Here is a 72,089-nt window from a genome sequence, read left to right as displayed (position 1 = left end):
GTTCAACCGAAAATAAATGCTGCATTACAATTGTCAAACCAGTGACGTTTAGTACTAGTATTACAATTTTAATCAGTTTACAATAAACTTTATATCCATCTTCAAGTTTAACCTCTCCTACATTAAACGTTTTAGAAAACGAAAACGACAATGAAAGATAATGAAAAAAATATGAAATGAAATTAAGTGATTTGATTTAATTTTTTATTTATCTTATTCAAATTTCATTAAATTTCATTATATTTATTTTATTTCACTTAAACAGTTTGTTACCGAATACGAAAAAGGATAAATGTTCAGAAATTGGTCTAATATTGTTTAAGCTATAAAATGATAATAGCCAATCTTTAAGGAAGCTTGCTTTATAGCTTTAACAATATTAGACCAATTTCTGAAAATTTATCCTTTTTCGTATTCGGTAACAAAATGTTGAAGTACTGAAAGAACCACGCTCTTCCTCCGTTTCTTAGCCCCAAAACAAAAAAGTTGAAGTCGTTCACAGAATATTTTTATTTTCACTTTTGACTTTGGATTACGTTGTCACATTTATTATTTAAGACAATGGAAAGAAGAGGAGACATATTGATTTTCTCAAATTTTAGTCTTAACCATTTGTTATAACATTTACGGTACTAATTCTAGCATGTCGACAATTGACATATCTTCATCAATCGACGTTTAGAAATGCTGCTGATTTTGGAGTACTATTTGCAGTTTCCAGCCTCCTACCGTGAACCCGTCCCCCTTGATTGTGCCACATAGCCTTACACATGCCGGTTTACAAAACATCGAAAGTACCAACACAATATAACTACCGAAATATAATAACAAATTATTAACTAGTTAAACCGTATTGATAGATCTACTTACAACAACAAATAAAAAGTTGAGTACAATTAAAAAAACATTTCATATTTTATTTTTAGGGGTCAAGATCAAGATATCTCAGGCGGCTAACACCAAAAGGACGAAGACCTGGACTGACATTAAACAATATTCAAAATGTAAGATTAGTTGTACCTTCACCAAGAAGACAAATCGCAGCTTTTAGAGGTTCTGGAACTGCAAATCGAAATGGTGGTAGTCGACCCAGTGGAACAGGTAGTCGACCCAGTGGAACAGGTAGACGACTCATTAGATTAATACCAATTAGAAAATCTGCAAACACAGCTCAAAGTTTGAGGAAGAGCAACAGGCAGAGTATCAGGAAGAATGTAAACAATATATCTAACAGACATCTCAACCAGACCATTATTATTGCTAAAACAGCAAATATTTTCTCGCCCATGGGAACACAAAATAATGGACCAAGTGCAATTAACAATAAAGGTAGTGGAAATGTACAAACTGCCAGTGTTCCAGTAGGAGCTGGCGGTAAACCAGGTGGTCGAAGAGGTGGAGCTGGACCTGGTGCTGGTCCAGCTGGACATGGAGCTGGACCCGGTGCTGGTCAAGGTAGACATGGAATGAGAGGTGGCCATGGAGGTCCACTTGGTGGACATGCTGGAGGTCCCGGAATTGGCGGTGGGCATGCTGGAGGTCCCGGAATGGGCGGTGGACATGCTGGAGGTCTAGGAATGGGCGGTGGGCATGCTGGAGGTCCCGGAATGGGCGTTGGGCATGCTGGAAATGGAGGTAGCCATGGAATGGGCGTTGGGCATGCTGGAAATGGAGGTGGCCATGGAATGGGTGGTGCCATCGGAGGCGGTCATGGAATGGGCGGTGGCATGGGAGGCGGTCATGGAATGGGCGGTGGCAATGGAGGCGGTCATGGAATGGGCAGTCATGGAATGATCGGTGGCAATGGGGCCGGTCATGGAATGGGCGGTGGCAATGGAGCCGGTCATGGAATGGGCGGTGGCAATGGAGGTGGTCATGGGATGGGCGGTGGAAATGGAGCCGGTCATGGAATGGTTGGTGGCAACGGAGGTGGTCACGGAATGGGTGGTGGCAATGGAGGCGGTCATGGAATGGGAGGTGGCAACGGAGGCGGTCATGGAATGGGTGGTGGCAATGGAGGTGGTCATGGAATGGGCGGTGGCAATGGAGGTGGTCATGGAATGGGCGGTGGTAATGGAGGCGGTCATGGAATGGGCGGTGGCAATGGAGGCGGTCATGGAATGGGTGGTGGCAATGGAGGCGGTCATGGAATGGGCGGTGGCAATGGAGGCGGTCATGGAGGTGGTCATGGAATGGGAGGTGGCAATGGAGGTGGTCATGGAATGGGCGGTGGCAATGGAGGTGGTCACGGAATGGGCGGTGGTGGTAATGGAGGCGGTCACGGAATGGGCGGTGGTGGTAATGGAGGCGGTCATGGAATGGGCGGTGGCAATGGAGGCGGTCATGGAATGGGCGGTGGCAATGGCGGTGGTCATGGAATGGGCGGTGGCAATGGCGGTGGTCATGGAATGGGCGGTGGAAACGGAGGTGGTCATGGAATGGGCGGTGGCAATGGAGGTGGTCATGGAAGCGGTCATGGAATGAGCGGTGCCAATGGAGGTGGTCATGGAATGGGCGGTGGCAATGGAGGCGGTCATGGAATGGGAGGTAGACATGGTGGTAATGGAGGTGGTCACGGTGTTGGTAATGGTGGCAGACATGGTGGAGGTCACGGAGGAGGACATGGTGGTGGTCATGGCGGTAATGGTGGCGGACATATGGGAGGGAATAGAGGAACAGGGCATGCAGGTTTAGGAGCAGTTGTTGGTGTTGCTGGATCTAAAGGCAATGCATTTGGTGGTCAAAACTTCGAATCACTACTTAGTACGTTTTCCAATCAACAATTGGCCAAACTTGCCGGTGTGAATACTGGAAATGGACCATTTGGAGGGGCACCGGGAGGTGGAAACGGACCATTTGGAGGTGCGTCGGGAGTAGGAAATGGAGGATTGCTTCAAATGTTAATGGGACAATCAGCAGGAATGGGTGGTGGTCCTGACATGGTATCTGCAGGTGGTCCTGGAGGACCAAGTATTTTTTCTGCAGGTGGACAAAACGGTGCAAGCGTTGTATCAAGTGGCGCTAGTAAAAAACCTATCGTGGTTTCATCTGGCGGGACAGTTGAGATTGGAATTCATAAGGGACAATCAGGACAACCAAAGCTTGTTATAAATCCATCAAATTCAAATACCAATAACAATAATAATAACAATCTAAATAACAACATAAATGGATACAAAGCTAGTGCCACGGGTGGTAGTAAATTAAATGCTCAACAAAATCCCACACAAAATCCGGTGGCTCAAGTATTTGCATTACAACAAGCCGGATTAGATGCCGAAGAAATTATGCGTATTTTACCAGTGTTAGGAGGGGTATGATTCAAGTGCATTTTGTTGATTAAAATCATACTACAACTAATTATGCGAGCATTAATTTCATCCAGAAGCTAAGTTTGCATAATATTTGACAGTCCCTTTTCATTGTGGAAAACTCGATGCGTCTTTTAACACCTTTACATTTCTTGCGTGTTGTTATAGCACTGAATCACACATGGCTCCCTAAAAGCCAAACCCTCTCATGTTCAGTTACCATGGGAATTGTTGCTTGAGCTGGCCAGGTGCAACATGGATGAGAAGTTACGACCATATTTGTTATAGCCAAGAAGACCACGAGTCAAGAGTAGTGATCAGTTAATTTTCGTAACGCATGCGTAATGTGTAAACTAAACATTGATCAGATAACTTGTATCGGTCTGGCTTATTCACACCAGCGGCGTAAGAAATAGAAAGCTTTTACATCTTTTTCAAAATACACAAGCTATAGGCCCTTATTGATTGTACATTTGATTGTCTTGGCACTTTGTGTTTCGTGTCTCAGTATTAGTGGAGAACAAGAAAACATATTGCTATTCAGCATGTTTTTACTGTAATTATTCTATCTATTTAGAAAGACATTATAAAATTAATTTATTTTTATATCTGCTCGGCATGTAAAAATACTTTTTGGCATTTCATCTTAATCTTCTCAAATATTTTCGGAAGGAAAGTTTCTCTCATTTTTCGTCTATCAGCTATATATCCTTATTTTGTTATTTCTTGATAGAATTTTTCATGTTTTAACAGCCTTCCTCACTTTCAACTGGTAAAGTTTTCGTATATGCGATCATTATTTGTAATCACTGTGATTAAGTTTTTGTATTCCAAATTATGACAACTCGGTTGCATATGGACAAAATGGCGCTCACGTTTTTTCGGAGAAGGGTATATTTTTTTATATTTAATTTTCTAACAAAAAGTTTCATTACCTAACTTTAATTCTAAATCCATTTAAATTATTTAAGTTTCTTTTCAAATTTGTGAACTAGAGCATATTACTTTTCTTTTAAAAACATTAGTTTTAATTTTTGTTGTCAAAGACAATTCTTTATACTTTGATGATTAACAAAGAAGCAAATTTTCACGTCACATTAGGGCGACAATTCAAAATATCAACCAATATACGAACGCGCATGTTCCAATTATTTTGAGAAGATTAGTAACGTTGGTACTGCTTTAGCTTTGTGACTTCAAGTGCTTTTAATGTATTTTGTGTATTGCTCTCACTTGTATATAATTACATATTTTATTGTTCTGTTAACATTATTTCATAATGCTTTTTTTTTTGTTGTTATGTCAAATATTTTTATGACGAGAAAAAGAAAAATAAAATAAAATGGAATGAAAATAAAATTATTGTTACTGCTGTATGAGTATATCACAAAATGCCTTGGTTTGCACATAACTAAACTGTGAACTAGAATGAAATATACAAGTATGACAATCGAAGAAAACAATGTATACAAATTCAAGAAAACATATCGATTGAATTTGTGCTTACAAGTAAAACGTTTGTTAAACCATTTGTTTGGTCTCCTGGATTCTTCACCTCTATGTATTTGAAGAAGAGCCCACATTCACCCGAGGTTTGCCAAAATACATCATATTAACATCCAATTATGTGTACAGTATTTTCAAATAAGCATTGTTTGTCGAGATTTGTATCTTTATCTTATGCAGCATACTCACATTCCAAAACATCAACATAAGCCGAACAAAATAAAAAAATATTAATTTGCAACCATCGCAAACATATTCAACTTTACTGCTATGACATGGATATTAGGCTCAGCCTAATGCGTTGGTCGATAACCTATATTCATAACTAAACGATAAACTTTCCTGTGACTTAGTTTGCGGCTGGTGTTTATATGTATACAAAAATTAAAGAGGGGCGTCAAACTCATAGATAGAAAACAAACTGACAACTCTATTGCTAAAAACAAGAAAGACAAACAGACAAATAACAGTACACAACAAACAACACAGAAAACTAAAGACTAGGCAACACGAACCCTACAAAAAACTGCAGGTGATCTCAGGCGCTCCGGAAGCGTAGGCGGATCCTGCTCCTCAAGTGGCAACCGTCATGTTGCTTATGATATCACAAACCTGGTAATATGTCCTCTGTTCAAAAAGGTTGTGTTGAAGAATGGAGGCTGCCAAGATCACTAAACATACATCGATTCACAAAATCTAAATGTTTCCTGTTGTATAAAAAAAAGAAGATGTGGTATGCTAGCTAATGAGACTACTATCCACTAGTATTCATATAACGAAGATGCACTAGTCAATTGGTCATTTGTGGAGATGTATAATTGTTGCTGTCCCATTGAGGCATGACAAACAAATTATCATATTTACAGACGTATATGATCTTACGATGTTTCTGTATGCTTTTGTTCAGAGGCGGATTTAGGGGTGGACAGGGTGCCCGTCCCCTCTTTTGGGGAAAAATTTGGTTGATTATATAGGGTATCACTGAAACATGACTGGAGCGAACCCTCTTAGACAGTCAGTGGATCCCCTCTTATAAAATAAATCTGGATCCACCACTGTTGCTTATTGGAGTATTACTGTCGGATTATTTGTCGTCTGTTCAAATGCAACAATCAAAGTATTCCCAACGCATCTCAGTTGGTCATCTTCCTTGCAACATAAAGGTTTCTAAGTTAAAGCCAAACAGACAATGAACATGGGACTAGTTAAATTACTTGTATTAGGCTGGTTCTGTCCATTGCAACATAAAAAAAAAATCAAAAATCATCAAAAATAAATATTGATTTATTGAAAGGAATAAAATGAGAATCAGAGATGTGACATATACATGCTCGTCAATAATACAGAAACACAGCGAATCAAACAATAATACATCTAGAGGGTCAACACATTGTACTAAATAATAGACAACATAGCACCTTTACAATATATTATGCTATAAGGAGTCGAAGAAAGTTGTCTTCAGGCCTCACTGTCATAAAACTTTCGAGCATGATTTTTGTACTCAGGCTCGAAAATCAACCAATCAAATTGCTGGATTTCATGTTTCAAGCATGATTTTTGTGCTCCGAGCACTGAGCAAAGATTTATGCCTTCAAGGCCAGATTTTTGTTTTGTGTCGTTGGGTTAATTTCTTATTGATGTATATTCCATTTCTCCTTTCATTCATATGTATCGAAAATTTTGGAAAAAGACGAAAGATACCAAGGAGATATTACATACTCATAAGTCGAAGAAAAGCTTGATATCAAACTAATGAAGAAAAAACGGAAAACGACGTAAGGTCTACAAAACATTATAGAAAACTAAAGATTAAGCAACAGGAACACCACAATAAATCAGGTAAACTAATGTGCTACCGAGGAGTAGGCAGTTCATGTTCAACATGTGGTACCCATCGGGTTGCTTCTGCAAGAACATATACAATAAACGTGCATTGGAGGAACATTTAGAAATTATTTGTAAGAGCTTGAGAAACAGAACGAAAGCGAGACTCGCCTATATTTTCCGGCATGTTTCGGTGCAAGTGCAACTACGTTTTATATATCAAGACTAAAGACTATGTGAAATGAACCCTTCAAAACAGCGGAACACAAATTCACAAAACACCAAATTCTTAGACTCTTTTGATTGAAGTACGTCATTTGATATACATTTTGAAGGCTTCAGCATATTGACATCAACGTTAATATTAATATTAATAAATATAAACAAGTACACACCCGTGATATCGCGGGGCCGTGACTGAATTAAAGTATATAACTATGTCTAAGCCTTATTTTAGTAATTAGTATTGTCATCTGATAAAGTCATGTCGATTATAAGATACAAAGTCTTCTCTGCTTTCAAATCTTTCTGTTTGAACCCGTCGACCTGGAACTTATCAATTATTGGTAATATTAATTATTTGGAAAACAAAAGGTCCTGGCTATCCAGGAATGAATGGAGTATTTTTTAATCAACAGCATTGTCCTATATTAGTTATCTTAGAAAGTCTTGCTGATTGCTGAATAAAACTACAATAGGGAACAATTTGACAATGATTGAATTTAGTAGTGTCAGCCCTTTGATTTTGACCCGTGTATATAGCAAAATCCTAAATACACCGTTTTGGTGGTGCGCCTGTCAAATGCGGAACGTACAGATAAGGTAATAGCTAACAGGTGAATATACTATTGGTATCGGTATCGGATTCGACCCGGAACTTGTTAATTATTGGCAATATTAATTATGTGGAAAACAAAAGGGTCTGGAGTGGTGTAATTTTTTTAATCTACACCATTGCCCTATATTAGTTATATATAGAGTTGAATTCTTTGATTTGTCGTTTTTACCCGATGACGGCTGACAAATTGGACCTCGTAATTTTAGTATTATAGATGTATGTTGGTTCGCTTGAGAACAAAATGTGGTCTTCTATAGCTATAAATTAACAATCAAGAACATCTTTGTGTTACTACGTCAGAGAGCAAAGTTTGAGTGTACATTAAACTTCCATTGTTTAACCGATATAATATATTATTTTTTCTGAAACACAGTAAATGTCAGAATTTTGGAATTGTGTAGTCATTTTTGTTGTTTATGGCGCTACTGAATTATTTGTTTGTAATTACAAACAATAAATAACGATTTCAATGGGGACAGGTATTCTAGTATTGACTTACAGGCCTTTTTATATTCTTAAAACAGCTATAAATAATAAGACCATTTATGACTTATTGCAATGTCATTTACGTAACGGCGGGTCAATCAGGTTGATATCAAAGTTTATAACCAACCTATTGTGAATCAGTTCAAACTATGCGAATGACCTTTCTGAAGATATATGAAAACAGACAAAGTTTGTTGTTGTTTTGAAGTTACTGTTGCATCATTTTTTAGATACCCACACATTATAATGTTAAGCTGGTTGTTTTCTATACAGTTATTTGAGTACCGCTGGTGATTAACCATAAGTCCATGGCAGTAAAATTCGCTCAAAAGTCAGTGCATAGACGATTGATGGTCTTTGTGAGGTTGGTTTACAGGAATTGAGAATTAAATATAAAACAAAATACATAATAATGTGTAAAACATAAAAAATAGAGAATGTTTGACTACATTTATAAACAACAATAGAGAACAATAAGAATATGGAATAATGGGAAAAAATCAAGAATAGTGAAAATATCCTGAAAAATCAAGAATATAGACTTGAAGCCCCTCCCCCTTTACCCTATTCCCATCAAGACTCAGAGGTAAAGTTTAAACCTTAATCATCAACTTGTGATGTGACAATAATTTCAACAGTTGTCTGAATAACTGGACTTTAATTGTATCAAAATGGTAGATACTAGAATCTACTTTTTCAATTTATATATCACAGCACAAAAAGAGACGGGATTCAACTGTCCAGCGATTTTATATACCCCGAGAGGTAACAGTTCGCAAGAGGAAAAATTCATCCATCGAATATATTGTTTTGACTCCTAACACGTCCGTCTTTGTACCATTGCATGAATGTCGTGGGTTTATCAAAGAAGCATTGAAGTCTATGGTTTAACCCCCAATGGTTGAATCTGCGAACTGCATTATTCGAGGCGATTTTGCTGTCATGAGACACTTTTTTTTTTTTTTAAATATAACAACATTATTATGACTAGTTGAAAGACCTTGTTACATATTATTTTTGCTGTGTGTTTATAGAATCGACGCCAATAGTTGTACGGTGATCTTCAATTGCATTAATCCGTTTTTTTGGACTTTGTCGGAAAGTTGTCTTATTGGCAATCATACCACATCTCCTTATTTTGTATTGGTTCTTAAAGCGTAAACCGAGATCAACGTTTGACGGAGTGTACATTGCACTTTGTCTTCATAACCAAAATCTTTTTTTTTCTTCTTCTTTTAAAACACAGTAAATGTCAGGTTAATTTTATTGTTAGTTTGAATTTGGTGCTTATGGCGGTAATGTATTGGTTTTTTTTCAGACATTTGCTGTACTTAATGACAGAAATGTCATCTCTTTTGTTAATAAATTAGGCATCATAATTGAAACCATTTGTTATGGAAAGCCAACGGGGTCAAAATTCTTAATTCGTAACTTGTCAATTCGTAACTTGTAACTGTGTAATTTCTAAAGTGTTAATTCGTAAATTGTTAATTTGTAACTTGTTACTGTGTAATTCATAATGATTAATTCGTAAATTGTCAATTTGTAACTTGTAACTGTGCAATTTCATAATGCTTCATTCGTAAATTGTCGATTTGTAACTTGTTCCTTTGTATCAAAATTCAACATTCTTCATTTGTTAATTGTCAATTTGTAACTTGTAGATTTCAAAATTCTTTATTGGTAAATTGTCTTTTTGTATATTGATGTTTTGTAACTTGTAACATGTGACTTGTCGATTCGTGAATTGTCGATGTGTGAAATGTCGAAGTGTTAAATGTCATCGTTGTATTATGCTAAAAATCATTATGACGACAGATGGCGCTCGTGTTCTTCGTCGGTGTATAATCCTCCTGTAAGTCGGAGTACCTCCATGTGGAATATACACCTAAGTAATTTTAATCCATTAATTACAGCAAATGCGTCTAAAAAAAGCAAAACAAAAATTGCATGTTTACAGGATCCCAGTTTTATTTTTATTACTGACGTGGACTTTCGTTCGGAAACCATATAAAAAACATCCCGACTAGTTCAGTCCCTCAACATAATTGATCTCCCCTGATTACGAGGTTAATGAAATAGTCGTTGGTCAGTGGAATCATACGACTGGATTATTCAGGTATACACAATAAGGAGATGTGGTAATAAACCGTATGATTGACGATGAGACAACTATCCACCAACGCGAAGTACAATTAAAGTCCATGTAAGCAACTATAGGCAACATACTGCCGGCTTCATCAACGACAAAACCGTATACCATATAGTCGGCTTTAAAAGGCTACATCATTACTGAAAAGGAGTATAAATCAATTATGTACAGCGTATACATATAAAAGATAACAAATAGATAAATACATGATTGTTTGTTTTATATGGCATGAATAAAAGGGACTCAGTTTTATATTGAGCTAACCTCGTATAAACATGTTTGTTTACTGTACTGGTCACCAAACCTGCAATGAGGTGTGTCACTTCCTTTATTAAGGTATATAGATGTGTCGGTGGAACGGGCTTCCTTATCAACTTCGCAAATATATTACTGTCACTTAACATTAACGTCTTAATATTTAACCGGGTCAAAACCAAACACATGAAATATAAGACGGTGCTGGAAAAATAATAATATTGTCCTGGGCCCGGAAATTAGGACTCAATGTATAATGGCAGAAATGGTTTGACAACCATCATTCATTAATATTATAATCTCAATATTAAAATTTCAGAAAAGAATATAATTATCTAATGATATGTTTTAATACAAGAAACAAATGGACGAACAGTCTTTTTTTATTTGGCTCCTGAGCAATGAACATAAATGAGGAATCTGATGTACAGTAGTTGTCGTTTGTTTATGTAATTTAAACGTGTTTCTCGTTTCTTGTTTTTTTTATCTATAGATTAGACTTGGTTTTCCCGTTTGAATGGTTTTACACTAGTAATTTTGGGGCCCTTTATAGCTTATTGCTCGGTGTTAGCCAAGGCTCCGTGTTGAAGGCCGTATCTTGACCTATAATGAGTACTTTTTATAAATTGTTATTTGGATGGAGAGTTGTCTCATTGGCGCTCATACCACATCTTCCTATATCTATAAAAAATGTTTAATGATATCATATAAGGTTTTTGTAAAACAAACTGAATGAAAAATATTTTAAATGGGCCATTAGTTAATGTATACTATATATCAAAACTGTGTTGAATATGCGCTATTTTGTAATAAAATCTAAAGGAACCAGAAAAACTAATCGGGGCCCTAAAATTTGAGATATTGTCAACCGGAATGCGAGAAAACCGCATATATTCTAATGGTCAGGTCAATAATGGGATATCATATCGTCAATAGTATGGGACCAGTTCACATCTACAATCATCAATAAGCTTGAAAGAATACAGCGACAACCTGTGAGATTTATAACAGGAGAGTACAAATCCAGAGAAGTTGGTTGCGTCTCAAACACGCTCACCAAACTGAAACTACAGGACAGACAGACAAGACGCTCAAGTCAGAAGCTAATATTTCTGTACGAGGTGGTCGCAGTGCTATAGAACCAGACAATTTAAAAAAAAGCTCGTCCAAAAAGAACACTAAATTGCTGTCAAGGGCCCGATTTGACAATTATCAGTCAAGAAATGTTGTGAACAAACATGTAGATAAAAAACTACACGAAGTGTTTTGAGATCTCAACGAGTAAAATACAACAATATTCTAACTCATTTTTCGTATAAACAGTATTTGAATAGAACCACATTGAAGAAGCGTAGTGCGTACACCGAGCGTTGACAGCCGTTATGAAACTGCTCTCGTGCATTGTCAATACATCGACGGTGCTCTCTCTACCGTTGTATTGAAGCCGGTATTTGTACCCAAAACGTTCTCCTACAGATACAGATCTAAAAGAATCATGGTACAAGATCGAAATATACTAGGAGGTGTCCCCTCTATATATTTTTTAATGACCATGATCGTTAAACTATGAAACTGTTTATTTTTTACTACACGCGTCACCTACATAAATTTGAGAATGGAGATGGGGAATGTGTTAAAGAGACAACAACCCGACCAAAGAGCAGACCACAACCGAAGGCCACCAATGGGTCTTTAATGCAACGAGAAACTCCCGCACCCGGAGGAGTCCTTCAGCTGGCTCCTAAACAAATATATACTAGTTCAGTGATACCGGACGTCATACTGAACTCCGAATTATACACAAGAAACAAAAATTAAAAATCATACAAGACTAACAAAGGCCAGTGTTGGTTTTTAAAAAAAATCTCAAATCCCCCTTCTTAATACTCCCACTTTTAAACAAATTGACGCCCTCTCCCTCTGACTTGTCAGCAGAGAAAAGATCTTGCCATATCGCCATTTGCATGAAAGAGGCAATTATCTCTTATATGCTTACACTAATTATACCCCACGCAACGAAGTTGAGGAGGGTGTAATGTTTTGACCCGACCGTCTGTCTGTCTGCCTTTCCGTCCGTACGTCAGTCCATCGGTCCTGTTTCTTGTCATCGCAACTCCTTTCAAACCACACAACAAAATTTCATGATAATAAGGACATACTAAGTAGATTTGCATATCGACAAGAAATTACAATTCATTTTTTTTTCTAGAAGTTACGCCCCTTTGAACTTCTCGATATACCTCTGCAACAGTTTGTCGTCGCAACTCCTCTGAAATCACACCACAGAATATCATGAAATCTTGTAGATAATAAGGACAAGTCATACTATGCAGTGGCGGATCCAGAGGGGGGGGGTCATTTGAATAGGGACATATAGTTGGAATCCCCCCTTTATCCTGGGTTGGGAACCCCCCATTTTTAAAATGGCTGGATCCGCCCCTACTATGTAGATGTACATATCGACAGGAAATTATGATTCATTTTTTTTTCTTATACAACTTTTTTTTCTTACAGTTATTTTATTTCTCCAGTGACAATCAAACGGTGGGGACGTGGGGATGTGAGCTCGCACAATTTAGGTTCTTTAATTTTATTTCTCCACGAAAATATTTGCACGTTATTTGGGGTTTGGTCAAAGGAGTATGTATTTGGTCATTTTTAGAGTAAAATGATAGACAGAAGACCCAGGCGGAATACAACCTGGTTTGTCAATAGGATATTAGGATGTTACGAATTCATTGCAAATGATTTTTTATTTTATATTTTACATACAAATTAATTTTTTGTTTAGGTATATTGATTAACATCGTGAATCATTTCAGTTAATTAACGATTAACAACATGTTAGATTTAGTAAGGTTGCCGGGCTATAAGGAGGTGTGGCACCAGGTGGGGTTCATATCGGGAGTACGGGGCATTAAGCAGCTTTTGAGATCGAGGGAACATTTTTATTGTAGGAAATCTGGTAGAGGCAATTTTCAAGCTTCTTGTCCAGAAAAATTCAGTAGGCATATATATTAATACATAAAATTGAGAATGGAAATGGGGAATGTGTCAAAGAGACAACAACCCGACCATATAACCGACAACAGCAGAATAGAAAATATATGTCAGCCCTCTCCTGTCAGAATAAAATGGTCCGATAATAGCATTTTATGATTAATAGAAATCGTTTATTACTAGTACCTGGGGTTTTCAGTAATGATGTAGCCTTTTAAAGCCGACTATAAGAATAAGAATATTTTATTTCCAATTAAAGGGCCCTATAAAGAGCCTGCACGACATTACATACAAGTACGTAAGATTAGACATACATTAGAGACATATAATATAAGAAAACAACATTGTTTAATACTATTTAAAATGCTATAAAAGGCCAGGACAGAACCAGATAATACAATTTACATCTTTAAAATATATCATTTAAAATCATATACCACTTAAAATATGTATATTTGTGGCTAATTTGCATTTATTATTTTTGAACTTCTCCTTATCTCTAGATTTTTAGATAAATACTTTCCTAAACATTTATACACATATAAATTTTCTAGTGTAAATAGCCATAAAAACTTTGAAAAATTGTCTAAAGATTGAAAATTATTACAATTTAGAGAAATTTCAGTAAAAAACTCATTTCTGTTATCAATATATAGTGGACATTCAGTTACAAAGTGTATCTCATCTTCAACTTTATTTAAAGTACAGTATAAACATTTTCTCAGTGTCCTATTCACATAAAGTTTGGCATATCTATCAGTCTCAATCCTTAATGGATGAGCGCTTATTCTAATTTTACAGATTGATTGTCTTAATCTAAAATCTTTTAGATCCAAATATTTTTCAAAACAAAATAGAGTTTTAAAGGAAAAATAGGTAGTAAGTTTACCTTGATCTGATTGTAAAACTTTATTTCTATTTTCCTTCCAGAAATGGAGATAGTTTTTATATAGCTTATCTTTGAAAAATTTTGTGAAAGAGTAGATACTGGTTTTTGAATTACATGTTTGAATGCCCAGCTTTTTTAAAATACAGCTGTCTATACTTGAAAACCATGTATTCACTTTATTATTGTGAAGTTCTTTACTACATAAATATGCATCATATAATAACATGTTCTTAGAATTAACGAGTCGATGATAATACTTCAACATTGCTAACATAATATAAAAATACATTGGGTATCTCCCTAGTTTAGAAGTCACAGCAAGATTACTTGATTTCTTATTTACACCTAGAACATATTTCATAAATTTAATATGTGATTTTTCAGATGTATCATTTGAAAACACCTTTTCTAAAATATATTGATCATTTTTCTTACATGCAGCTGATTTTACAGAAAACATACCCCAGACTTCACATCCATAGGTTAAAATTGGTTATATAAATGAAGTAAAGTTGAAACACTAGGTCGTTTTGACGATGACATACATTGTTGTAATTTAAAACATGCTTTCATAGACTTTTTGTACAGTTCATCTCTACATTGAAAAAATTTTCCACTGGGTATAAAAGTGATGCCCAAATATTTATGATTATATGTACAACCAATAGCTTTTTCACCTAAGTAAAAAGGGAGATTAAAATGTCTCCCTGTTTTATTAAAAATCATAACTTTTGTCTTGTTCTCATTTACATTTAAACACCATTTAGAACAGTAATTGTTAAGCATGGTTAACCTCTCTTGCAATCCCTCTGGTGAATCTGAGAGAATAACAATGTCATCAACATAATTAAACAATCAACCCTTTGGTTATTAACATTGACATGGTTAGCACAAGAAGAAAAGACATCAGGGAGATCATTAATAAAAAGTTTGAATAAATTGGGGTTTAAAACATCCCCTTGTCTCACTCCAATAAATGATCTAAATAAAGGAGTTGATTGGTTGTCAATTTTGACACATAGCTTACTTTTATTATACATAATATCTTTAACTATAGCATATGTTGTGTTGGAGTAGTTAAAGTTGTATACCTGTATGAATAACAGAGTCGAAAGCTATATGGTATACGGATTTAAAAATTGTCATTGATGAAGGCATTAGGTTGCATATAGTTGCTTATATGGACTTTAATTGTACTTCGCGTTGGTGGATAGGTGTCTCATTGGTAATCATACGGTTTATTAATTTACCACATCTCCTTATTGCATATACCTGAATAATCCAGTCGTAATATTCCACTGACCAACGACTAGTTCATTAACCTCGTAATTAGGAGAGATCAATCATGTTGAGGGACTGAACTAGTCGGGATGTTTTTTTTATATAGTTTCCGAACGAAAGTCCACGTCAGTAATAAAAATAAAACTGGGATCCTGTAAACATGCAATTGTTGTTTTGCTTTTTTTAGACGCATTTGCTGTAATTAATGGATTAAAATTACTTAGGTATATATTCCACATGGAGGTACTCCGACTTCGACATCTCACACATCGACAATTCACGAATCGACAAGTCACATGTTACAAGTTACAAAACATCAATATACAAAAAGACAATTTACCAATATAGAATTTTGAAATCTACAAGTTACAAATTGACAATTAACAAATGAAGAATGTTGAATTTTGATACAAAGATACAAGTTACAAATCGACAATTTACGAATGAAGCATTATGAAATTGCACAGTTACTAGTAACAAACTGACAATTTACCGATTAAGAATGCTGAAACTACAAAGGTGCAAGTTACAAATTGACAATTTACGAATTAAGCATTAGGAATTTCACAGTACTTAACAAGTTACAAATTAACAATTTAAGAATTAACAATTTAGAAATGACACAGTTACAAGTTACGAATTGACAAGTTACGAATTAAGAATTTTGACCCTGTTGGCTTTCCATAATTTGTGACTTATGTCATGCAATGTAATTTTTGCGTAACGTCAATAAGAAAGAAGACTGTAGTAAGGGTTTTAAATACATCAACTTTACGTTATAACAATGTTAATGACCTTTCCGAAATCTTAAATACACCATTTAAACAGATGTCGTTTACTGGTACAAGTAATTAGTTTTTAATCAATGTCTTAATTATATCTGCATCATTTTTCAGACTTGGCTCGTAAACATTGCTACACTGGTTGTCGCTCAGAATAAACCAGAGGAATTTAGGAAAATTCAAAAAAGTAATAACGGCAACCGTTTAAAATTAAACTCAAATACCACAATTGTGAAGATATCGTTAATTTAGCTTGACTTACTGATGCTAGTACCCAATATATGTGTAATGTATTGTCAAAAACAGACTATATTTGTAACAGAAGTATTCTACTTTCCAATAAATAGTCAAACGTTTAGATTTTAACAGTTTATATGTAGGTACTATTTAAACCTAATTGAAAAAGCATGTTTTTGAAAATTTTGATATTAATTCGTAAGACATTATAATAGGTTCTTATTTTGTTATTTCTTTTTTTGCAATTTTCACCATAATATATTATAATGTGTAATGTAAAGGAATGAAAACGCACACAGTTCACCATGCTCGTTCATTGAACTTTGAATAGACAGGGATACAGTTTGTCCTGCCAAAAAATAAGGTATAATTGAAAATATTGAGGTAATTGGAAACTTGGAATGTTAAGACACATTTTCACTTCATAATCCCACAAATCAAAGTCGTAAGTCATTACAATCTATGTATTTTCTTGCATATACAAAATTTGTAATCAATAATTTTTTCTTTTTTTTTTCTTTTTCGTGTACTAATAACTTTAATACAGCATATAATAATTTGAATTGCACTCCAAACGTTGCAATAGTTTTTAAAATGCATGTTAGGGTGGTAACCAACACTTTGACTAAAATTAATTTGGCTCGTTTAATTTTCTTAAAATTTTGACAAAGTATTTGCTTTGACCCTTTGAGAAAAATATAAAAATTTCAAAAAATTTGAACCAACCGTTTTATCAGAAAAATTACACTGGTTATGTTCCAGACCGTATGAGTATTTGGACCGTACTTCAAAATACTCATACGGTCGGACCGTACGCGTACGGTCTGATTAATATCACTAAGAAGTTGCTTAAGTTTATAAGTTACAAATGTATGTAACAGATCAACATAACTTAACTCTCAAATTAATATGGAAAAGTTGTAATTGTAATTGAAATAAAAACTTTTTTTTTTAACTATTTAAAAAATTCACGCTAATTAAATCTGTTAATATCTTGTTTTAGCATGTCGATCAGTAATACATTAATTGAATTATGATCATTGAAATTGATGATATCGGAAGTAAACATAATGTGGGAGGACAATTGTTTTAGAATATTAGAAACTTTACAAAAAAATGCAAATGTAAAGGGACATGAATGAACTGCAAACATTTAAATGTAAAACATATTACATTACTTGTGGTAGCAAGTGTCACCTGGGCGAGAAAACCAAAATAGGATTCAGATATATACAATTAAACAAATATTTAATTTCAATTGTTCATTTGTTCATTTTATCCATCTAATTGTAATGACAATTTATAAAACTAAAAATAAAGATTGTGATTAATGTTTGTTTAAATTTAACCCAGATGATCCAATAACATGTATGGTCAGCTCGTACTGGACCATACGCGTATACTCATACGGTCCGACCGTACGCGTATGGTCGGACCGTACGAGTATACGTATACGGTCCGGACCGTACGCGTACGGTCAAATACTCATATGGTCTGGAACAGTTATATAGCAGTTTGATGAACACTTATTTTGATCATTGAGAAGCTTGATATTCCCTTAACAACAAAACGTAATCAAAACGTTTAGCTGATTTTACAGAGTTATCTCCCTGTAGTGTTAGGTACCACCTAAAATGTGATAGTACACTCGGGAAATGTGATAGTACACAGAGGAAATGTGATTATGCAAACGGGAACTGTAATATTAAACGCAGGAAATGTTGTCCTATTGACATGATCTTATTTTTATTTTAATGTTTATTCTGTAGAATGGTTAGGAAACAACAACTTGAATTTCATGAAGGCTGAGCGGATTGGCATGTTTTTTTGTTGAATATTCATTAAACATGTTGTCCTGTTCATTCCGTCTTGCGCAAGATTTTTTAAAAATTCTCACCTTCTCACCAAATTACATCATTGTTCATGATACATACATAACTATTATGTTCTTCTGTCAATGATTGTCTGCAAGTGTTGGTACATATGTTAATGTCATGTTAACATTAATAGTCGTGTAAATGCCTTGGGCAATATTCAGTCCGTGTTAAACACGTCATCATCTAAGATTTATAAGATAAAAATAAAAATACACTTAAGATTTGGGTTCAAGAGCAATTTGAGCAATTTCCTCGTTATAAGTGGATGCAATTTTGTCTTCAAGGAACAAAATAAAACTTTCACATCACTATAGTGCCCCTTTAACGTCCAACGGAAAATATTTCAACATGTTTTAAACCACCGTTATGTAGCATGCGATCTTTCAAAGAAAAAAAAACCGGTCGGTTGAATGGAAAATAAGGATGCAAAAGACAATTTACAGGACGGGATAACTTTGTTAAAAAGTCAGATACTCCTATGTCCTAATCATTTCCGTATACTAGTAACTTACGATCCATTTTTGATGGACGATTTTTTTAGAAATAGCCCAGGCGACTCTATCACAAAAAATATCAGGAATACAATTGATACTAATATGTGTGACTTTTTTTTTAATTTTGTATTGAATAAATCTTTATTACACATTAGATTGATGTCTCTCCGTTATATAAATGTTAAAAATGAAAACCATATTTAAGATACATGTATTAATACATAACTTTGGCAGATTTTATTGTCCTGCAGTGGGCAGTCTATCACGTGTCACAATGACTTATGTCATACATGTATTACAATGTGCTAATATGTTAGACTGTTATATTGTACTATATAACGTTACCGCGAGAAACGTTCTCGCTATTTTGTTTCTTTTAGTCGCATTAAATGTAACGTGAAAAAAATGCGAGTAAATTTGTTAACATTTCTTTTTGTTGGAATATTTTTATCAATTGCAGAATGTCAAAGAGGAAATATGGTAAGATTAATTAAGATTATTTATGAAAATTGTCTAATGTATAGCACTACTTATTATTTTAGAGGTATTAAATGATCTGCTGCTTAAAGTGGTTCCAAACACCTTGAATAAAATGCATTTGGCTCGTTTAATTTTCGTAGAATTTTGACAAGATATTTGACCCTTTGACCAAAATATATAAATTTCAAATAAAAACTTAAACCACACATTTCATCAGAAAATTTCATAGGATATATAAATGTTTGGTCAGAACATGGAAAAATTTTACAGAGTTATCTCCGTATTTTTATGTACCATCTCAACAGCTTGCCAAGGGGTCGAATGAAGAAAAACAGTCCAATGCTAAAGGGCTTTTTGAGGGAAAGAAGGGGCCACCTCTGCTTAACGGCTGAAAGAGGGACGGAAAGGATCAACCTGCCTGTTTACGGCTTGTCGAGGAGAGAAAGGGACCACTCTTTGGTTACGGCCTACCATGGGAAGGAAAGGTTAACGCCTTTTTTGGGGAATTAGGAAAGGCTGCAATATCCCAAAGACCCCATACCACTTATTTGTCATTTACTGTAAATAGTTTATATAACAAGCTTAACATTGATACTATACAGTTTAAATTTACTGTTGTATAAATATCACTTAGGGACATAGTTTTAATTTATGATTGCCAATTTTAATACACCTATCCACTGAGAGATTATGGCTTACTACTGTACCAGGTCTCTAACAGTGTTCGAAAACATTGTTCTCATGGTTGAAGACCGTGCGTGCACCTGTAGTTGTTCATTTTGTTGTCTTATGGTTTATGTACGATTGCGTGCCCTTATTTTATACCTTTATAGAAATTCCCAGAAGTTGTTTCTTCTACAGTCTGAGGTCATAGATTCCTCTAGTATTACATATAAATAGATATAATAATATGAGTGCCAATGAGACAACTCTCTATCCAAGTTACAATTTATAAAAAAAATAACCATTATAGGCCAAAGTACGTTTTCCCATACGAAGCCTTCAAAAGTTGGCACACACCGAACAGCAAGCTATAAAGGGCCCCTAAAAGTTACTATTGTAAAACCATTCAAACGGGAGAACCAACGTCCTAATTTATACAAAAAAAAAAAAAACCAACGAGAAACACATATGAACCTCATCAACTATTAAACGACAGCAACTGAATATCAGATGCCTTACTTATGACATGTGCAAACAATTGCAACCGGTTTAAACGTTTTGATGGTACCAGTCCCTCATCCTTATCTGAAACACTGAAACTTTTAATGCATAAATATGTACAGGTATTTTTAAATTGTTCTTTCTATGACATGTCATTACTGAGAATTTTGTGTGTGTGAAGAAACACATATTTGCCTGTGAATAGTGATATCGCAAAAATATAAATAATAAATGTATTTCATAATAATTGCTGTAAACTGTCAACATTTTTGTACTAAAGGGGAGGAGCCTGTAATTCAGTGGATGTCATTTGATGCTGTGTTATATAATTGTTTTCTTGTTTGAATTGTTTCACAGTTGTCATTTCGGGGCCTTTTATAGCTGACTATGCGGTATGAGCTTAACACATTGTCGAAAGCCGTACTGTGACCTATAGTTGTTAATTTCTGTGTCATTTGGTCTCTGGTGGATAGTTGTCTCATTGGCAATCATACCACATCATCTTTTTTTTTTATATAAATAGTAGTTTCTGATCTGATATTATAAGTGCCTTCACTGCCAATGAAATTTCTTAAATTAAATTCAAATTCAGGTCTCAAGTAAAATTATAGTTTACGTACTAACGTACTAATGAAGGACATGCATACTAACGTAAGCTTCATAATAACTAAAACAATGTCCTTCAATTGAAGGATATATCTATAGAATTCCTGCTTTATGAAGATACATTTACCCAACTAACTAGTATATTGAATTGTGAACAATAGCCGGATCTGAATGTATTAAGTGTGTAGTTTTTGCTTTTGCTTTAATGTTTTTGTGTTTTCTGGCTGATGTATTTTTACACAAATTTTATCTAAATCTATGCATCTGTCGTTTTAGTTTGGTAGAGGCAGGGGACCTCAATTTCCATCCAAATCAAATTCAAATAGAAGAAGTTCTTTCGGAAATGGTCCACGATTGGGAACAAGCAGTCGACAGCCAGCTCGTGCTAATAGCAGACGACGAACTTCTCCCCAGCTTCCAAGAGCTTCTACAAGACAAACGCCTGAAATTATAATTGAGTTCCGAAATAACGGAGGAGGACAATGGAAAAATACTGATGTGAATTCCCGATTTGATAAGGGGAATCTTGATTCCAGAAGCCAGAGTAGAACCGGAAATAGAATAGATGTCGCTCCGTCCAAAGATAGATGGAACAATGATAGAATTCCTCAAAGCAATGGTCAGTCTAGAGACCGATTAGGCAATGGCAGATTTTCTCAAAGCAATGGTCAGTTAAGAGACAAATTAAACAATAACAGATTTTCTCAAAGCAATGGTCAGTCCAGAGACCGATTTCGCAATGACAGATTTTCTCAAAGCAATGGTCAGTCTAGAGATAGATTTAACAATGACAGATTTCCTCAAAACAATGGTCAGTTTCAGTCTAGAGATCGTTTTAATAATGATAGAGTTGGTCAAAACAGCATAGGTAGTCACAACCTCAGACAAAACAATCAAAATAACGCATTCGTCGATTCTCACCATGGTAATATTAATGACTTATCTGCTGGCATGTCTTTACAGAATCACCAACAAACACACCCAAATATAGCACATGACCTTCATCAACCAATCAGTGATAACCCTCATCTTAGCAGCCATTCAAATAAGCATCACGTGACCGCAAATAACGTTGCATTAGGTGCATCTAATCACCCACAAAATGGAAATTTAGGATCAGGACCTAGAAATGTAAATATCAATTCTGAAATTCTTGGATTAGTTAATGCAGTTCCTCTTGACCAAACAGTCAATCATCAGACTGGTCAGTTATCGAATTCATTGTCACCAATTACTGCACTTAAACCAGGAACACACGAACACACTGGACAACATGTTGGTCTTGTCGGACATAGCGCAGTGAATACAGGTACACATGGAAATATTGGCCTTTCTGGACTGAATGCAGTACACTCAGGGATAAATACCCATAATCTACTCAATGCCAATGGGGTTAATCTAGGTCCCCATGGTAACGGAGTAGCCACGTCCGGATTGCCTGACCTATCGGCAGCTACAAGTGGACACAATGTTGGGTTACATACGAATTCTTTAGTTGGTGATGTTTTAGGGAAACAAGCTAGTAATCACGGTCTAAATAATGTCAATGGTTTGTCAACAGGAACTTTAAGTCAAGGTACAAATCTTGGCAGTTCATTCTCTAACCAACAGGTTCAAAAATCTCATAACCAAATGGTTAATGGCCTAAGTAATGCCATAGCCAGCAATCATATGTTAGACCTAGGTAACCAACAAAATCAGATCTCAGCTATGCAAGCCGTTATTGATCAAGCTAATTCCCAACAGAATCATCACCTAGCTACTCATCTATCAAACTCTGTTGGACAGATAAATACATCTTTGGTGACTGCTTCAACTAGTACAAGGAACAACGCAGGAAACGGAAGTGCAGGTTTTCCGGGCGCTAACAATATTGATTTGAATAACACAATACAAAGTCTTAACAATATTATTGCCTCAAAAGCATCTCCCGGGTTATCTCCCGTAGCATCTAACAAGATAGCAGCTGCGCATGCTCACAACATTGCCGGAAGTGTTGTTCATCATCCAGTACCTGCTGTTGTTAGGCCTCGTATTGAACCAATCGAAATTGACTATGAAGAAATTCTACAAAGAGCAATGACTAATAGGATTCTGAACGGATTAATTCTTTGATAGCGTGTATTGCTCTAAGTAATATATTCGTGCATGCTACAAAATTAAATAGGAATGTTAGAATATTTTATAAAATAAAATATCAGTTTATTCACTTGTACAAATTGTACGTCTAAAGAATGTGTAGCATTTTTTTTTAAATTGTAGAAAAGTTTATTTTCGTCACATTTTGACACTCAATATTGTCGCAGATATTACTTTCCAAAAGTATGTAATTTATTTTAGATATATATGCTGAAGGTCGGCCTAGCTTATTAATCATGCAGTCTAGTTTGCGTTCATTTTTGCAATTCATGTGCGGCGATCATACATGTACATAAATAATCCATTTCCATGAAAAGGTCTATTTATTATTTGTAATCAAATCTTCTCAAACTGAATAAAATATTTTATTTTTGTAGTTCTAGTGTGCTTGTGGTAACCCATGATGATAAATTCGGTTTCATAAAAATCTGCCCTAGTTGCCCTATGGGTATTTCAGGGTGGACGTGTCAAGGGACATCGTGACGTCAAGATATTTGTTTTGATACTTTTTCCGAGAAAAAGAACCAGTTGGAAGATCATGTACACTATATATAGGGTTTTTATCTATCTACTTGTCAATGAACAATTAAAGGCCTTATACATTATAGTAATATAGAAAGGAATAGGCAAAAAAGACTCGAGGAATTTTTATACAACATCTTACACTAAGTTAAAGTTGCCATACCTAATATAACTAAATCAATTCAAAAGATTTACAGTGAAAATGTAGATAGAACATTGGTCATTTTGATGAGGGATTAAAAATACAAATACATTGAATAAAATATAAGTCCATCAAGATCACCTCGAATAATACATAATCCAATGTATTTGTCGACACGGGAACTTTGTATCTTTTGTCTGTTTTTGATTGACGGTTGGTGAATCAACTATGGACAGACAGACTAACAAACAGACTGATTTTTATATGCATTGTATCAAATCAAACAATGGACAATAAGAACTTATTCATTACCATCATGTATATATGGGAAGTGCATGATGTTAAAATTATAGAGAATGACAGTTAATTAAGGAATGACTGTAATATTTTTTCTGTCTATGAAGAAATAACATTATAAATTTGGTGCACACTGAATAACGCGCGTAGCGGGATATTTAACAGTGTGTGCACCACATTTTTAATGTTATTTCGAATAGACAGAAAAAATATTACAGTCATTTCTTATAATTTAATTCTAAATTCCATTTTAAACCGTAGAAAACCATGAAAAAATGTTGATCACGTCACGGTCACATGACTAAATTATGTCTATGGGCTCATAACAAAAAAACGTCAACCAGTCAGAAGACGCGTTACATCCAAAATTAAATTATTCATAAATGTTTTTTTTTTTGTTTCACTTCAGTGTTTCTGTTGGTTCATTGTTTTCCTCTTATATTTGATGTGTTTGCCTCGGTTTTAGTTTGTAACCCGGATTTGTTTTCTCTCAATCGATTGAAGACTTTTGGACAGCTGTATACTACTGTTTGCTGTTGCCTTCATTTGTATAACTATTAAACGTAGCAAACCTATACAACGGCAAAATACGACCGTTTTCTTCAAACGTTATAAACAACAAAATGTATATCTTGGACAACAATGGAAAAAACTGGAACGAAACCAAGAGAGAACAAACATAAGTGGTTAATGGTTTGTATTACTATTAAAATTAACAAAGTAAACAAATTTCAGTCGTATTTACAACGACAAAGAAGTGGTACCTTTCTACAAATGTGACACCATTCTTTATTTCAAACTCATACCATAATACAGTCGGAAACCCGGTTGAAATAGAACAAAAGAATCGAAGCGCTTTGTTAGAGAAGGCGATAAATGTGTACTGTATTGTTTACTATAGTGACAAAATTTGTAAAAGTTAATAGAAACAAAGAAAATTACAATTTTCTTCTCAATTACGAGGTGTTTTATTTTAAAAACACCATTTGCATAAGTTTTCAATTTATCTAGTACATAGTTAAACAGAACAATTAGATTTCAAGTCGACGACATGGGTATCTTTCAAGTTGGATGAAGAAAATGAATAACCTCCGATTTTTTTGAAAAGATTACCAAGGACCTATAACATATCAATCTATTAGTTCAAAAATTTTCGTGTCTGCCCTTCCATTATGTTACTCAAGAAAAAATTCCTAAAAATGGGTAACAATTGTATCGAAAAGAGAAAATCGAGTGCACCTTTTCATGTTAGGGCGTGTTTGAGTTGAATATTTTGTCTTGATATCGTACAATGTAAGATTATTTCATACATCGTCTCGCTTCAGATTCTATTATTTTTCTATATCAAAGCTTCAGATTGACTTTATAACACAAACAAATAACAGTACTAAAAGATGAAATATATGGGTCAAGTGAAATACCTATCTAATGAGTCACAAAAACAGAGAAGGTGTGTTCGAACAGCTATTTTTTAATGAAAGTACTTGACGACAGTCTTTCAAGTTGGATGATGAAAATGCATATCTTTGAAAAAATATAATTTTTTGTGTGTGAAAACTAGGGTTTATAGTCTTCATACACTAATAAAATCTAGTCTGCCCTTCCCCGAAATTTTTAATTAGAATTTTTTTTAAATGTTTATGAATTTTCGAAAATTCCACCTGACAACCGATCAGACAATAGTTTTAAGTTGAATCAATGCAGACAAGATCATTAACTGATGCTCATTAGCTAGTTGATACATTTGTCTTTTAAAATACAACTGATATATAAGGATCGTAATGGTGCAATGTGGATAAATTTATCGGTTTCCATGAGCAAAATTGGTAGCGCGTCATCCTTACAATGGCTTCCATTTCTACGATTGTAAAAAATGAACTGGCGTAATGGGGAGATAATTCTGACGAAGTAGGATCCTGACTGAATACACTCAGTTAAATGTCCTGCATACATGTTAGAGTTGTCGATCTTGGTTCATATCTTTTTACTTTTATTAATAACATTTTGTTTTTAGCTTTTTTTTTTGGTTGTTTCTGAAAGTCCCTTTGTCACTGCAGATTACCATTCAAATAACGTAGTTTTATTATCAGTTCAAACTTTTGTAAGAAATTTGACTCGTTGTCGTGACATGCCAATACATTTCTATATAGCAACTGTATTGATGGTATTGAAAAGAAATTTTTCAATACAAATGAATATTGAATTTCAATAGGGATAATACCATACAAAAAGATGATTAAATTTACATGCATATTGTTACATATTAATAACAATCTTTTAATATCAAAGTGTCGTGCTAGACACGTTTAGCAGGAACACGCAAATGTCAAATTCTTTCATGTAAAATGAAAATTTGAGTTCAAAGTAAAATAAAAAAAGTTTTATTAGTAATAAAAGGAGTCTTTGTTTTCTCCACCAGATTCAACTCGTGTATTTAGCTAGATCTGTTAGAATATTACTTTGTGTCAACTGTAAGAGACTGTACCAAGTCAGGAATATGACAGTTCTTGTCCTTTCGTTTTTGATGCGTTTTGTTGTTTGATTTTGCCATGTGATTATGGACTTTCCGAATTGATTTTCCTCTAAGTTCAGTATTTTTGTGATTTTACTTTTTTTGACAATCATGCTTTTCAACACAAACTTACAATTATTAAATGAAATCAAATTGGGAAAAACTACTTTGTACAGAACAAAAATAAAACCAGTATTGGTCACTGAATCTATATGCACTGTACTAATCCTTAAGGATAATCATAAACATAAAAAGATTTGGTATGATTTTCAATCAGACAACTATCCACAAGAGACCAAATAACACAGAAATTAACATCAATAGATCGCCGTACGGCTTTCAACAATGATTAAAGCCCATACCGAATAGACGACACAGAAATGACAAATGTTGTACTATTAAAACAAGAAAATTAATGGCCTGATATATGTACAAACAATGAACGAAAACAAATATGTAACTTGAACCGCAACAAAAGACAACCACTTAATTACAGGCTTCTGACTTGGGACATGAACATTCGTGGCGGGGTTAAACATATTAGCGGCGCAAAACCGGGGACAGTGGTGTAACAGTACAGCTTATGAACGCACTACATCGGGTAGATGTATAGGGGGAGGGTTGAGATCTCAAAAACAAGTTTAACCCCGCCGCAATTTTGCGCCTCTCACAAGTCAGGAGCCTCTGGCCTTTGTTAGTCTGCTATGATTTTTAATTTTAGTTTCTTGTGTATAATTCGGAGTTTAGTATGACGTCCATCATTACAAAACTAGTATATATATTTGTTAAGGGTCCAGGTGAAGGACGCCTCCAGGTGCGGGAGTTTCTCGCTACATTGAAGATCCATTGCTGGCCTTCGGCTGTTGTCTGCTCTATGGTCGGGTTGTTGTCGCTTTGATACATTCCCCATTTCCATTCTCAAATTTAAAACAAAAAAGATAAGTTTATAAGGGCTAAAGTCATCAGATCGATACAAAGGATATAAACAAGCAACAAAAACACAGAGTGTATATGGCAGGATATACTTTCACATAACCACACCAAATATATATATAGTACGATCTGAGCGTACTCGCAGTAGTTACTGACAGCTTATTCAAAGCTAACACCAACTAAAACCTCTCCAGATTTTGTATGATATCAGTTAAACAGAAAAACTAATGTGCGTGCAAAATTTAGATGTTTCGGGGATTTTAATGGACCTCTCAATTTGAAAATTCAACTTTTAACCCATAAATTCCATACAATTCAAATACATTCAGCAAACGACATTAACAAACTACTTTTGTGGACTTTTATATAACAATAAACTTCCGAATTGGGACAATTTCAACTATATATACTATGAAGTAATGAAACTAAATTTAAATTGCCTGACACAAGTGATGGTTAATCAGTCTGCTTAGTTTAGAAACTCTTACAATTCCACGTTAGCATTGATTAGATTAAATCTGTAATACCTTTTATATTATTTTCCCGTCTGAGTGAGGTACTTGATGTTAATTACATCCAATCATTATCAATACCATAGAAGAAAGATTTCTGTGTAGGCGTGTGTCTCCTGTGAGATCAGTAAAGGCAGATAAAACTGAATGTAGGCTAATTACATTCGTGTCGGTGCACATCGTGTCGTATAAAGATTATCTTTTTATAGATTTTGTTCAGAATTAATTGTGATTTCACCGGCAACTGTATCAATATATTTTTTTCAAAACCCGACTTATCAGGACGAATCAGGTTGTATAATGTATAGGTTATTTGGTACATTTATGTAATGTTCTTGAAAATGTTACTTTTGGAAATCTTGTCACAAAAACTAACTGACAATTTGCATGTGTATATCTTTTTTGCTCGTCTGGACCAATATATACCGTTTACAATAGCTTACTCCGCCTCTAGCCTTTGTTTGTCATGTATGATATTTTAATTTAGTTCATTTATATTTTTTTGAGTTTATTGTGACGTCCATTTTCACTGGACGAGTTTGCATTTTGATTGAGGAGCCAGCTGAAGCCCAACTCCGGGTGCGGGATTTTCTCGCTGTGTTGAAGACCCATATTGGTGACCTCGGCTTTTTTTCTGCTCTCTGGTAGGGTTGCAGTCTCGTTGACGCATTCCCCATTTTCCATTCTCAACTTTATTTTCTTGTAATTTTATGGCTTTAATATGAGTTTTTTGTCAATTGGCAATCCTCTGCGGATTTCGCTACCCTACATCTAGTGTAAGCTTATTAGATTTGCCGAGATGTTTCTGAGGGGTTTTTGAGGGTTGTTCTCTCATGGACGTACTTATGACTGAACTTGTAAGCGTTCATTACAATAAAAGATACTTTAGACTTGAATATTTGTTTTGTAAAGAGACATCATATACGACATTTAAAAAGGAGTAAAATCTTCATTTGTTTCGATTCATGTTTTAGTTTTAGTCATGTTATTGAAAGAAAAAAAAAATGTAGAATACCGCATTTTATGTTTATGATTCCTTATGCTACAGATGTATAACAGCTAGTCATGTTTTTTTTCAGAATAGTCTTCATCAGGCACTGAGTTAATCTTTTGTTGGGTCCAAATTGTTTTTTTTTTTAAATCAGTAAAATCACGATAAGCGGTCGGTGCCTTGGTCAGGAATTGTATATATTTTCCATATAATTTTCTATATTTTATAAATTCCAACCTCCATCGACCTACATGTATCGTTCTGTAAATCTTTTTAAAATATGTTTCTTTCGATTTACTTTGAGACCAAGCTAAACATCTATTGACGATTTTTTTTCAAAAATAGATACACATACGGAAGCACATATATTAGCGCCACGCAAACTGTTTTTTTGTAAACATTTCTTCCGCAATATAATGCAAACCGTTGAGAGATCACGCAAACTATAAGTTTAGAAGGATAAGATAAATGTCTAGAAAATGATGAAAAAAGTTCTTACTGACAATCATACCACATTGCCTTACTTTATTCAATAAATTAAATGCCAAAGCTTTATTCATGAGTACTATCAGCTGTTTGATGCTCAAATATATGAAGTTTATATCCCTAAATAAGCAATCGGATTACCCTTTATAATTAAACCTTATAGAGAAATAAATTACGAAAATCTTCTGGTTATGAATCCTCCAGAGAAGTGACCTTTAAAAACAATGTTTAACTTGTGGAATAAATGACATTATTAAAGTGAACAATTCCAATGAAACCTTCATTCTACAGATTACGTTTATTGATTCTTTGCATAATTTATAAATGTCAATTTTCTTCTAAAGCTTATCTTTGAAAGATCTGAACAAAATTATCTGGAGCAAAGGATTAAAAGATTTCACTCACAATATATGCGTACATCAGGGGCCGATCTTGGATTTTTTTTATAGTGGGGGCGTAATTCCAGAAAACAGAATATATGCCACCGAACGGATCGAGGTGAACAACTTTTTAAAAAATAATTGAGATTTGTTTACGCGACCAAAAGGAGGAGGGATGGCGTATACCCTGTTCTCTACGCACCTGGGTTCGCCACTATACATGTATGTTGTCATATAAAGATATAATAACCCCGTCATTGACAGACCATCAAAGGATTTATACAGATGTACATATCGAAAAGTACTTAATATACTGGTGTCGAAAACACCTTACCACGAGGTAGATTTGAACTCCATAACATTAACTTTTCTTAAATTGGCAAAACATTTGAAAATGAGATATTTTTTTCTTAAATAGGATATTTTCTAAGGTTCAGCGTTGATAATCATTGTTCATGAACTATGATCACTGTTCTTATTTTAATGTGTCCCAAACACAATTTACATATAAATAATGTAATAACCTGTGTCCATTTCCTTCATGTATGTTCATATACGAAATATACGAACTCTAACTATATATTTCATAATTCTAGCGTATTATTTCCCATTAAACCTTTATGCTAATTTTATTATTTGAAATGTTGATTACCTGCATGTGTAAGTATAAAGTGTAACAGTCTATCAAGCAAAATACACAAAAACATTAGCATGCATGTACAATCACCGTCTCTTTACAACCACTGGGTCGATGCCACTGCTGATGGAGTTCTAATTCCCCCATTGGTATCACCAGCCCAGTTGTCAGCACTTATATGCTAACATGAACTATCATTGATATGGTCATATTTATAAATAAATTATCTACAAAAATTTTGAATTTTTGAAATACTATTACAGTTGCGTAGCCAGGGTTGTAACGATGTGGATGAGAAATTGTCGAAAAAATTTTGGGACCATTTTATGCAAAAAATTATATGTTTTTGACATTTTTTCCTGTATGCATGAGTACTCCCCTAGAAGTCGACACTAGTTAGATTTTTATTTAATTAATAAATACCAGCCAATATATATTCTATTTCCAACAGAATTTTATTGTTTTCTCGAAACTACCATCATCCAATTCAGAAATATTTATTGTAAAAGTTACACTATCAATCTTATATTTGACATCTCAAAAACAGAACAAGTACAGCGGCACCTCTGTATATGGAACCTCGCCAGGAATATAGGAACCAAAGTGATCCCATTTCCCGGAATATGAGCCTCACAATGAGGTTTGGATTAATTGTAAAGTTGCAATGGACATGGAAATACCGGGCGTCCCGCGTCCGTCTGGTCTTGTTAGCACTGTCATGTATACAATTCCTGCCAGATTTTTTTGAAACAAAATAATTGAAACCCAATTGTATTTGTTCTGAAGCTTTTATTTCTCTCGAGATATTAATAATAAAAAAAGTACTTCTTTTATTTATTGCTCTTGTATCTTGGATAGATAAGATGTGCAAAGTGGGGACATTGGGACTCTATTCATTTATTCAAAATAAAATTAATGATTGTAACTAGACGGAGAAGTGTATTTATAAGAACAGGAATGATAACACTCCATTACGAGCATATTTTTTATTACGTCGTCTTTCGTGTCACAGGAAACGATATCAGGATATGATGGTTTAATTTTTAACTACGATGTAGACTTTTTAAGAAAAGTCAAGAACACTTTTCGGCGATTTATCCATCTTGTTTACATAAACTAAATGACCCTTAAGAAAAAAAAAAAAAAACAAAAAAAAACCCAAAAAAAAACACGCATACTGCTTCGTAAATGATTGGACGGTATTTTCATATCCCCACCCTTGTAACTTTCGGATTCCACCGTTTGTATCTGCTGCGAACGCATGCAATTATATATTTATTAAAACAAATGATTGGTCTAAATGATGTGGATGCTTAAGCATTTGAGCATACATGCAAGCTACGTCACTGACTAAGGCTTTTCTACCTCAGGAATAGATTACCTTAGCTGTATTTGAAAAAAAAAACGTTTAGGAATTTTGTTCTTCAATGCCTTTTTTAAAAACGTTTTTGTATTCGAGCGTCACTGATGAGTCTTTTAAAGACGAAACGCGCGTCTGGCGCAAGTACAAAATTCAATCATGATATCTATGACGAGTTTATTTAAAACCACTTGGTCGATGCCACTACTGATGGAGTTTTAATTTCCCGAGGGTATCACCAGCCCAGTAGTCAGCACTTCTGCGCTGACATGAATTATCATTGATATGGTCATTTTTATAAATAAACTGTTTACAAAAAAAGATTTTTTGAAATACTAAGGCTTTTCTACCTCAGGAATAGATTACCTTAGTGGTATTTAGCAAAACTTTTAGGAATTTATTTCCTCAATGCTCTTTAACTTAGTACTTTTGGCCTTTTAAACTTTTTTGGATTCGAGCGCCACTGATGAGTCTTTTGTAAACGAAACGCGCGTCTGGCATTTATTCAAAATATCAATCATGATATCTATGACGAGTTTATTTAAAACCACTTGGTCGATGCCACTGCTGATGGAGTTTTAATTTCCCGAGGGTATCACCAGCCCAGTAGTCAGCACTTCTGCGCTGACATGATTTATCATTGATATGGTCATATTTATAAATAAACTGTTTACAAAAAAGATTTTTTGAAATACTAAGGGTTTTCTACCTCAGGAATAGATTACCTTAGCGGTATTTAGCTTTTAGGAATTTATTTCCTCAATGCTCTTTAACTTGGTACTTTTGGACTTTTAAACTTTTTTGGATTCGAGCACCACTGATGAGTCTTTTGTAAACGAAACGCGCGTCTGGCATTTATTCAAAATATCAATCATGATATCTATGACGAGTTTATTTAAAACCACTTGGTCGATGCCACTGCTGATGGAGTTTTAATTTCCCGAGGGTATCACCAGCCCAGTAGTCATCACTTTTGCGCTGACATGAATTATCATTGATATGGTCATATTTATAAATAAACTGTTTACGAAAAAGATTTTTTGAAATACTAAGGGTTTTCTACCTCAGGAATAGATTACCTTAGCGGTATTTAGCTTTTAGGAATTTATTTCCTCAATGCTCTTTAACTTGGTACTTTTGGACTTTTAAACTTTTTTGGATTCGAGCGCCACTGATGAGTCTTTTGTAAACGAAACGCGCGTCTGGCATTTATTCAAAATATCAATCATGATATCTATGACGAGTTTATTTAAAACCACTTGGTCGATGCCACTGCTGATGGAGTTTTAATTTCCCGAGGGTATCACCAGCCCAGTAGTCAGCACTTCTGCGCTGACATGAATTATCATTGATATGGACATATTTATAAATAAACTGTTTACAAAAAAGATTTTTTGAAATACTAAGGCTTTTCTACCTCAGGAATAGATTACCTTAGCGGTATTTAGCTTTTAGGAATTTATTTCCTCAATGCTCTTTCACTTGGTACTTTTGGACTTTTAAACTTTTTTGGATTCGAGCGCCACTGAAGAGTCTTTTGTAAACGAAACGCGCGTCTGGCATTTATTCAAAATATCAATCGTGGTATGTGATGAGTTTATTTACAACCACTGGGTCGATGCCACTGCTGGTTGGGTTTTAATTCCTCGATGGTATCACCATCCCAGTAGTCAGCACTTCTGTGCTGACATAAATTATCATTGATATGGTCATATTTATAAATTAACTGTTTATAGAAATTTTGAATTTTTGAAATACAAAGGATTTTTTTCCTGAGGAAAAATTGCCTTAGATGTAATTGGTAAAACTTTTAGGAATTTTGTTCTGACGTGCTCTTCAACTTTGTCCTTTATTTGGCCTTTTTAAATTATTTTATCTGCAACCTATGATGAGTTTATTTACAACCATTGGGTCGATGCCACTGCTGATGGAGTTTTAATTACCCGATGGTATCACCAGCCCAGTGGTCAGTTCTGTGCTGACATGATTTATCATTGATATGGTCATATTTATAAATTAACTGTTAACAAAAAGTTGAATTTGTGAAATATTATGGCTTTTCAACCTCAGGAATTGATACCTTAGCTGTATTTGGAATTTTTTTTGTGAATTTTATTCCTCAATGCTCTTCAACTTCGTCCTTTATTTAGTCTTTTTAACTTATATAATCCTGGTATCTATGATGAGTTTATTTACAACCACTAGGTCGACGCCACTGCTGGTGGAGTTTTAATTTCCCAAGGGTATCACCACCCCAGTGGTCAACTCTTCTGTGTTGACATGCATTATCATTGATATGGCCATATTTATAAATAAACTGTTTACAGTAATGTTGAACTTTTGAGATACTAAGGATATTCTACCTCAGGGAAATATTAACTTCGCTTTATTTGGCAAAACGTTTAGGAATTTTGTTCCTCGATGCTCTTCAACTTTGTACTTTATTTGGCCTTTTTAAATTTTTGGATTCGCTCGTCACTGATGGGTCTTTTGTAGACGAATCGTGAGTCTGGTGTTAATACAAAGTTTAATCCTGGTATCTATGATGAGTTTATTCATTCTGAGGAAAAGACTATGTCCCCTCTTATTTTTTTTTTGAAAAAATATTCTGATCCCTTAACTTATTCTGTTCAATAAGATAACAAAAATAGCATTCTGAATCCTGCTAATCCCAATGCCTTATAGTGTTTAATTTTAAAAAATATATTTGATTGATATTGTCGAAAAGTAAAAAAAACCCAGCAATTTGCGCTTCTAAATCAGAAAAAAAATATCACCCTTTAGATTAGGTGGTTGTTCCCCTAATCATCTAAAATATATAACAACTATTGTGAATATAAAGAAACAGACTGTATCAAAAAGGTTTGCCACTAAAATTCCAGTATAAAACATGAAATTGAGATAAAAAATGAAGTGCTTTCTATATTAACGATGTCGTTTCTATAAATAATCCTGTTTGGTCTGATTGCATTTGAGTGATTATACCAACAGAGCTAAAAATAAGAGTAGCACTAAACAAATATTAGTTTCAACATAGGTGGACATTTTCACATCAAAATTAATGACTAACGCGATGATTGTATATTTTGAGAATCATTCATTCTTCCGATACATCCTCGACATGTATTTATGGAATGTATGTGTCAAAAATAATTTGATATTTCTGGATGTGCACATGAGCATGTAACATTCTAAATAACTACTTCACAAATGGCCTAAAAGAAACGAAAAAAGTGTTTGTTAATTTCTGTGTCATTGGGTCTCTTGTGAAGAGTTGTCTCATTGGCAATGATGATGGGAGATTTTAAGGACCTAGACTGGCTATATATTGTGAAGAACCATACGAGTTTATTTTTATTGTTTGATACAAAAAAATAAAAATGAAAAAAAAATGTTTTCTGTCTTATCACTTAAGTTTTATAGATTGGTAATTGTACAGTATACGCAAAATAAGTGATATGAAGATGTGGTATGAGTGCCAATGAGACAACTCTCCAAGTTGCAATGTGGCAAAAGTAAACAATTATAGGTAAAAGCCTTAGCTCACAAAAACTAGCTAGGAAACCATTGGTCTAATCTACATAAACAAAAGAAACTCGAGAAACACTTGTGAACCACATTAACAAACGAAAACCACTGGAAAATAAGTCCCTGTTTTATCTATGCTATCAATGTAATCGTGTTCACAGTTTTATATATGATATCAATGTAATCGTGTTCACAGTTTTATATATGATATCAATGTAATCGTGTTCATAGTTTTATTTATGCTATCAATGTAATCGTGTTCACAGTTTTATCTATGCTATCAATGTAATCGTGTTCACAGTTTTATCTATGATATCAATGTCATCGTGTTCACAGTTTTATATATGCTATCAATGTCATCGTGTTCACAGTTTTATCTATGATATCAATGTCATCGTGTTCACAGTTTTATTGGATGTTCTGCTTTAACACCACTGTCTCATGTAAGGGAAGAGTTTGGCGCATGCTTTCTTATTATACTTAAAATGATTTTTACAGTTTGTTCGTCTTGTACTGCCTGTAGAGGATGGCCCGGGGTTGAGACATAATAAATTTTAAATCATTTTAACTCCGCTACATTCTGTACATACCTGTCCTAAGTCTTGAGCCTGTAATGCAGGTTTCTTGTTGATTTCTGTCTTTCATATTTGTATTCGTATATTGTTTTCTTGGTTTTCTAGTTTGAGATGTTTTTTTCCGATTGTCATGTCGGGACTTTTGTATTATAACATTTCGGGGTCAATTCATTGTTTAAGGCCGTACTGTGACTTAAGAGTTGCTTTAATTTGCGTCCTTGGCTTTCTGGTGGATAGTTGTCATTGCTAACACAATTTATTATTATATTTATCAATAAACATGACTGTTTCTTTCTAGACAAAACCGTGTAACGTTCCTTGTTACGATATTCTAATTTGTTAGCTGTTTCCTATTAAAAACAATAGCAAGAAAATTGGTATGATGTCATATTCCATATTTTGATATCCTGTTTGACAATAATATATTTCTACATGGATTTTAAAATCATATCTGAAAATTATGGGAAAACTTGTCAGCTCTGTTTTCAATTGCTAACATCCGTTTGAATATGAGGAATGTAATAACATTATGGTTACTGTTGAGCTGGTTTTGCAATCTTTATTATTCTATATTGTCTGCTGTATGAATCGTTTTCGTGTTTGCCATATGCGTTGTAGGTTTGTCTTTCTTTTTTTTTTTTTTATCTTTATTATGATCACACTTCATATATACATATCACAGTTTGAAAATACACATATAAATGAAAACATTCATATAACTTATTGTCCTGTCTCTGAAATGATAACATTCGACATTTTATATAACAATATTGCGTGAAATATTTTCCACTAACTTCGAATTCACTGTCAGATTATAAAACTTTTTCTTTATTTTTTCCTTTTTTTCTTTTTATATAAAACAATAAAAAAAACAACATTTGAAACAATTCAAGAAAAAAAAAACATTAAATGTTTACACACGCAAAAGTTCTATTTTAATTTTATTTTCCATGTGATACATAAAAAACGGTTGGTTTCCAGACCAGAATATTGATTCACCGGCACAAAAATTATTTAATAAAATTTCCGTGTATAAACATATATTGTCTTCCATCTTAACTGTTTATTAATCGAAACATCATGAACACAGTCTATATTTCTCCGCGTATCTTTCCATCCTTGGAATGTCACGTACGTAACAGTCAATGTCACAAGTGTCCCATTTTCTTACGTCGTTAAATCTATTAACGCAATACATTGCGTTTTCAAAGTCCGATTTCTCGCTGACCAAATTTACATGTCTGATTTCTCGTGTCGCTATACTACACATAACTACGGTGTCTCTGTTTGGGTTTGTCTTTCTAATACGTTTGAATCTTTCGCCTGTCTTTTCAGGATTGCAATTTGATGTAGCAGAAGAGTCCATTAATACTGTTATTGATGCGTTTAGTTTTGATATGTGTCTGTTTGTTTGGATCATAATTTGAGTTGACCGTAAAATATCATAGAACATATTTTATTATGTATTTTATAGGTAATATAGTTACTGTGCCGCTTTACTACTAGTATGATAATCCTCGAATATTATTTTTGCATATTTACCTTAATAAGAAACGCATTACCCCCTTATTGTAGTTGTTATCATGTTTGTTTTTTAATAACATAAATAAGGCCGTTTGTTTGGAATATATTTACATTTGGTATTTCGGTCCCTTTTACAGCTTGCTATGTGTTTTAGTAATTTTTTTTATTGTAACAGGCCGTATAGTGACCTAAATAGCTGATAACTTCTTTGTCCTTTCTTCATGGAAAGTTGTCTCCTTGGCATTCACACCACATCATTTATTTTAATATTGTTTGACTTAATTTGGGCATTGACTTTCTTTATTAACATTTATCAAACGTTTTGAAAGTAGTGTAAAAGAAGTCATTTTCGCGCACTATTTTTATTGATTTAAACCAAAGAATAAAACTGATTTTAACGAAACCATCTTTTCCGGATCTCTTTTGAGTCCACAAGTTAGTCAGTTATACAAAATGAAACTATGAAATAATGTTTTATTAACTTTATTTAACAATAACTTCTCTCATATATCTTTCATTCAACATATAAAAATAACAACTTTAGAATATGTACACATCACAATAGTTTTATGTTTATCTACATTCCGATAACAGTATTATGTGGCTTGTTTTCTAAATATCGATAACAATTTGATGTTATTTGTTATCTATAGAATGATAACAGTATAGCGTTAATTGTGTGTTAAATATAGATAACAATACAACGTTATCATAAATGTATTTTGTTATTTGTTATCTAAAGATCGATTCAATTTAATGTCATTTGTATTCTAGGGACCAATTACAGTATCATGTTGTTTTTAGAATGATAACAATTGCTTATGCTATAAATACCGATAACAATAACAGAACAACGTTGCGTGTTATCTACATATCGATAATAGAATACAAATAAGAGTCATTTGTAATTTTAAAACCAATAGCAGTGAAACATTCATTGTAATATAAAAATCGAGAATAGTATGATTTTATTTGTAATCAAAAGATCGATAGCAGAACAATGGTAATTGTAATATACGCCAATATACTATAGCGTTACTTGTGTCTAAATCAAAATAGTCAATTTTAAATCATATATTTCATAAAATGTATTTTTATCCCCTATATACCATGTTTACAATTTTGTTTTCACTCACTGACAAATGTTATTTACAAAATGATGCAATCTTTGACGTTTTGTAATAAAATGTAACTTAAATAATTTGAAACGTGATGACACAACCGTTAACAAGCTTGTTATTATTTACTTAGAAACTACACGAAGGCCTCGAGATCGGGACATATTGAAAGATATTTTGAAACCTCTGACCACAACATATATCAATAAAATTTCAATAGAAAAAAATATCAAATTCAATAAAAATCACATAACAAATATCATAAAAAATCTATTTGTTATATGTTATAACATAAAAATAAACACAAAAAATATCGTGCGTCCAACGCGCTTTTCTTTTTTTTACATTCAGCTAGAACGTTCATCCAAATTCATTCAAAAGGAAATAAAGTTTAAGATACATGAAGTGCTAAATGACCAACAGGGTTATAAAATAGCAAAATTCATCTTATTCAACTTTGCCTATATGGTCATCTTAACCTGTTCAAACGAAAACTTAAAATAGTGTTTTTTTTTTCCAAAAGCACGTAGCCAAACAAAAATTTCGACCAGCGAAAATTATTATTTATGCAAAACACTGTTATCGGCCTGTAGATGTACATGTCAGAAATTGTCTAAGGTAGTTTTAGAAATCCCTTATTTGTTTGATATCCCAAATGTAAAAAATCATCCAATGTTTTGTTTGTTTGTAAGAAAGACAAATATTACACGTGACATAGTAAGTTGTTCATTGAAAACCAAATACTAGGTGTTTAGCTTTTATTCTGCCTAATTAGTAGAAACACACATAAAAAATTCCTTCAAGTTAGTTTAAATTGTTAAGATGTAACTAGAAATTTTACGCGGTTGTTAAAAAAAAATCCCCAGATTTATTTCTGCGACACCGGTACGATCCATACAAAAGTTTCCTATGTATGAATGGACAACAGACACGATGTTGAAAGGAAGAAAACAGATAGGAATATTCATAAAACTTACAAAGTTTGAATACACACATACACATATTTGAAGGTTTGAGGTCTGATTAAGGGGTTTTCCTTTCTATATTCGTTTTTCTCAGTTATTTTTCTCTATTCTTGATTTTTCCTATTTTGAAAACACCATTTAAACCTTCACAATACATCCTTGTTGGTCATGTATATATAACACATCCAAATCATTCAAACAAAATATATGAAGTGTCATTATGTTTTATTTTGGAACATTTGCCAATACTTCATGCGTTTGGGGACAAACAATTCCCGAACTATTAGATACCAATTAAAGTTTTAAAAAATTCCGAAAACCCTCAAATCATTTTTAAAAAGGGGATATTTAAATTTAACGACAAGAGCACATATCTTTTTTTTTTAATATATGCATGTTCTTTTCAATTCAACAAAAATAAAAATATTTTTTTTGTTAATCTTTTTTTGTAATTAACAGCGTGTTATTTAACTCTGTTTCAGCATACAAATAAAAAAAAAACAGAGTTTAAGTGAAATGCAACTAACAGAATATTTTATTTTGGACTCATATTTAATCCTTTGTGTATACTATACTATCTTCTTTAATACAGGGGGTAACTTTCAAATGATTACAGAGTTAAGCGACAAAATAAAAGACAAATACGCTTAACTGTAGAAATAATACAGCCCAGAGTCATTTGAAGCTAATATTGCTCAACATTACCCGTCTTATTTCGAAATCATTTATACATATATTCTGTTACAGTATGTAACAGATTAGGCAATATAATTAATATTAAATTAAAGATAACATTTACTTTTTTTATCTGTAAACAGGTGTATTGCATTACATCATAAAACGTACGAAAAATTATAATCGTTGAAAAAAAATTGAAAAAACAGATTTATAAATTTCACGCGTTCGAAGCGCCTTTCTTGATTGTGAACGCCCACACCAAAACATTCAAAAATCATGGATGCGTTACAACACATCAACGGTATGTATCCAGTAAGGACCCAAAAGAATAACCGACTTTATCTCGGATCATTTTTGCCTGACAGAGTTGAAACCTTAGTTTTCGAAGAATTTCTTAATCTATAAACAGGGCATTTAAAAGGTATATAAAATCGAGCCAAGCAAAAAGGCCATTACATGCATTATACATAGTATGCATATGGAACTGCAAATGCACTTGAAGACAATGACACTACCAGTCTTTGTAATTTTGGCGTTCTTAAAATATAACGAATTTTCTTCAAAGCATGTGAGAATAGCCATCCCTCTATGTTGATTTAGCGTAAAGTGACTTTAACTGAACTCGATATTTGCAGAGTAAAATCTACGCTATAATGATATATAATAATGAACACTTTTCGAGTTTTCTGTAGTTCCGTTAACTTTTTAGATTGAATTGACGTCATTTTAATTCGACTCGTACACATTTCGTTACCGTCTCAATTTGAGTGAAACAAACTTGAATTTTGTTTGAATTTTGTTTCACACAGCATATATACCTAATTAAATATGATTATATAATGATCATGGACGTTTAATTCAAACAAGCCATTTTAGGTAACAACAAATTCGAATGACGTCATAAAGCACACATTAAATGAGCAACAGAAACTCGAAAACGGCCTTCTGCTCGGATAAAAACATTGTTTAAACAAAACATAATAAATAAAATCAATCACGGAAAGATCTGCTATTTCCGTGTCTTCAGTTTATTTGTGTTCTCACAATATTTTTTGTCCATGTTATGAGCTGCCGAAGGCCAACATAAATATCCAATGTTTGAACGAAATTTACTTCAGATACTGTAGGCAGTACTCGATAATCAAAAATGAAATGCTTGAAACAAGCTTGTTAAAAATTAACCCAACATATTTTGACAGCAGCTTACATCTTTAAGTGTTTTAAGTCTTCCTCCGGTTTCAATTCTTCTGCCTTGCTGTCATCTAAAAATGAAAAGCATTTTTTAATATCATTATCAAATCATTATTTTGGCGCAAAGACGTCATGGCTAAACGTGACGTCATACAAATGAAAACTTACAAACTGGAGATTATTACGTTACCTGTACGATTCAAATTCGGATAAAATTACATTTAAACGGCGAATTCGAGGTAGGTGTTGTTTTATTTTCGATTATATAGTAGTAATCGAACATTTGTTGATTCAACAATTCAAAATGGCGGGTCAATCCTTAGTTACGCCTGGTCAACTGTGGATTTGACGGCAACTTTTAGCCAATGAAAAAAAATTGTTACATACAAATTGCATTAGAATACGTAATAACATTGCTAAATAGCATACAAAAATATAAGTAATATACCAGATTCATATTATGGGATAGTTTGATTAGTTGTCACTTATCTTTCAGTATTGTGTGCTAATGCCATTTGCTAATTGTATAAATTAGTAACACGAGATGTATTTCAACAATTATTAGGTTTATATTTGCTTAAATATTGTATTGTATTTTATTTGTTTTATTTAGGATACAGTAACTGCCTTCCTGCCTTACATGTCAAGAAAAACAAAACGAAACAATTTATTCCAATACATACCTTTGTTTTCTGTTTCTTCTGAGTTTTCTGTTTTATTCTCCTCGCCGCCATTTTGTTTTACTTCAGCACTTTCATCTATATCTGCAACTTTCATTTGTTTGTCGTCTGCTTCGTTTGTCAACAGGTCAGCATAATACGGTACTTCTCCCTGGACATCTGATGTCAGTCCCTCGATGATTTCACTCGTGAATATGTCAACTATTAACAAAACATATATGTATAAAGAATTATTTGTTGTCAATGAGACAGCAACCAAACGACTAAAAAACTCAATAGTATATATTTTTTTAATGTTTTATCAATAACCGTAAGCTTTTTTTTCATAACAAAAGTTGCCATAACTAAATTTCATTTTTTCTTCAGAAGCGAACAACAAAGAGTGTCATTATTGGGAGATAAAATTGAGAAAGGAAATGGTGAATATGTCAAAGCGACAACCACCCTACCATAGAGCAAACAACAGCCTGGATACTATAGAGAAGACATCCTTCACATTACCCCCATCATTTCGTATTCTTTATATTTCAGCACTAATTTGTTTTTTATCCTAAGTTATTTGATTGCTCAAAGTTCTTTAATTTTGATGTCCGTTATTCGCCATTCTGTAAACCCCAACCCAGACCCCAATATGTTATACTGTGGGTATATTCCATACAATCATTGCCGACATTGCTTTCGTAACCTACCTAAAATATCTCTCATTTGTCCCAGATCATCAGGGTTGTCGTCTTGTGATACACTATCCCAGATCTCACTCAACATGGTCTCAGCGTCTCTGTCTCCTGAAAGGGTAAGAAACAATATTAAAAAAGTCAGTCAAAAAAGAATGAAAATGTTGGTATTATGCATGTGCATGTACATGTGTGTGTGTGACTTTGTTTACTTGTGCCTTTCATCAGATAACGTAGGGAACTACAATACATATAGTGTCAAACTAAGAAGACTATAAAGGATTACGTCCATATGAGTTTAAGGGAAAATGTTGGGGTTTGGGATATTTCTGCAACAGTCGTCTACGCTATCTCATAAGAATACATTGTACATTGGGAATCCAGAATTTATATTTGTAAATGGTAAGACTCCCAGACATCTCTCTAAATTGCGTTATCATTCATTAAAACTGATCATGTTTGTGTCACATCAAATGCCAAGGAAAGGTCATCACAGTTTGCTACTTGTATAAATCAACAATACCTGTCAGTACAGTTCTGGTCAGCCATTCGTCCATTAGTGTGTTTACAAGGTCACTGATTCCATTCCCTTCGTCAACTTCCGGGAGCATATTTTGTTGTGTGTCAGCACTTCCGTAAGGCAGTAATTCGTTGTAATAGTTGTAAGCAGGTAGTACTTCGGTTGGAAGCATATTGTCTTGTGATTCGTACCCAGTGTTGTAAAGAGGAACCTAAGAAAATTAAAAATATTATAATTACGAAAAATTAAAAATATTATAATTGAGAGTACGGCTATATTCTCGATTTTCTATCCGGTTATTTTCATTCTTTATATTTTCGTATCCCATTATTCTCTACTCTTTATTTGTATTTCCTTTTTTTCTATGCAGTTATTTCTTTAGTTTATTATTCTCTGTTTTGTCCATTATTCTCTTTCTATATACCACCTGTCGACACGTATAATGACATAAGCGGCTTATAATAACTTATGATCAGATATGTTATGTGCTCTAGAAAAATTAATATGAGACACTTTTAAGCTTGTAAACCTTGGAGTGTAGATTTTTGAGCATATTCTATACATGAATGCATTTTAAAAGTACTACAGTAGACGAGTGGTATGGGTTGCCTATAAATGCCTACATCCACTTCATTGGTAATACAATTTTTGCTTATTTTTATATAAACATGATGTCTTTTTTTAAAACTATTTACCTCATTAGAATCAGAAAGCATTGATGCTTGGACAAGTTTGTTGTAAACAGATCTGACGTTGTCTTTGTATTCTATGGCTTGTTTTTCTGTCATCTGAAAATAAATTTCATGAGTTAATAAAGAGACAAATTAAGAAAATTATGAACTCCAAGGAAAATTCAAAACGGAAAGTCCCATACCAAATGGAAAAATCAAAAGCTCAAATACATCAAACAATTGGACAACAACTGTCATATTGTACAGACATTTTCTTAAGTAGAAAATTGTGGATTAAACCTGGTTTTATAGCTAGCTAAACCTCTCACTTGTATAACTGTCAAATACAATTATAAACGTTTTTTTCTAATTGTCAAAATATATCAAGTTCGCGTCTTTTCTAACTAAATAAAAATTATTTAATGAAAAATTGATTTTGATAAACAGCTAGTCTACAAATGTATGTAAAATGACCTTTTTACACAGAATTTATAGTCATTGTATGTATGTAAAGCGACCTATTTACACAGAATTAGTCATTAATATACTTTCAAGTTCAAGCTGACAAATTCAAGTAAAGCGACCTATTAACACTGAATTAGACAATGATAGTTGGAGCTCACAAGTTAATACAAATCGACATATTAACACAAATGTATGCAAAGCGACCTATTTACACAGAATTAGTCATTACTATATTTTTAAGTTCAAGCTGACAAATTCACGTAAAGCGACCTATTAACACTGATTAGACAATGATAGTTGGAGCTCACAAGTTTATACAAAGCGACATATTAACACATAGTTAGGCATTCATAGTTCAAGCGGACGGCGTAGATTGTTGAGAGACGGAACATTTATACATCATCAACATCACGTAACATTTGTTCTTATATCGCAAGAAGTATCCCAAGGTGTCTATTCAGTTCGATGAGAGAAATATTATGACCCTTTTAAATTTCTTTGATTATTCAAGTTTTAACTGGTTAATATAAACTGAAGAGGATATTGTAAACAAAAGGAAAATTAAATGCATAATAATGCGCTGAAACAATAAAGAAATGAAAAATATATCCCCACAGTGACCCCAACAAGGACTGGAGAATAAATAATGTTGATTATAAAGAAAAGAGACGTGGTGTAGTGGTTTGTGTATCGGACTACTAACACAAAGGTTCCTGGTTCGATTCCCGTCTGGGATGAAAATTTCAGGGATTTAATTTTCGGCTCTCCCTTGACACCATTTGCGAGTATGGTCTCGAGGAAACGATGATAGTCCGTCGGATGGGGACGATAAGTGGCTTACCCGTGTTAAGAGAGAGCCATATCTCTTGCACGTTAAAGACACCCTCGTAGATTTCGAAAAAGAGCAGGCTAATGCCGCTACAAGGCAGCACTCGCACCCGCAAAGTGGAAAGGGATTAATATAAGATGCAAAACTTGTTTCCCAATCCACTATAAATAAATATGTTTAAACTAAAGAAATGAGAATAATGGAAAACTAGAATCATAGAGTAAAATGTTATAAAAAAATTAACACCGAAATCTAGGACCAACCATCCATACTCTCAAGAAACTATGAATAAAAACAATAAAAAATCATTAATTTAAAAATCAAATTGTTTAAATTATGTAGAGCTCTGTTTTATACAAGTAAATATTGGGAGATGTCTTGCCTAAAATAATTGAAAAATGATACAGAAATAAGCATGGTTTGCATTATTTATGAAATTTAATGAAAACAATAATATGCAATAAACTCATTTGAGAGAAAAACTAATCAACGATATGGATTAACAAACAGTGGAATAGACACCAATATTAATAAAATTGTCCATATATAGAACCCTTGTGGAATTGTCATTTCAAATATACTACAGGTCAAACGAAGCACGTTATCAAATTACAACGCTAACGATGCTTAAAGTCCGATATAGAATATTATTAATATAGCAATATACAGGCTATTCGCTTGCTTGACGAGATAAAAGTACATATAGGTAACACAAAACTGTACAGGTGTTGAGTGAAATGTGTTGTTTCGAAAATAAATTGAGAAAAGCTCATCCAGATTTAGCATCTGTGAAAGTTACACAGTCATCTCGTATTATTGGAAATCCTATTTGTTGATATCCCCAAGGCCCTATATAACGTTTACTTTCATGTTTTATCCATAACTTAATTCATTCATATGCTATGAGGCGTTAAAATTTATAAAAAATAGGTTTGTGAGCTAATATATATTTAGATCAAAATGTGTTTCTTGGCTGCTGGTTACTCCGTCAAACATGACAACGTACAATTAGATAAAACCACAAATTAAACAAGACGTTCCATATATAGATCGTAACTGTTGTATAATGGCCGGAGCCAATCCTTATTTGTAATTTTATTAGAATAACTGAATGATAATTTTAACGGGAAAACGTCATGAGAGTATAAATCATTTTTTCTTGTTGCTATCTGAGCTAAATATGGTTACAGATTGTCAAATCCATTCATCATTTTGGTCGGAAATACGTCTCACAAATTTAATACTTTGAAAGTAATCTATCAAGTATCTGGTTAACTCAGATCAGAAATCAAACATCCATTCATAGACCGGATATAAAATTTACGACCTAAGGGAGAACTCCTTGAAAGAAAAAGTAGAACATAAGTGAACCAGAAATCGCAGCAACATTTAATCAGAAGAACTTTGATTGGTCTTATTTAAAATTGTATAGTCAATAAAAGACAATACAACATCTGCAATTTCCGGAATGTTGAAATGAAACACTTTTTGATCAAGATTTCATTTCACAGTCTAAAGAGGAAATTAGATACTACCAATCCCAATGGCATTGTGGGTAAACTTCATTTAAATTTAAATTTGCTATGATAGAGACATCATGATAGAAGTGTGATTGGTTCAAATGAATACATGTTTGAGTTTTATATTTAATGAAATGTGCTTTCATATATGATACAAAAACAAATTAAAACCAGATATAATTGATTTTATGCTTAAATCGTATATTTAAAAAAAACCTGAATTCGTCAATTTTTTTCTGTTATGACATTTTACATTAATGCCTATGTTGTTGGCATCAAAATGCACACTTGTATTAGACAATTATGAATTGACATTACCAGGCGCACATAGTTAACGCATGTTTACATGATTATCAGGCGCACGCAGTTAGCATCTAATTTGACACCATTAACAGGCGCACGTAGTTAACATGAATTAACAAGCACTAGTAGTTAAAATAGGAATAGACATAATTAACAGGTGCACTTAGTTAACATTTGACTTGACATTAAAAACAGGCGCACGTAGTTAACATATGAGTTGACATATTTAACATGTACACCAAGTAAACATATATGTTGAGCTATTTCGTAGGTGCATGTAGTTAACATATAAATTGACATGATTAGCAGGCGAACATAGTCAACATATGAGAGTTGACATCCCCGTGCATAGGGCATGGAATAGAAGTTTCTTGTGTTGCATGTTGCAGCATGCGCAGTCAATTGCAAAACTGTAACCTACAAAGCAGCAAAGGACCAAAGGACCAAGTCAACATTTAGGAAATAACCTACACATCTAAAGAGCAGTGTTTATTTTATTCTATTTTATTTCTTTTGTTGTTGTACAAATGTATGTTACTATCCTAAATATCCAGAAAAAGTTGTCAATAGTCAATAAGAAATAAAAAAAAATAAAAATATAGCATCTTTTTCCACAATAAACTCATCATAGACACCAGGAACAGGACGCGGGTTTCATCTGCAAAACACTCGTTAGGGAAGCTCGAACCATTTTATTTTAAAAAAGCCAAATAAAGTATGATGCTGAAGAGCATTAAGAACCCAAATTTCCGAAAGGTTTTGCTTAATCTCTACAGAGGACAACCTAAACGAGAAAATACTTACAATAGATGCATTAACTAGATCCGACAAAGCTTGGGTCAGTTCTTGGAAATTGCCCGTTTGGTATAAATATTTGGCAACTTCAACAGGAGTAAACTGAAATGCGTCGCTGTAGTCTTCTTTCTGCAATAACAAAATCAACATATAAAATCAACTTTATTTTACAAAGCAATAATCACCCATACCCACATAAGTACTATAGCTGCAAGGGTATATGATATACACATAAATACTTTAGCTTATGAGGACACACATGAATACCTAAGATGCAAGGGATATACCATATGGGATTAATAACTATTTAATTTTTTTTAATAATTAGGTTCAATATAAAGTATATGGTTTTCTGTTCAGTTGATTGGTACGTGTTGGCTACGTGTAATTTAAAAAGGGCTTTTTTATTTTTAATCTTAGTTTCTTGTGTATAATTTGGAGTTTAGTATGAAGTCCATTATCACTGAACTAGTATACATATTTTTTAAGGGGCCAGCTGAAGGACGCATCCGGGTGCGGGGGTTTCTCGCTACATTAAAGACCATTGGCGGCCTTCGGCTGTTGTCTGCTCTATGGTCGGATTGTTGTCGCTTTGACACATTCCCCATTTCCTTTCCCAACTTTATTTGAGGAATACAAACGAATGATTAACAGTTGTTGAATAAAACGAAGTAAGATGACGATGACAAAAATATTAATAAAAACAAATCATCGAATATTGTCCAAACAAAACAGACCAAGCAATACGAATACTACAAAAAAACAAGACATTGCAGTAAATATTGATACTCATTGAAAGGAAAGCATACAAGACCAATATTGGTGATCTTGGGCTGATCTTTGGTCGGATGGGTGTCTGTTTTGAATCTATTCCAAGTTTCCATTCTCAATTCTATACTATGGCAGTTGTAGACTTGCATTGGAATCATATTTGAAACAAAATTTGACTTATTCAGTTTTACCAAATAAGCATACAATTACATGTAGTTTCACAGGTATATACTTTATTATCACCTTATAAAACGTCTCTTTTACTGTCTGTCAATGATTAAACGTTTCCTGACCTTTTCCTTAACTGCAGTCGTTAGATGAAAGCCATATTGATTATTTACCTGATATCCTTAGATTTCAACTTTTAGATATTAAAGAACCTCTATGCGTGTTTTCTGCATTGATTAATTTCCGCTATGACATTCGTTTATTCTTTGAAAATAATCTTAATTAATGTTTCCATAGAGTAATTTGAAATAAATAAAAAAACATTGCGGGAAAATGTCACATTATAGCTTACTTATTCCAGTATAGCGACTTTACCTTAGAAAGCAATCTGATTTTAGTTTGAACAAGCATCGTTAATATATCTATTTATAGCACCAAGTAGATTTTTATTAATGGTGATGACGCATGAAGCTGATTCTAAAATCTCGAGACTCCTACGTACAAAAAAAATGTATGCTGGCATGATTTCCGCTACGGTTGTCAATTGTAATTTTAGACTCGATCGATAGACGGTTTCGGGAAACAGTTTCTGTCATTAGTTTTTATGTTTCTTAATTTGAAGTGCTTCTTTTGGTATCTAAATGGCAGTTTGAAATCACTACTTTAAGATTAAAAACACCTGCTTGGCCTTATAATTTACTTTAAAGAATAAAATAATTTTGTTAAAATTTATTGACCAAATGTGAATGTTCCAATAAAATCTTGACAATTCAAATCAGCTATTGACAGATTATAAGATATTGAATGATTGTTTGATACATTTAATTTCAGAGTAAGTACCGAGGCGACAGCATATTAATTGATTCTGTTTGCGATTACTGTATGTTTTTCAATTACTGTTGTGTCAAAAACATTTCCGAACGTTTCGACCACTGGGTATTCTGTCTAACTCAAATGGTTGACCACTGGCTATCCTGTCTTTTTCAACAATTTTTCCACTGGCTTTATAAAGTATGTCTTTTTCAACTACTTTTCCACTGGCTTTATAAAGTATGTCTTTTTCAACTATTTACTATGGCAGTATTCTGATAACTCACAATCAGACTTTTATTTGGTTGATAAAAGACAACAATAATTAAAAAAACTTTTTTAAAATCTTAGTACTTTAAGCAAGAGTTTTATTCTAAATGAACATACCATATTACAGTGGATGCCGTATGACAAAGGTAAATAGAGAAAAATATGTCAGACGCTTCAAAACTATAAAGTATTATTTTCATTTTGGAAAAGGCCAATAAAAATTTAAACAAAAATAAGGAGATGTGGTATGATTGCCAATGAAACAACTGTCCAGCAAAGACATAATAACGTAGACATTAACAACTTTTAAGGCACTGACGGGCTTCAACAATGATCAAAACCATAGCGCATGGTAAGCTATAAAAGGCTATCATATGAGACGACAAATGTAATTTAATTCAAACAAGAAAACTAACGGGTTGATTTTTCTCATTTATAAAGTAAAACGTTATGATATACAGGCATAATACAGCAAAAAAATACAACCTCCTAACATGGTTTGAACTAGCATAAGCAACACGATGGGTGCAATATGGGGAGCAGGATCTGCTAACCTTTCGGGGGCACATGATATCACATCCAGTATTTGGTGGGGTTGGTGTTGATAATATAAAAAAAGAAGATGTGGTATGATTGCCAATGAGAAAACTATCCACAAAAGACCAAAATGACACAGACATTAACAATTATAGGTCACCGTACGGCCTTCAATAATGAGCAAAGCCCAAACCGAATATTCAGCTATAAAAGGCCCCGATAAGTCTATTTTTCTATATAGTGATTTATGTACTATTGTTTGTCTGTCTGTTTTTTTCTTTTTTAGTCATGGCGTTGTCATTTTATTTTTGATTTATGAGTTTGAGTGTTCCTCTGGTATCTTTCGCCACTCTTTTGGGACGTGCACTTACAGAATTATGCGGGGTGGAACAAAAATCTGTCAGATAATTGCTTCCTTTCCGACCTTTGATGAAAACTGTGTCGAACAACAAACAGCTTTGGTGCCATTAAGATTTCCTGTTTTGTATCCATCGCCCATTAAATACGGATTTAATTGAATGTTTGACAATACAAAAGTCGTAATTTATTTACAATTGCTATTTTCAGTCTTTACAGTTTAAATTAAGTTTGAATAAAATAGCAAAATCAATTATTCAATTCCTGTAGCTATTTTGATCTTCACACAAAAATCCGATAATGTTAGCTCGTTTATTTTATCAAAATAACACCCACATGTTTATAGTTTATGGGAAAAGTACCACAATACGTTACATTGTATCAGTTGAATATTAAGATTATAAAGGAATACGTTTCATTCATGGTATTGATTTCAGCAAGTTAATTTACGTCTTTTAGTGATTGAATTTTAGTGATTGAATGTTATACGGATCTATCTGTATAGCAATTTCTAGAAACTCAATACAGGAATTATGAAAATTACTCTGAAGTTATTTAATTTAAAAGCTGGTTGTAAATAAGAAGATGTAACTCTAAATCCAAGTCACAATGTATAAAAACTTAACAATTACAAAAAAATGTATAGATCAACAACAAACGACAACCACTAAACAACAGATTCCCGTGTCGGGCATTTGACAAGATTCTCCACAATGAAGATTAGCGGGTTCTATATCATATTAATTTAAAGATTAAAAGCATTTCGACCGGCCGTGTGTAGTCACTATCATAACCATGGCCCCTTTAGTAGAAGTTAAAGATAATATTTGTGAAAATTTTGAAATTATTAACGGTCTTTTGCCGTCAATTATAATTGTAATCAACTCGATTAATAAGTTGTTAATGCTCGTTAATTGAAGTAACACATCGTTTTCTTTTTACTTCTCATCATAACTTTTCACTGCAGGGAACCAATAATAACCAAGAATAGAAATAATTCGCATTGAATTGTAAATCATGTAATTAGAAAATCACATTTTCGGATATCATCGGAGTCTTAAAAAATCTGAATACTAGAAGGATTCTTGGACTGATAGTATTGTTAAATTTATACCGTACTTTGTGTACCTATGGTATCCAATATAGGTTAAAGAAAAGAAGACGTGATAAAAAAGTAAAGAAAATTTACTTACTTCTAAAGGAACACTCTCGATACTTTCTGGTTGCGTTTCAAGAAATGTCTTTTCTATGTGTTCTGATGGAATATTTATTTTCGTTTCTGTCATTACGTCGCCATCTTGTTTTGTTTCTTGTTTAATATCGCTGACAAGGTCACCAGTGTCTGGATTGACAACTAGAAGAAAAAAAATCCTAATTTTCAGTATTTTTTTTTACCGAGAGTTATCTTTCTTTTTAATAAATTTATCCGTCATATTGCTTACAAAGAACATAGATACAAGGCATACAAATCGAATACTAGTACCTGAATTTGATTTATACTTTTATAGAGTAAAAATGACAAATATTTAAATTGATATATATAAATAAACTCATCATAGATACAATGTACCAGAATACATTTTGTATTTACGCCAGACGCGCGTTTCGTCTACAAAAGACTCATCAGTGACACTCGAATCCCAAAAAAGTTTAAAAGGTCAAATAAAGTACGAAGTTGAAGAGCATTGAGGACCAACATTCCCAAAAGCAGTAGTGTACTATAAAATATAGGGTATTCGGGTAATATCCGTTGATAGTTGGGTTCCGCTTCTTATTGAGTTTTGGTGAGTTTCCAGTAAATCGGGGGTAGCGATTAAATGGAATAGAAAGTGTTTTTGTTTTCTTTTATTTACATGTACACGTATACGATGGATATTTCTCACATTTACCTAGTTTCGATAATTTTATTTAGAAATTGAAAGTGATAAGTTTTGTAATATCGCAGTTTTTCTTGTGTGCTGAAAACTGGATTTCAAATTGTTTATAAAAGTGTTGTCCAATACAAATCGCTTTGATTTAATTCAACTATTTAAGCTTCTTGTGATTTATTATACGTGTATCAAAACGCAAGTATTAACATAAACAAATAACACACCAAACACACTATTAAAGTACTCCCCAGTGAGTATGTTAAAGTACTTCCCAGTGAGTATTTGTAATTAGAAATTCAGTATTCAGAGTGTCGGAAGTTTTATCCGTGAAGGAAGGAAACATACTTCTAAAATTAACGATTTGGAAAATAAAATCCAAAAAGGATGTTGAAAACGAAATGGCAGTAATTTGAAACTGATATTTCCTAACTAGTTTCCTTTGTAATTTGAAATGAGGAAATTAGAATGCTATTGTCGATGTTAATATGCATAATGCCGGCATATTGGGTTTGCTAGAGCATACATACTTCAAAACATGATCAAACATGAAAGAATTGTTTTTCATAAATAAACACTAATTCAATTTTAATGCACATGCAGTTTCAGTTTTTCGACTGTTGTTTTCCGATTGTATGGCTTAGTCAAATTATTGTATAAATGTTCGACTTGAATGTGATTTTCAATATTGACAAAAAAAGAACGGATTTATTTAGTCCATGTACGTTTTAGTTTCTCTTTAGAATTCTTGACAAAATATCCACTCATTTTATAATTTATATTACCTTTTTCTTCTGCTTGCGATTTGCTGTTTTCTTTTCCATTTAAATTACTGTAGTGAAAAGATTTCTGTTTCTGCACACCAATGCTATGGGATAATCTTTGTGCTAAAAAAGGGAAAAAAATCATCAAAAAAAACCACCAAAAATATATACATGCATTTTTTGTTTGTACTTATGTACCAAAATGGTTATTTGAAGCCAATCTCTATATTTCCCGTTTACCTATAATATACAAATATACTGATATGGTGTTATCGCCAATGTGACACCTATCAACAAGGGACCATACGACGCAAACTCAAAACAACAACAGAAAATATAAATGTACAACATTAGGTAAAACATTGGTTTTTTTTTTCAAACCATAAAGCATAACCATAAAGCATCTGTTTTCATTCTCTGATATTTGTGTGACGTAAATGACGTCATTTCATTTATTTAACATCTGCTGATCTGAACATAAAGAGACTAAAATAATATCATGCGCGTATTTTTGACAGACAAAAATACATTCACCTTATATAACTACGTATTTATATATTATACGTTTTTCCATATTTGAATATACAGGATATTGCTTGTCCATATGTGTTACTGTTCGCGTCATTAGAGAATTCATATTTCTTTATTTAAACAGACGAACTTATGTAGCCTTCACTAATTGAATAATGATAAGGCTAGTGACGTATGTTACTATCATTTTATGAATGTCATTTTTTTTAATGTCGATTTTGTTTACATCATATTCCCTGTTAATGGAGATTGAACAGGAATACGCATCAGCAAATAGGTTCTGTGTCAATAACGTCAACAATTCAATTACCACGTATATGTTTACTTGTTTGGTAACAACATTTTACATTGGGTATTTAGTATTCACAAAATTATTATGAAAAAGAAATGGACTATCAAAAATCAAAAGACAGACATGGACAGAAATCTCCCAAAAACACATTAAAAAAACAAACATTTTTTCGCAGTTTATTACACAGAATATAAAAGAATAAATAATATACGCAACATAAACCCCCCAAAAAAACCGCAGGTATTCTCCGGTCCTGCAAAGGATTAACAATGTTGCTATTACATCAGTGGCACCCGTCATTCTGGTTTAACAAAACATGACGGCTTTCATGAAACCTTCGAAGAAACTAACTCAGTCGTTCTCACCACTCAATAAGTTATACGTGCGCCATGTAATTACGTCTTTATACCATTTTTTTTTACAAGTGCGTCATAGAATGACCTATTTACACTATGCTGGTTAAAGTGATTTTAAATACTCCTGGTTAACCATGTCCATGTCAACTATATAAGAAAAGCAAAATTCCCAAACTTGTAATTTCAAGAGTACACGTGCGCCACGTTATTACCTCTTTATTCTGTACTATTTATTTACAAGTGCGTCATGGAATGACCTATTTATATTATGCCGGTCTTCAGTAATTTTAAATACTCCTGGTTAACCATGTCCATGTCACGAAGAAAAAGAAAATTCACGTAATTTCAAGATTACAAATAGAAGATAAAAACCCAAGATATAACGCATGGTATCGATTGGCTTGAGCGTAAGACGATTTTTTTCTAGAATAATCTTTTGCTACAATGAAGAATTCAACTTGCCAACCTGATGGTGATGTGACTTCAGTAACCTGTCCTTGAATCTCCGATTAGTAAAATGACCAATACGTTCTCCATTGTTGGACCATAATAGCATAACGACAGCTTACAGACCATTGTTGTTTAGAATTAACCGTTCGGAGGATGTTAACCCGGAAATTAACGTTCATTGGATTATTCAACTTATTTTCTTTCGGAAAGCCTCTGTTTTTATTAGATTTTTTTATCGTCAATTTAGCTCAAATGTAATTTGCACAGGGAAGTAAATTGAAGCTACTCTTTCTTCCAAAGGCATTAGAAGATATTTATCATCGATTTTTCGACGTTTCTATTGGTTGTCATATACAGAACTTGAATGCGAGGTCGTGATTGTTTTTTAAATTGTTTTGCGTCAAATCAAATTTTCAAATCTACCAGTCAGCCAGTACAAAAAACAAATCACAAAAATAAAAACAAACTCATTAACACCTACTCAGATATGCATATAAACTGACGCTAATATGAATTCAGTATAATTTCATCTTACCAACCTTTATACTTTTTAAATTGAATTTTCTAAAAAAATAATTTTGTGCTTGGTCCATGATACTTTACAAATCTAACAGATATCGGACGTAAAACAAACAAAAAGAACATGTATTTGCCCTTCGTTTGGGTAAAAGTTCAGCCGCATATATTCATAAAAACAAGTTAAACTGTTCCACAAAAAGAATGGATGAGCATTCGCAAAATAAGAAAGCCATTTAGAATATACGTGCGTTTAAGTCAAGAAATACATTTATCACATCAACGGTAAAACACACCATTTTTTCAATGTTTGATGCAAGTGTCAACTTCGTATCGTAGTGCCTGTTTCACTCTGCGCAATGTCTGTAGCGCAAGATCAGCAATAACAGAGTGTCAGAAAGGGGGAAAAGGAAATAAAAAAGCCCATAGAAAATAAAATTGAGTAGAGCACATTTATAATACACAAAATGTACTAAACGGAGAAATTAGTTTTGATTTGTTTGTCGCTTCTCCGTCTAATAAATTAATTCAATCAATATGACTGTCTACAAAATTGCCTGCTTTGATATTTAGGACCTTTGTGGTTATTCGACGTGTTGGTTCCTAGACATCTTTTGCTGTAAGTAAATCCAAGACAGCGCGTCATCCTTTTTTTCCCTTTAAAGTACGTTGTAAACTGTATAACTTTTTTCAATGGATGTTATGGAATAAAATGTGCAAATTTGATAAAATCTGTGATAACAGCTGTTTATATTCTACAGTATGTTGATCCTTAATGTCACGTGAGCATCAATCTGCTAAATGGACATTACATTTAGCATACTGTCGGTTATTGTAGAAACCTTTATGAATTAGCTCTGATAGAACACCGAGTGTGACAAACTGTGATGTTACCATGTTTTTAGGAATAAAATGTTGTCAACACAAACATATGTGCTCTCAACTAGCTTTGGTCATTTTTGAAGGTCATACGGTGACTTTTACCTTGTTTTTGAAAGTCATACGGTGACTTTTACCTTGTTTTTGAAGGTCATACGGTGACTTTTACCTTGTTTTTGAAGGCCATACGGTGACTTTTACCTTGTTTTTGAAGGCCATACGGTGACTTTTACCTTGTTTTTGAAGGCCATACGATGACTTTTACCTTGTTTTTGAAGGCCATACGATGACTTTTACCTTGTTTTTGAAGGCCGCACAGTAACCTTTATATATAGTTGATAAGTTACAAAGTCATTGTGTCTTTGGGGGAGCGTTTTTGTCTTATATAACATATATTCTTATTTTCATATTGTGATATATTTAATAGAAAACAGCCACAAGACCTTTTACACGGTAACGCATTGTTCTTCTTTTAAAGGTCATCATAAATAATAAATTGTGAATTTGATAACTGTCTCGTAGGCTGGAGGCGTGAATTGTACATTTAATGAGGAACATCTACAAGAACTCCTACATTATAACAAATTGTTCTTCTCAAATTCGTTATAAATCATTAATTATTAATTGTACCCCTGGGAGTCTTTATTGTGCAATACACGTAATGTGATTGATTCATCTTAAATTCGAGTAAATCAAACAAATGGCAACATTAATGTGAGGGGAAAACAAGTTAAGAGCGATTAATTGTAGTGTAAATATTGAGAAATATAAAGAAGATGAAAATTGTACATGTTTTAAAATAGTTAATATTAATCTACACAGATAAAACGAGGTATTGATTTAATGTCAAAATTCTAACGTTTGGTTCAACATTACTGCAAACAATGGTCGACGTGAAATGAAACATACTGTTTGACATTCTATTAGACGGTAGATATTACACTTTATAAACATGATTTGTCCGAAGTGCTTTTTTTTACATGAATTTAACAGTTGTTCGCAAACTTAACAGTTGATTGAAACACAAAGATGTACATGTATAAATATATTGGAATTATTGAGTCGTTATATCATCAGAAGGGATATATCGAGCATAGCAAAATCCACCAAATTCAGTCTGAAAAAATGAAAACTTGGTTTCTTGATAAATTCTAGTTTTCCCAATGGAGAATATAAAAAAAGTTATAATTCGGCAGAACTATCAAAACTTGAAAGACAACCAACCAGTCACCTGCTTGACGGAAAACTAAACCTTTCAGTTCTTTTTCTCGTACTGAAGTCATGCGGTGGGTACAGATCAAGCAAAAAATTCCAATTCCAAAATAAACAATAAATCTTAGAAGTAAATCTTATAAAACCCTTGAAATTAAATCTTGAGTCTGATGCAAGCTAGACGATTTTTTGTCGTGTCTGATGAAATGGAATCTGTTCCTGATACAAATTGTCTCCCGGGTCGGTGTCACGTGGTATGTGTCAATGACTTCTTGTCAATGTTATCGAAGCAATATATTATCGCTATGAATTGGCAATACTAAATATTCTAGAGATTGATCTACGACCATGGGAGAATAATCTACAACCCCGGGAGAATAACGTCTAATTAACTTTCTTTACTGGTGGACTTTGCGTCATCAAGAGACAGACAAAAACCGAGGGTTATCCGAATGGAAAGGCTTATTTTTTTCAAAGAGGATTATACAAAAGACGTAATTGCAGACTCATGTACATTTTCTTTATACAATTTAACTTTAAGCTTTACTACTGAATAGCTTACATATGTTCGAATTCCACATATAAATTCAATAAGTAATCCCTTATAAAATATTTATATAAAATCAATTATCTATAATCGATCAATTTTACTCTTATTTAATGTTCAAGCAAGTTTGCATGGTCAAGATATTTATGCAATCATTTTAATGAAACATAAAATAGACTATACTTTAAAAAGTAATTTCCAATAAATAATTTAAAAAAAACGAGTACTAAAGCATTTGTTCCGTTGACACTAAAGGTTGCAGTCTAGTAATTGACTGCTCCATAGGCTTACATGCAAAACAGCTGATCTTTGAAAATAAAAAATTAAAAAATGCTACATAGAAAAAAAATTTCATGTTCATATCATGTATGTTCTAATGTGAAATTGTGATTTAATCGAAAAAAAAGGGGGTCTTGCCACGAAGAGTAAAAATTACGCAATCCTGAAGTCAAAACATTTTTTTTCTACTTTCTGTTTGCTATTTTTACTAGGCCGCACCACTTCCAGTAAACATGATATCCTTCCACTTTCCTGGATTGATATCCCCAAAAGATTCAAGATTTTTTTTAAAGTCTATATATATGTTTCAGCACAAACTTATAATCAAACAGAAAAAATTGAGTTCAGAAAAAAATTCAGAAAAAATGCACTATTTTGTTTCCCTCCATGTTTTGACATGCACCGGAAACTGGAGTTGTAATACAAGACTGGTACCTAAAATATGTTATGAAGAGTTGTCTCCCTTTCAAATGTTGTGCTTTTAATGTCGTTTTTATGATATATCTAACTAAATTATTGATACTATGGTTACTTTTTAAATTGCTTAGTAGTAACTGTACTGTATTACTGGAAACGGGAAAGACTATTATAGAATTTTGGATCCTTGTGTAATCTATGCACTAATTTTAGATAGGAACACCATTAGTTAACAACGTCCAAAGCTATGGTTAACAACGTCCAAAGCAATTGAATTTCAACCAATGACGTGACTTGTTTTTAATTGTGTGGTTCGAAAAGTTGAAATTATCATTAGTAAGCTCAATTCTGATTCGACGAATTCAGACTTTAGTGCATGACATTCTATAAAGAAAATGAAGTAAATCACGTTTTCGTTCCAATTTTTGATATATATCTGACTAATCGAACGTAAATGGCTGACATCATAGAGGGAAACAGCAATCAAATTGTTTTATGACATGAACTTCTTGCCATAGATAAGATCAGATTTATGACTTCCGTTTGTTAACGGAGTAAATGGAAAGGAAAATTCTGATTAGTTATTGGCTCATCTGTTTAATCAAAATTTCTGTCAGTAAAGGTTTTTTATCTCCTTTGTTTTGTCAGGAAATTCCATCACTTTTGATGTAATAAGCAATAATTCATTGTTTCTTTTAAAGGATTAGTTTGATATTTATGTCTTCTGTGTTTCATTGAAGCGCAGTTGATTTTAAAATAACAAAAGAGAAAATAAGAATGATGAAAAACATGTACTTCGTTGGAATTTACTTACGGGACGCATTTATTAGATTTCATGATATCGGATACTTATAATGCTGTTATTTGAAATGTAACATTCTACTATTTAAATGAATAATAAGAACTGATAGGTCAACCTCCAACACATATACAATTCTACAAAGGGAAACAACTCCTCTTAATACATGGCAATGGTTTAGGTAAATAACACAAAATAGAAAACTAGTACTTTCATTCTCAGCCTCATGCTAATCTAATACTATCATTGGAGTTCCTTTTCAAGTTAAAGATGTATGGATCACACAATTCTCATGTTTTGTATGGATCACACAGTTCGCATGTTTTGTATGGATCACAAAATTCGCATGTTTTGTATGGATCACACAATTCGCATGTTTTGTATGGATCACACAATTCGCATGTTTTGTATGGCTGACATGCTCACACAAAGGTAACCACTTTGAATAGTCATGGGTGGAGAAAAATAGTAAGATAACAATCTCCTTTATAGAGGGTTTCTAGTATACTTTCTTGGTACAATAGATACACATGTAAAGTAAGGCATATAGATGCTACAAAAATGAACAAGAGAAGATACCAAAAGAATATTTGAATTGAATTGATAATTCTAAGACAAGCTGACACGGACACGAACACACCACAAAACAAGCAAAAGACAAACAGCAGTCTACAAAAAAAATATAGCAAACAAAAAAGGTGATCCAGATTGATAGGCAGAGGAAAGTAATATTAAATAATTAACATAAAATACCTGCTAATCTTGCTAGCTTTTCAAGTTCTTTTTCTTGCTGTTGAATCTGAAATCAAATAAAACATAATGAATTTGTTGAGTTCAAAATTCAGTATAACGTCATAGATTTACATGGGCATCATGTGTCGATGTTAAGCAATCATATCCAAGATATCGGAAAGAAAATCATAACAATCAACATATGTTTTTTGAAATATAACAAGTTTATTCAGAAAAGCAACAAGAACTCATATTTACTTCTTTTAAATACGAACTCACAGTAATATATATCAAAGAAAATCAATTTGACATACTGAATTTCAAATCTCGAATTATAATAAACTATTTTCGGGTCTTTAATTTCTAGGGTGTAATGCTGTTATTATATATACTAGAACACACCCGCGAAATCGCGGGCATTCAGAGCGTAGTTTAAAGTATGTAAAGTGTTGTTGGAAGAATTTTGTAAAATACAGAATGACTGGAGAATTTCAGCAAAAGTATCATAAGTCATAGGTTATTGGGGACAGGAAAATGTTTTTTTACCCTCCACCTTTATTTCCAAAGTTCCCAATTTTTGGTTTTCTATCAATTTCAATATGAACATACATTTAGTATGTTATGAACATTTATTTAAGTAAGGAGCCTGCAATTCATTGATTGTCGTTTGTCGAGTTGTCTTAACATGGCAATCATACCACATCTTTTTTTTTTTTATGTAATCAATGAATTTTGTAAAAGATTTAATGACTGGAGAATTTCAGAAAAAGTATCAAAAGTTCACATGAATAATTTTAGCGCTTATCTGTATATTATGAACATTCATTACTATATAAATAAAGCGTATTTACTTTCAATTCTAAGTTTACTAATCGATCCATGGTGATCATTGATATAGTATACAGACCCTCTCTATTTAATAAACTCTGTGACCGCCGTGGATAGTAAACTTGAAAATGATAGCAGATAAAATTCTGAAAATACACTTATTCGTAGTATATGTATGTTCAAAGTATACAGAAAAACGCAAACCGGAAGACTAATCCGACTTAAAATTTCGTACAATGACGGGACAATATCCGGATGCCTTTTTTCTCGTTTTTCTCCTAAAATAACTCAATCTGAATAATCATGTGAATGGATGACAAATGCGACTATGCACTGCACCTATAGAACACAGAGGCGTGTTGATTAATTTATTCTGGAAAGAAGAGAAGCGACACCAAAAATGAGGTCTTCTCGTTTAATAGTATAGATAAAGAGATATTGTATGATTGCCATGGATAGATCTACAGTGATTATGTATACTTACCGATGACGATGATGACTTTTGGACAGAATCTGAAATAAAAACATATATAATATAAAATTAAGTATAAAATACCGATAATTGGAAAACAAAAAACTGTATTATCCAAAAATAACATTTAAACTTTGAATCTGTAAATTAATAACAATTAAAATAAAACGGACAAAATCAATGTCAATAAAAGCAACAACAAAAAACACTCAAAAATTCAAAATAACTTCAAAACCTCAAATCAAACAAAAAATCACCCAACAAAACAAAGCAATATCGTCACGTTGTAAGAAAAAAACATTAAAAGGAAAGAACGACAGAAAAAACAACAGCTCTTTATAAGAAATATTGATTTGATGATTTTTTGTAACACCCAGTGGCAAATATTTCATGCAAGTTACGGATGACATTATACAAGAGAGTAGAAAAATAGAATTAAAACATATGGTTTCCGTTTTGAAATATCCTCGGAGTTACTTATCAGAAATATGTAAATAAAATAATAACAAAACATTTGAAAACCCCATCTTTAAATGAAATATCAATATGAACAGTTTGAATAAATGACTGTATATCATTCATAATCGTGGACAAAGAACACATCACGTGATGTATTATAGATGTTGATGTTCCTACGCATTTTACTGGCTCCAGAGATTTTACAGCTGTATTTATTCCAAGAAAATTGCTCCTTCTTTCATAAATTCTGAAGAAACTGTAAAATTGTATTTACAAGTGGTATATTTAATCGAACAACATCTGCAGTTGATGTGAATACGATGGTGTAAAGCGCCATCTATACATAAAATACGTTTGACAGATTTCTCATTTCACTTTTCATGATATATCGCCAATGAACAGACCCCTAAAGGAATTACGTGGGATAAAGAAAAGTCTTTATGGAATAAAAAATGGTGAAAAAAAAAATCATTGATCAGTACAAAGTTGTAATTGCTGACGTTATTTTGTATTGGTAGTGTTTATTCTAGTGTGACAATGACGAATACGACTTCATTGTTTCTAATGACATCTTGTAGCAAGTAATTAATTAACATCGTACGCGATCAATTCATCCTTGAATGAATGAAACCTTGAACCATACCGAATGATTAGGAAAATTAATTATTGTGTAAACAATTGTACTAAAAAATCTATAATTTAAATACGCTGATATATTTTTATTTTGTTCACTATATACTTTAGGTACTGTTACATACCAACCGCTAAATGTTCTACTGAACCCTTTCAAAAAAAAAGGCAAGACTTTTTTTTAAATATAATTGTGATGGGTTAATGAATATTGAAGGACAAAGTGTCTCTGAATACAAAATACATAGCACCCTGCTGGACAATTGGTACAAGTATCCCCAAAAAAAATCGCAAAATTACGTGATTCAATCATCAAAATCAAACGTGTATATGTATACATGTTATCTCAGGGCTAAACGAGGGTAACATGTCGTTATGTGGGAACACAACTCGAGACTCCAGTTTCAACTGAATAAAACCTTAAATATCAGAAAACAAGTAGAGACTACAGTTTCAAGTGGACTACGCCTATACGATTTACAACACCTCAGACTTTAGTTTCAAGTGAACTCTACTTGTAAGATCAGACATAATCTTTTTTTTTATTTATACTTTATGTCTCTGTTAATCTACCATACTTATTGATAATATCAACGTGCCTTTTATGTACGTAATACCAATGCAGCATCTTATTTTTTTTTATTCATACTTTATGTCTCTGTTAATCTACCATACTTATTGATAATATCAACGTGCCTTTTATGTACGTAATAACAATGCAGCATCTTATTTTTTTTTATTCCTACTTTATGTCTCTGTTAATCTACCATACTTATTGATAATATCAACGTGCCTTTTATGTACGTAATAACAATGCAGTATCTTATTTTTATAATGCCACAAATTCAGACAGACACAAAAAAACGCTTATCAGATCTTGGTGTATTAAAGACAACTCAGATCATTAGAGACAGAATCTGCTAGAAGCGTCGCCCCCGCGTTTTATACAATCATTAGTTATTCTCTTTATATCGATATTCTTTAGATTAGCAATAAGTACACCTACTGAATAACGGCTACTTCGCTACGTGACAAGCATGGAATTGAGATAGATTTTTTTACCAGATCTCGTTAACTCATTGGGATACAGAACTAAAATACAATAAGGTTTTAAAAAATTGAAGCTGTAGGATTGTGTAAATTATAAAATGGCGCATGTAAATGTCATCTCCATAGAGATCAGCATGGGCTTACTATTTATTGTAGCGTAGCCAAGAAAATCTTTATTAGTTCACAGTTTAAGAATATGACGTATTTTGAGCCATATCTTAAAAGACGTTTACCAAAACATTACGATTGTTTGATATCTTGCTTGAACAATATTCCAGCAATGACGTGACGAAATTCTTATATTTTGTTCATGAATAAAGATATCACCCACAATCCGCCCCAAACATTATTATACGATTTTCGACCGAAGTTCAGTGGTTTTTCTTAGGGCACTCCAGTTCCCTGTATGTTAGGAATTTATATATTGTCATATACTATATAAGACATATAGATGTATAAAGATGTCGATGAAGTAAGGGGGAATTTCCTGTAAATAAATTGCAGTTAAAATGTTTAAATGTCTTGTAAATTTTATTGAATTGATTGATGTTGGTTTAAAACAACGTCATAAGATAAAGGAAGATGTGGTATGAGTGCCAATGAGACAACTCCCCATCCAAATAATAGTCCATATGGAGTATGTCGCAGCGACGATAATTAACATTTAAATAACTAAAGAATAATAATGATCGTATACTCCAAAATATTGTTGTAAGATACATTTATTAATCTTAATTATGATACCGTAAAGGTTTATCTCGATTTTCCCACCATTACTGTTCATCACAAACATTCCCGTAAAGTTTTATAGAAAGAATAAATCTTTACCAATATGCCAACGATAGAATACCGAATCTATTTTAGACAAAATTTGTGACATAAATTAGATTATTCCGTACAAATGTAATTATAAGATGTAAGATGTTCCCATGATTATTGAGTTATTTCCAAGAAATCAATCCTACAATTTGAGGGTCGGAATGGGAGGTTCCTCATTTATTTCTAATTTTTCTAGATCACATTTTCTCTGATCTCTGAAGTTTCGCTAATATTCTTGATATTTGGGCACCCCATTTATCTCTATTTCTATTTTTGTTGTTTTCTATTTTTCTATATTCTTTATTCTACACGTTTTCCCCATTATTCTATATTCTCTATTAACACCATACAGACCCTCAAATCTGTGATGTGTTAAATCACGACGTATCAAGTCATTTGGAGTCTGTCTAGACTTACAGTGTCATCTTACACAAAGATTTCTTACGGATTTCATTGTTAATTTCATTAGATCCTCACCATACGCCATTTCTGTGGACTAACATTGTATATTAATGTCAAAGAAGCTACATGAGATTGATGTATTTTAGATATCAATCTTGTCAATATGATAAAACTAACAATTTGTTCATCTCTGGTTGATGTCTTTTGTTGTTCTCTTTTATTTGACCAATGAAAAACGTTCTTATGGCAATTGACATTTTAGAGGGTCTTTAAACTATGCATCGTTTCGTATTTTTCTCTTTTTTTTATAAGTTATACCGTTGATTTTCCTGTTTGAATTGTTTTACATAAGTCATTTTGGGGTCATTAATAGCTTGCTGGTCAGTATGAGCCCTTTGCTTTTTGCACATAGTGACTTGGATGGAGAGTTGTATCGATATCTTGCTGTTTTATTCGTGTACGCCTGCCTGTTAAACATTGTATATTAATTATACTTTCAGCGTTCCCAGCTTGGGATGCTTTCAATTTATAGAAGTGTCTTTTCTTTTTATATTCATCTTTGAATGTACTAGTATCAACTAAAGGTGAATATATAAAACAAATGAATTTTAAACTTGATTATGATTTTATCTTGAGGTTAAAAGGTAAATGACATTCGCAGGGATTTTGATTAAATTAAAATTAAAACCTTGAAAATCAGTAATAGTTAGAAGTTCAAACAGCTTTATTTAATAACGGATTCTTGACACTGACGTTACTGATACATACGGCGATTTTTATTTGATTTCTGATCACTTTCCGTTGTTCCGTGTCAACTTTAAACAACGGTATTGTTTATTTTCTATGTAGCTTTCAATGGCTTCCGTGACATATTGGTAAAGACATATAATTCCACTTTAAAAGGAAATTTAACACAATAAATGAATAAAATAACTATTAATGATAGATATTATGTTAGTTTATTGCTGTGTTTGAAATTATTACAAGATTTAAGTACTTGACAGATACAACAAACAACATAAAAAATCCCACGCTATACTTTTGCTTGGCCATAGTTTAGTTTCAAACAGAATATGTATACAGTTACAAAAAGACAACTTCATTAAGATATGACAAAGCAACTAATGATTTTCTATACTTTGGACAAACTCACGGAACCATGTTAAGTTTTTATTAAAAAAAATGAAGATGTGGTATGATTGTCAATAAGACAATTCTCCACAAGAGACCAAAAGTTTTTTTCCAGCAAAATGAGTTGGAAATGACAAAAATATATATCTCAATTTGTATCATTTTACTTCGATCTACACGAAAAAAAACTTATGGATAACGTTTAAGAAAGCATCGCGAATAATAGGAATTTCGAAATTGTAATTATTATAACATAACCTGATTTATTTACTTAAGGGCATACGTTACAGTAACAGGGGAGGTAATGACGTTGCTAACGTAAAATGTTATTTTCGCGACGTCAAACTGTGACATACCGGGAAAAGATGCATTTTTCGACTGATTTTTATCATTCAAACTGATTTAATTTGAAAACAAGTGCATGGACCCCTATTTTTTAAAAAGACATTTTGTTTCATTTTGCAGGGAGATTGTGTGAACAAAATTTTATAAAACTGCAAAAAGTGCAATTTTTTAATGTTGATAAATATACAGCAAAAAATTACGTTTTTTTCTCAATTCATGACCATTTGATAAATATGAGTTATTTCTGAATAAAAAATGCATAAGTGTTTAGGACAATTATAAAATACAGATATTACAAATTACTTAACAAAAGACAATTAGTGTTTATCTTTTAAAACAAAAAACTTATGGTTGTCTTTCGAAAGGGAAAATACGGCCACAAATCCGAATTTTGAGCAAATTTACACAATTTCGACCTCATTTAACTCAAAAAGTAGCACATGAAGGTATATTTTTTTTATTAAATATTTGTTTTAATAAGGCAAAAATAGCCTATATAGAAATTTTCATCAAACTGTAAATACGGGATCAAAACTGTATCGTATGCCGTTAAAGTAACAGCTATGTGTCACCGTACGGCCTTCAAATATGAGCAAAGCCAAAGTCGCATAGTCGGCTATAAAAGGCCCCGAAATCACAAATGTAAAACAATTCAAACGAGAAAAAATAAACATCTTTTTGAGAGACCAATTTTCATTTGATCTCATTCATTGTTTGGTGAAAAAACAAGAAAAAACTCAAATACAAATTGTAATATCTTTGGTTAGAAACTACGGAAGGAGGATAATACGGACAATAAACCACGTGACTATATATAACGCCATTACAAATCACGTGTCAGATACACAGTCGGATACAATATATTGTTTTGTTTTCTGTTTAATTGATTATAGTAAATGTTTCGATTTTCTGTCAATTCGAGACAAGTACTACTATTGTAGAAAAGACTCACGTGACCTTATATAATCTGACAACGTGATCACGTGTAGTACATGCGACGAACTTGGTTGATGCATGCACTATCGGTGATTTTTACTGACAGTCCTCTTTGGTTTTATATTTCACATTCAATTTACATGTTTCTTTGTTTGAAGAGTTAAACAATTATTGAGAAAAACAGAAACATTAAGTACAATAGTGCAATTTATCATGTCTCTAACAAAACGCACACGTTTAATATGGGTTTTTTGTGCTCATCGTGTTCCGGGTCCTATATGAACAATCAAATTGTTGGTACTAATTATTGCACAACCACATTGAAGATTGCAATAAAGCCCGAATAAAAATTGTATTACAGCAGAGTGTCCTTATTCAAAACTACGATTTGTATAGTTGTTTTGTCCTTGACTGTTGTATATGGGTTCATATTCCCTGTTTAGGTAACCAATGAAATTGAATATTATTTGGAATGTTTCATTCCAGTGTATTGTTATTTCTTAACCTCATTGATTTACACTGATTTTTTTTTAATTTTTGCTATCCTAATATTTAGATTCTTACGAAATCCAAGATAAAATTAAGAATGGAAATGGGGAATGTGCCAAAGAGACAACAACCCGACCATAGAGCAGACAACAGCAGAAGGTCACCAACAGGTCTTCAATGCAACGAGAAATTCTCGCACCCGGAGGCGTCCTTCAGCAATGTATGGTTTACCTTGAACGTTTTAATGAATGTTTAGCCTATAGTTGTTAATGTCTGTGTCATTTTGGTCTCTTGTGGAGAGTTGTCTCATTGGCAATCATACCACATCTCTTTTTTTTACAATTAGATCATGGAAACAGTTTTATAAATTAATTTGTACGTAAATGCCTTGGCTTGAGATTATGAAAAAGGTGAATGCAACTTATTTTTGTGTAAAGCACCTGTTTCGAGTTAACCGCAACCTGACAAAAAGTCATAACCAGGTATCAGGTGGGCGAAACTTGTTCGTATTCAACACGAACAAAAACAGCTGAATATGGCTGACGAGAACAAATAGAAACATATAATTATTTACGTTCAATGTGTATTGTTTTCAATAAGAATATAGGATAACTCGCTTTAAAATGTACATACATGTATACATATGATGTGTTTTTTTTTAACGATACCTACTTGAAAAATGAAATTTGTCATTAAATATTCCACATCAAAATTGTAAAAAAAAAAAATAAGGAATGTATCTGTCTGATTCGTAGAGTCTGTAATTGCCTTTACTTTTAGTTTATTGTTTTGGGGTTTTATCGACCCTTTAACATTTGTATGAGCAATTATTTGTTGAAATGCGCAACTGTTGCAATACAATTGGTACCTTTAATGGTATTATGATTTATAACAATGCATAAAGAACACATTTATATTATAGAAACCAAACAATCTTATATTTGTTGAGTTGACGTTAGCAAGTGCACAGTTATTAACATATCCGTATTTGAAAACTCTCAAGTAAAAATTGAACAGAAAATTATGACATTGGGCAACATATCATCGATAAGATTAACAATAAAATGTGAAATTTATTACAAATCGTCTCAATTAACAGGAAAATAATGCTTGTATTATATTTCCATGAATAATTAATTTGTCAGGTATTGATAACTGAGAAGCGTCATCAACAGTCGTATTAACGGATATTACATGTAAGGAAACATCTGCCATACCCAAATTAATTATTCTATCGTGTCAAATAAAACGGCCGTAAACTGTTCAAAACTAAAATATTCAAAATTAATTAATATTTTGCACTTCCACTGACAGATTTGATTCAAACAAATTAAAAAATATAATAATCTGAATAGAAATATTCGTATCACGAAAAAGATAAAAAAAAATTTTTTTTATATATTAGCCTTAATTGAAAATGATTAAAATTTCTTGCATGTTCCGAGTTTGACATTTACATGTATAAACACATTTGAGTCATACAGTCATTTAAAATTTAAAATAAATGAATTTTGTCCCTGAAAAAGTTCAGAGAGGCGGATGAGACAAAAGGGATAGTCAAACTCAAATGTCAAAAACGAATTGATAATGACATGGCGAAAACTGACGAAAACTGACTAAATTAATGTCAAAAACGAATTAATAATGCCATGGCGAAATCTGACAAAAAAAAGACCAAATTAAAGCCAAACACGTTAAGTGTATAAAAATACAACAATATATGTTGCATATAAAAATGGGAAAGTGGAAATGTTTTTGAATTGTGAGAGGTCTTTTTAATTTAAAAGATACACGACAAATTAAAAATAAAATGCAGAGAGTTACATGTGCTGTCGTCTTAAAGAGTACAGGGGTTGGAATAAAGTACATGTATATGTTAATATGTATTGGATCTTTGTTAAATGTTAAGTCTCCAATTAACAATATGGTGTCAAGATATGGAAGTGTGAAAAGTAAAATTATAACAAAAGTACTGAACTCCGAGGAAAATCAAAACGGAAAGTCCCTAATCAAATAGAAAAGTCAAAAGCTTGAATACATCAAACGAATGGAAACCAACTACATGTATCATATTCCTGACTTGGTACAGACATTTTCCTATGTAAAAAATGGTGGATTAAAAACTCGTTTTTATAGCTAGCTAAACCTCTTACTTGTATAGAATTCCATTATATTAATGAAGTGTGTGAAGCAGCAATTTGCATCATGCTTCATTTTCTTATAATGTCAAAATTTACCAAGCTCATGTCATCAGTAAAGTTTAACATCATGTTTTCAATGCATTTCATCTCATCAAATTATCTTGGAATACTTAGTACCGAATAAGAAGAAATGGAGATTTTTTTTAGGTAAACGTAAAGGATGGAATGGATGGGGTTTGCACAAACGAAATTTTTGCGTAAAAAACAAGAAAATTGAAAAATGACCTAAAAGGTTAAAGGCCAATACAGAATTGAGGAATCGCAAACGCAAATTCCGCCGCTCTAAACAACATAAAAACACCACATACAACACTTTAAGATTGATAAGAATTTCCGAGACTTAGATTAACAATGTAATTTATTCATATACTCTTTTCCTATCTCTTCTTTGTTTTAAAACTCTTCCCCAATGTAGTTCAATATAGAGGAAGTCTATATTCATGAAGTATCAGAAGAAAATCAATGAAAAAAAATAACATTATGTAATACATGTACCTCGGAATTTAAAAACAATAAAAAAAAATAGGTTCATACTACAAAGCATCTAGATATATACAGATTTTTCATGAGAGGACTTCAATTGTATGTGTTAAAAATTTGTCAACAATATTGTTTCGTAAAAACAACGGCGATTTACTGAAATGCTACCAAACCGCATACTGTGGATTGAGAATGAAGTATACATTTTACTCGTACATGACATAGGCCCGATTACTACAAGGTCAATAGTCATATTATTTTTCATAGCCAAATACGCAAAGGCAACTTTTAAGTTCCTAAAATGTGGGTCATAAAGCTTAACTAAGAAACTATGTATTTATCTAAAGGCTGCATGGAAATAAAGATCTCAATTAATTCATCACTAAACATGTTGTACACATATATGTGTTAATATATTAAGTTATCTCTGCATTAATTGTTCTCTGTATTCTGTCATAATTGTCATATATATACCATGTTATTTGGCTACTTATACTAAAGCAATGTTGTTCCTAATACAATTAAGATTAATTCAATATAAATTTAAAAAAGCCGGATACCATATATAAAAGATATAAAAATTCACAACAAATTGTAATGCATAAAGATGAAATCTACTATATTTTACTCACCAATATTCTTTTTGGCGGGTGCTGATAAAACCGTTACCACACACACAAACACAAGTATACACAACGATTCCAAACTGATTTTCATAGCTGTTGATTTCTTTTTAAACTTTAAAAGTCTTTATTTTTCTTAACTTGTTCTCCTTCGTACGTTTGGAAGTTTCTAAATGCTGTTTTGTCAAAGTTCTTATAATTCCAATACAATAATCTCGGGCTCTTATCAAAAATATAATATTCTAGCGTTTCTTTATCTCTACTAAACTAATAACTAACTGTACGATTTAATCTGTAAAACCTAATATAGATTCATTTGCGCAGACCGTTTCCATGGATATCAGAGTTGTCTAATATTTGATTGGACAAAATTTTAATTTTTTTACCATGATGAGATGCTGCTAATTCAATGGTGACAGTTAGGAAAAGGTCAGAGGGAACCGAATTGTATTTATTCTGATTGTATCGATCTGTTTATTGTCGAGTGTTGATAATACTATGGAATCAAGACTGGATTCTGTAAAAGCAGTGATCCAT

At 32.8% G+C, this 72,089-nt stretch overlaps 2 protein-coding genes and 1 long non-coding RNA gene across 3 annotated transcripts in view; 2 read left to right on the top strand and 1 right to left on the bottom strand.

Moving 5' to 3' along the window:
* LOC143052697 (uncharacterized) overlaps positions 1-3,360 on the top strand; it is a 9,620-nt gene extending 6,260 nt beyond the window's left edge. Inside the window, exon 2 of the mRNA XM_076225784.1 lies at positions 927-3,360. Coding sequence (XP_076081899.1) covers positions 927-3,320 — 2,394 coding nt within the window. The 3' untranslated portion in view covers positions 3,321-3,360. The remainder of the gene's footprint in view (positions 1-926) is intronic.
* Positions 3,361-19,175: 15,815 nt separating this feature from the next.
* Positions 19,176-23,700, top strand: LOC143052696 (uncharacterized). The gene is made up of 2 exons (XR_012971209.1): positions 19,176-19,415; positions 21,462-23,700. It is a non-coding gene; the product is annotated as an uncharacterized LOC143052696 (long non-coding RNA).
* Positions 23,701-38,190: 14,490 nt separating this feature from the next.
* LOC143052695 (uncharacterized) lies at positions 38,191-71,828 on the bottom strand. The gene is made up of 11 exons (XM_076225783.1): positions 71,562-71,828; positions 62,000-62,028; positions 60,709-60,754; positions 53,699-53,800; positions 52,239-52,399; positions 48,142-48,261; positions 44,245-44,337; positions 43,553-43,760; positions 43,045-43,140; positions 42,359-42,556; positions 38,191-41,746 (listed from the first exon to the last, which is right to left on the bottom strand). The coding sequence occupies exons 1-11, from the start codon at positions 71,644-71,646 to the stop codon at positions 41,688-41,690; spliced, it is 1,197 nt and encodes a 398-aa protein (XP_076081898.1). The 5' UTR covers positions 71,647-71,828; the 3' UTR covers positions 38,191-41,687.
* Between the last annotated feature and the right edge of the window lie 261 nt (positions 71,829-72,089).

The sequence above is a fragment of the Mytilus galloprovincialis genome, chromosome 11, assembly GCF_965363235.1.
Source record: "Mytilus galloprovincialis chromosome 11, xbMytGall1.hap1.1, whole genome shotgun sequence".
Classification (NCBI taxonomy): domain Eukaryota; kingdom Metazoa; phylum Mollusca; class Bivalvia; order Mytilida; family Mytilidae; genus Mytilus; species Mytilus galloprovincialis.
Note: the sequence above shows the minus strand (reverse complement) of the source record. Positions and strands in the feature narration are given on the sequence as shown.

Excerpts from the sequence above, each read along its gene's own strand:
- LOC143052695 (XM_076225783.1), bottom strand. The coding sequence starts at position 71,646 with ATGAAAATCAGTTTGGAATCGTTGTGTATACTTGTGTTTGTGTGTGTG. Across the intron at positions 52,400-53,698 it reads ATCGCAAGCAGAAGAAAAAG|TTGTCAATCCAGACACTGGT; the intron begins GTAATATAAATT and ends TTTTTCTTCTAG. Across the intron at positions 43,761-44,244 it reads TGCTTTCTGATTCTAATGAG|GTTCCTCTTTACAACACTGG; the intron begins GTAAATAGTTTT and ends TAATTTTCTTAG.